Source organism: Amblyomma maculatum, chromosome 5, assembly GCF_055883805.1.
Source record: "Amblyomma maculatum isolate TAMU_Amacu chromosome 5, ASM5588380v1, whole genome shotgun sequence".
In the NCBI taxonomy this organism is placed as follows: Eukaryota; Metazoa; Arthropoda; class Arachnida; order Ixodida; family Ixodidae; genus Amblyomma; species Amblyomma maculatum.
The window spans coordinates 129,702,603-129,774,691 of NC_139348.1; the positions used below are offsets into that span (position 1 = coordinate 129,702,603).

Below are 72,089 nucleotides of genomic sequence, written 5' to 3' on the forward strand. Positions count from 1 at the left end.
GTTCGCTTTACTCAACTGAAAGTTTTTGTTGTTTTGATTTCTCTGATAGTATATCTGTGCAATCAATTTTTTGGTAGTCCAGCATCATAGTGCACGAGTTATTGTGGCTTCTTAGATGAAGATTAAGTAATTTCAATTTATATATTTCTAATATATAAATTGAAATAAAAGTCTGATTAGTTATGCCAGAATGTAAATTTATATTTTTAAGCTCTACTGCTTGGAGTGCAAATTCGAATTCACCTGGCAGCATCCATATATGACCCTTAGATAGCGTGCCTTCCATTCCCGAAAAACCAACAATCTCAGAATGGAACAGCAGTGTGACCTGGTGCAGATGTCCATCAAACATTGAGAGAGATACTGCGCCTTACTTTCCCCCAAAACACACCTAAAGCAAAAATATATAAAAAGTGGAATGAAAAGGTGGCGTTAAAGTTCAGGGAGAAAGGCTGAGATGGCCTACCTGCACCAAACCCACGATAGTCAAATACTGTATGTGAAATTGTGCTCACTGCTTTCCCCCAGTTTGTTACAGCATAAGATGCTGTCTACACCCCAATCACTAGACACACTGAAAAATGCAACTATTGAAAACTAGGTCCAAGAATGCAGCTGCTAAAAGCTTGCAGACTATTTCAAACATGGCCATCTTAAAGAAAAGAAAAAAAAACATAAGCAGACATCATAGCAGACTTCATAACTGCCCCATATCCACCAGGTGATTGAGAGATTGCTAACATTGAGATTGATATAGTGGCCAATTCCATCAGCCAATATATACATTCAGTGTGCTCGCTCTCCAGATTTGCTTCGGTGTATTAGATGAAATAATTTATGCTAATTTAGGCTTTCGCCTTATAAACTAAATTCACAAACAATGCAAAAGATGACACATGATACAAGTCTTTATTACTGGGGTCAAAAAAGGAAATAAACAAGCACAATAAGGAACATGGAGTGTCCATCACGGGGTATGGCAAATACATAAATACACAGCAGGCTTTAACTGCTCTCTCTGTACATGTGATTACATGAGAAAAATGATAACAATAAACAGAACAAAGACGCAATATCCCAAGAGTATAGAGATAGTGTGCTTTCCAATGTCTCGCACCAGTCTCTCTTGTGCCCACTTTCCAATGGCAAATGCAGCATCCATCAATTAATAACATGGTCATACATTACATTAACTCTTTTCTCCATAGCCGGCCACCTTTCTTAACTCTTTTCGCGTAGTGACCTTAGCAGTTAATGCCACAAGTTCCAGGCCTCCTTTAGCACCCGGTTCATGAGTAAGTGCTTCGACTGGACTGCCCTCCACGTCGCTTGTGCGGTTGTAGAAACTGTGCACGGTGGGTTGCATGGTGGGTACCGGTTGCGCCTCTTCGTGATTTGCACCGACATGCTATTTACGCTGGTATCTTCTCACCAATGTCAAGCTTGGAGTTGCCTGGAGGTCATAATACCAGCCGTGGTATCGTCACCATGCCTGCTCTTCAGCCATTCCACGCGAATAGCTCCTCTCTGTACATCTCCACGAGCAAATGGAGTTGGAATGGATTGATTAATTTGTCAAACGCTTGTTCCCATAAAAAAAACTAAAGCCTGGACCAGCCAGTCTTGAAGGGAAGGATGTTGTAGGAGGGCTCAAAGGAGGTCACTCGGGTTCTGTAGATGTTGAAGAGGGTTTTTTTTTTTTTCTTTGCATTCCTGCCTGCTACTTGATGACAGTTTCCTCAGTGTTGAACCTGCTGAGCGATGACGACTGCACACTGTTTCGCACCCTCGCCGTGGATGAAGTTTTCATGAAGGCCGTCCACTACCTTGACTTCAACTTTGCCCTCACAGCACTGGAAGATTTGGTAAAAATAGAAGGAAAACAAAGCATTAGATGCAGCAGTACAAAGCGTAAAGTGATACACACTAAATGCATAAAAATAAAATAAAAATAATTTAAAATCTAGAAACTACTACAAAATATGGTCCGTTTATCAGTGAAGACATGTTCCCACATTCGGTGTAATTTGAAATTTCATTTTCCACTACCTACAAGATACAATATTTTTCAACAGGATTCCGCGCAAAAACACTCGTTCATACTTTTGCAGAGGTACTCTAACGACAGTCCTTAAATTATTACAAATCACAAGCAAAGAGAACCTCTAGCTGGCGCGCTAAACTAGCTAAACTGCCAGTGTGCAAAGTTTAACACATTGAAACCATTTCGTTTCAGCTGTACACATCGTGCATGCAACTCCCACCCTTCCGAGCCTTCTCAGTCGTGCCTGCCTTCTCATGCAGACTCGTTTTTCTGAATCCCCTATCCTATCAAAACTACACATTCCACAACAGTTTTGCTTTCGAAACAAAGGAATCTGAGCATTTTCCAGATTATTACAAACAGCGCATGAAACTTGCAGAATACCGCATCCCAAATGGGCTTAAAGAAGAGGTAAAAAATAAGAGATAAGGAAATAGAGAAAGGCCTTGAAAAGATAAGAAAAAGATTATTAAAAGATGAAAGGCCTTGGCAAGATAAGAAACAGGAGTTGCAATATCCTGCATGCATGAACTAGAAAAAGTGCGCCCTCTTACCTCAGAGAGACCATAGTCGAAGGGCAGCTGTCGCGCCATCTTTCGCGGCCTTGATGCCTTGACGAGAACGACATCGCCGTGGAACTTTGCATGTGGCTGGTAGTTGGCACCGGCCTTGAGGAACTCGTAGAAGACTCGCGTGGCCGTGGCAACATCCTGGCGGCTTGGCCGCACGTTCGGGTACGCCTTGAGGAGGATGTCCGTGGCCGCCTCTTGCTTGGCATCCCAGTTGGGGTACTGGTTCATCTGGCTACGCACCTGCGCGGGTAACGAAAGAAGAGATGCCAGTGTAAGAGTTAAATCTCTCGTTATTAGTACAAGGACGTGCTCCTACAAACTACCACTCTTAAGCCACTAAACTCTTGGCATTATTCCAGATCCATTTAACATTGCTGGGGACAAGCTTGGGCCACAACTACCTCTTTGTTAACGCAAAAATCTTCAGAGGTAATGCAACACACAGTTCTGTGCAAAGACCCATTCTAGAGAGGACCATTTTAGAAAACTTTTCGCATCATGTTTGTGGCAACATTTCTAGAAAGGTCTGGTTTGAAGTTTCATGTCTTGTACACTACCATTCCCCTTCGCACTGCCCAGGCATGAAGAGTGGGTCTCCTTTAGTCCCAGTCCCTTGGAATGAACTGAGAAAGCGTTAAGATTTAAGAGTGTGAACGCACCTCGAGGAAATCGATGTCGAGGTACTGCATGAGGAAGGCACAGAAGAGGGAGGACTCCTCCTCGTCCTTGCTGTCGGTGAAACGTGACTGGTGGTGGACTGTGTGGATAGCCATGTACCGTGGAGCACCGTCCAGGAGGGTAAGGCTGGCCACAGAGGCTCCGGCGGCCTGCAGCTGCACCGCCATCTCAAAGGCAACCGTGGCGCCGAAAGAGTAGCCCACCACATGGTATGGACCCTTGGGCTGAACTTCAACCAGTTTCTGCGATTGCAAAGGCACAAAAAAAAAACGAAGGAAAATTAATGTGATGCTGATGATGAGGAGAAGGCAAACTAGAGGCAGCTGTGTTATCTATTGCTCACCCTATCCAGGTGAAAATATGAAGTGGGAATTGAAGTGGTCCCACTTCAACACAAGTGAGAATTGAATTGATCCCACTTGAGGGGCAAGCAGTCCCACTTGAAAGCAAGTGAGCTCATCACGTCCACTTGTGTGCGATATTTGCATTTTCGGCAAAAAGGTGGAACTATAATGTGATTCAAATTTTATTCACCACTTCTGCTGTCACAGCAAAAAACAATTTTTAAAAATGTGTGAAATAACTTTACTTGATGGGCAAGCTTCACTGGTGCCAGTATGAGAGTTTAACCAAGAGGATATATAAGTGGGAGCAAAAGTATTTTAAGTGGATGCATATATGACGGTACTATAATTGCCGAATAGTTTCTTGTGCTGCTATATGCCTGAATGCTTGTCCTCACTTCCATAAAAGCATATGCAATTGTCTCAGTTCTGTTTTGTTTCAACAAGGAAGGAAGCAGTTCTAATTACCAAGTGGTCCCTGTACTATAAACTATTGTAAAATTTTCACCTGGGTGAGCATTGCATACAGAGGAAACCAGCTCTTTAATTCTTTTCTCTTTCACGTTTAGGCCATTTGTTGATTCGTACACGCATAACATTAACTGCCATGACTTGGGCACATCATGCACGTACCTGGAGGTAAATGGAAGCCATCTCTTCAATGGAGCGCACGGGAATGTCTGGCGTTCTCTGGACACCGACAGCACGCACGGGCAAGTATGATGCCAGTTCGGACAGTCCATCCACGTGACCCTCGATCGGGTGCATGATGAACACGGGAGAAGATCCCTTGAGGCCGTTCATCTCGACCAGCACGCGGTCTGGCACCAGCTTCTCAACGAGCGTCAGCCGCGGCACCTCGGACACGTCCGCAGACTCTGCACAGGCACCAAGGCGAGACATGAAACCCTTGCCGACCATTATATATATTTATTTTTTTATTACTGTGCAAATATGCCTTTCGGCATAAGGAGTGTCTTTTCCCATAATACAGGCCACACGAGGGCCATACCTTGGCAGGAAATGCTGAATTGAAAAGATTCATTTACGCTGCCAGACAGAAGCAAGACATGGTAACTGAAATAAATCTCTGTTCTTACCTTCGGCCTCCTGTGGTGCGGATGCAGCGGCGCCATTGTCCGATACCGCCGCGCCCCCGGCTCCACCACTGATCTCCCGCAGCCGGTTGATGGTGAGCTGCCGGATCTCTTGCATGGACAGTGCAACGTCGTAGTCTCGCTCGATGGTCTGCTTCACCTCGACACCCATCAGGGAGTCCATGCCCAACTCGCCGAGGCTGATGTTTGGGTTCAGGCTCGATGGATCTTTGACACCTACGAAGGGGGACACCAAGACAACGATCGACGTCAAACAGAAAGAAGGAGACTACACAGATGAAAACTCGTGCCTTAATTGTGAACGTCCAGCCATTTTGTTTCATCATTTCACATCGTAGATTGTAAGCCTAGTTTTCTTTTATGGTTTATGAACAGCTTACACTGTAATATAGGTTGGACGCAGAACAAAATATTGCAAACAGGCAATGCAGTTCTAAAATATGCAGTCAGAGCACATGTTCACAAAGTGTACAGGAAAAATTAACTTAAAAAAGATTCCATCTAGGAAGCAGACTGCTGCAGTAGATTTCTAGGGACTGCCACAGTCTAGACCAAACTTCTTGGATCCTCAGGAAGAGGACACAACAGAATCGGTAGCGACAAAACAAGCTATGTGATTCCCTGGCTACACTTTCAAAGGCAGGGCTGACCAATGAAGACAGTTAATAAATGACAAAATAGTCCACAATATATAGCTTTCTTCAAGAACCGAAAACGATAATGGAAATGCAGTCACCAAGAAATGAGAGAAAGCTCACTCACCGAGAATGTGTGCAATGGACTGGACGAGGTCGTGCTTGCCCTTGGCATCAGACTTGGAGGAGAGGTCAGCCTTGACCAAGCTGGAGACGACTGGGTTGCTCTGACTGAGGAACCGATCCATCACAGCCATACAAGAAGTGATGCGTTGCGGCAATGTACCACCCACCACGACATCGGCACCCATGGTCTCACGGAGCACACCCACATCTCCAATGGCACCCCATTGGATGGCCAGACCTGTACAACACATCAAAATGTTGTTTAGTCTCTTTATGGCAATCAACAGACTTCTTTTTACAACTTCTGAAAGCGTTCAAATTGCACACGATGGCCTCATCCTATCAATTACTCAAGGCCATTAAGCTACCAGTCTTTGTCCAGACTAACAGGGCTATAGACTCAATATAATTTGCATCTGTATCAAAATGACAGCAATGATTCTCCTTTGTACATGCACAATTAGCCACAGGTGTGCTGCCACTCAAGGAGCACCGAAGATTGTACACTTACCGGGCAGCCCGTCCGCAACACGGCGCTCGCAGATACGCTCCATGACAGAGTTTGCATAGCCGTAGTTAGTTTGTCCAGCATTGCCCCGACCACAGGACACGGACGAGAAGACAACAAAGTGATCGAGTTCGGGGCACAGCTTGCGAGACACTTCGTCCAACCGCTGGGTGCCATCCACCTTGGGTTTGCACACAGTCTCGTAGGCCTCGATCGTCTGATTCTCGAGCAGGGCGTCACGAAGAACCTGTGGAGGTAAGAAACATATTGACGAATTTATTCAAAATCTCATCATGTATAATAAAGGAACTTTCCCTCCACCTCCCCACACGAGAGATCACAATTCTGGATCTCTTTTTTTTCCCCAACAGATTCTCTACTGTTCCTACTATAATTTACTTCGCTTTGACTCAACTTCATTGCATTGATGAAATTTCTGTCAATTTGCTTGTGCAAGAGGAGGTGCTTACCATGGCCAAGTTGAAGATGCCACCTACAGGTCCGATGGACGCAGCCTCCTGGATGATCTGCCGAGCGCCTTTCTCAGTCGAGGCATCGGCCTTGCTCACAAGCACCTTGGCGCCAGCATACTGCCACCTATGTAGACAGAGCTTCTGGTAGCCCGTCCGCACGCCAGACCGGGCGCTAAGTAGCAGTTTCCGGCAGCCACGAGCCACCATCCAGTCCGCGAGCTCGAGGCCAAAGCCACCCAGACCACCAGCGATGATGTATGACTTGTGCTCATAGAAGCAGGTGCGTGCCACTGCCTCGACTGTGAGTGGCAGTGCAGGGGTCGCCTTGCGTGGAGTCTCCTCTGGTCGGACCTTTGAAAATTGAGAATTGAGCGTGCATCGAACATTAGCATTCAATTTGATGGTAACCATCGCACTATGAAATCTGGTTTTAAAAGTTTTTTCTGTCACAGAAAGAAAGCTAAGTTTGCAGTATAGTTACACCTATTATTTCAAGCGTAGCAAGGAGCGGCAGAAAGTTAGGTGGACGGATGAGGTTAAGAAGTTCGCTGGGGTCAAGTGAATGCAGCTAGCACAGAACCGGGTTAATTGGAGAAATATGGGAGAGACCTTTGCCCTGCAGTGGGTATAGTCAGGCTGATGATGATGATGATGATTATTTCAAGTTCTGCCAGGCTAGTTGAGTGAAATTCAAAATAGCTCAAAGAACGGGCAGTTACCACTGTGTAACATGAAATTCAACGACAGCTATTTACAGTCACAACATAATGAGGAAGAAAAGCTCCCAGCAGGTTCACATTGGTGCAGTAATAAAGTGCCCTTTTTAGTTCTCCCACACATACTCATTCTCCAATTAGGTCTCAGATGGACTGCAGTAGACTCCTTCATTCTAGCCACACTCTCCTCCCTCCTTCCATAGAAGCCCCCTCCAGTGCTGATTCCTTACACTAGTCATACCCTTGCTTCCATGGTAACCCCACTTCCTGGGTACCTAAGCCCTATGTGGTGCCCATGGCAACCACCCTCTGGTTACACTAGCTATTAATACTACTAGACCAACGTAAAACCAAAGCGCTTAACAGCTGTCACTGTTGAAAGAGATGGGACCCATTTTGGAGATGTTTAGGAGAGCAAAATTATGAGCTAGGCTAAGCATGCCCCAAGCAGGCAGACCTCTCGGGTACAACCCTCGAAGTAAGGTTTTCTGAAGAAAAAAAAAAAGAGATCGACCTCATCAACATACCCATTGCAAAGAAAACCTGAAAAAGTATTGCTACTCAGAATAATAGCAAGGCGGCTTAATAAGCGGGACACCTCACTTACCTCTAGCACCACTTTGCCCATGTGCTTTCCAGATGCCATAAAGCGGAAAGCCTCCTCTGCCTGGTCCCTGGTGAAGCGGATAGCATCAAGCGGCCGCACGGCTCCAGAGGCGATGCCTTCGCGCACGAGCTCGGTGACGCGGCGCTTGTCGGCAGCCACGAATGGGTCGTCTCCAAACAGCGCATCCAGAAGGATGCCGTGGAAGGTGACGTTCTTCAGGAATACGGACATGCCCAGTGGGGAGTTCTTGGACAGGTCAAACTTGCCGATCTCCAGGAAGCGGCCGTGTGTGGCCAGGCAACGTACGCTGGCCTGTAGCTTCTCCTCGGCCAAAGAGTTGAGCACGAGGTCCACGCCTGTTAGAGGGCACGCACAATAGATCCAGCGTAAGAAAGCATCTTTGTCAATTATAAATATCAAAATCTGCTCTTTTTTTCCACAACCATGCAAACCGGTATCGTTCAAGCACTCGAATAGGCAACACCACTAAAGACCGTCAGACGTTTCAAACCTATCTAGGGCTTGAAGCACGATTCCAATTGAAAGCAGCAAAACAGAAGACCGAGAGCCAACTAGCAAAAGGTTAACTGCATTGCCACAAGTTAGTTCCCAAACAGACCAGCATCACTAAATCGTACAAACGTGTGTACCCTAGCAACTTAAGAAGGTGAGCATGCGTAAGCAACAACTACAGACAAGGGAACTGGTGACTTCTTTCAAGTATAAAGTCACACATGGCAACATGCATTCGGCACAGTAACATTAGCTTAATTTGAGTTTGCAGCAATACAACACCAATAAGGCACATAGCACCACTCGAGCTAGACCGCTGTAAATGCTTGTACTACACGCTTAGTAGCTTCTGTACCAAACAGGTGAGCTCACCTCTGCCCTTGGTCTCCAAAAGAATGTGCTCTTCAAACGATAGATCGCGTGAGTTTGCGAAGTGGCGGTCCTCCAGCTGTGGGAAGCGTCGCTTAAGGAACTCTCGCTTCTCTTTGGAACCTAATAGGTAGTGTGGGGAAAGGGGGAACAAAGGCAGGCAATGTGATAATGCAGACTCGAATTCTTTTACGGCAACAGATATTGCTTGAAAACAAACACACCCATCATCAAAGTTAAAAGCTTTTCCTTTCAGCCACGTTTTCATCAACAGAGTAAGAGTGCCGGTAATAGCATCCTTTAAGGGGAATTTTAAGCGTGCTTTTAATTTAAAAAAAAAAGAAACTGCTGCCACTCATGCAACGCGCACCATTGCTCAGCTCTGCACGCTTACCGACAGTGGTGAACACTGTGCACCCCATGGAGAGGGCGATGGAGATGGCCGCCTGTCCGACACCTCCGCTGCCGGAGTGAACCAGGATGGACTCTCCCGACCGCATGTTGCCTCGAACCAGCAGTGCGTAGTAGGCAGTCGAGTAGGCCACGGGAACTGTGGACGCTTCCTCGAGGCTCCATGCCTCTGGCACCTCCCACAGGAAACCAGGGTCTGCGGCAACGGCTGTCGCCATGCCCTGAGCGGCCACTGATCCCATTACGCGGCGGCCTTTGGGGTCACGGCCAGAGAACTCCAGGCCGAGGACGCAGTCGGAAGTCGCCAAGTTTCCTGTACACGGCACGAAAAAGGCAGGGCATAAGTCACCGCTGCTCCACAATCTAGTGATGCCAGTCTAGCAAATCTTAGAAAACTCTCCCTTCCAAAAGTCATGCCAAGAGAGTTATGCAACTCTCCTACTGAAGCTCTGTTTAATCTTATTTGCGACTCCTGTGAAGGCGAGCCGTCGATGCTCGGCACAATCTGCTACAGTGAGGAAGTGTTGGCACTTGCATCAAAACTGTCTCGGGTGCCGCCAGCTAGTTATGCTGATATGCATTTTCTCTGGCATTACTGAAGCAATAATTGATTATCTAGCAGGGCTGCATGCGACAAGACTTTAGTCTAGAGAGACCTTGTGAAGAGCACTCACCAGGCAGGGCATCAGGCGGAAGCTTCCCAGTGGCGAGCATGATGTCACGGAAGTTGAGCGGAGCGTAGTATACGCTGCAGAGGACTCCTTCAACACCACTAGATGGAGAGGTATAGCGGAGCGGAGACTCGTACCACTGCAGACTGGACAGGTCGCCTCTGGTCTGGACGTTGAGGAAGGCATACTCGGTGGTTGTCTTTGGAGCTCCACCTGCCGTGCACCACAAGAAAGGCGTAAAGAAATGATTGTATTGAAGGCACGAGCAAACAGTATTTTAAGATTACTCCTTTGGATTATTCTCAGAACATAAGCCAATGTAATGCCATTAAAATATTCCGCTCCTTCTATGACTTTCTCAATTTGGCAATTAACAACGAGAACTAAATGTGTGTTTTCGGCTTCCTATCACCGCTGAGCAAACGCGTGTATTCAGCCACAGGGAGAGCCACGCACACCCAAAAATTGGGACATTGGTATCTCCAACACCCACTACTATCTACACACCATCTTAGCATCGCCCTTGTAAGTCTCCACATGTACTATGACCCTTTAAGATGTACTGTCAGCAGTTTGCTCGCAAATTTTCGCACTATTGTTTGTTTTTTTTTCAAAATGTCTCGAGCATATAGTCAGCATCGCTGACTACATCAAATCCCTGCTGGACAGCGTGACAAAGCCATTCAAGGCCTAGAAAAAAAAAGGATCAGTTTTCAAAAGGATGCCACGAAGGTACATGTTGCACCTAGCAATCGCTGTCCAGCGTAGCAACTTTTTTTCCTCTATGGCTGATTTCGAAGACAGGTTTTGAGAATAATAAAGTCTATTTGAAAGTGGGCACGAATGAAGAAATGGGCTAAAGTTTCATAATCACAGAGGTGCGCTGCAAGTGTGGAATTGTACCGTTCTTGAGATATGTTCATTTTTGTATAATGGGGGTTCAAGAAGCACACACAAATCTTCATGTTTTTCTCACTGGCAGAACACAGTGTGTATTTCAGAGGGTCTAGCAAAAAAATGTGTATATATATATATATGTATATATATATTATATGCGCAAACTGGTATGCCCTTTACAACTCATCGCAACCCAGTCTACAGAAAACTAGAATGAAAGGAAGGCTATACTCACTGGACTGTGTGACCAGGTGCCTATAGGACCCCCACTGTCCATCCCTGTAGATGTTCATCACCAGGTCTCGCTCCAAGACATCCTTGTATGCTGGGTTGCTGGGGCTGAAGTCTGCAACCTTGTTTGATCCTTTGACACTGGCGTTGAACACGCACCTGCCAAAGATGCCCACACAAAAAGAGAAGCAAAACTTGTCAATGCCAGTTTCTCCTCCAACACTCCAGAAGTCGACTACAAGTTCAGCCAAAAATAAAATTTATTTCAAAATTTTAAGGCAGTCCAAAATCTTACAACGGTTACTCATTGTGTTGGTAGTCGTAATGATGCTATGTCACAAAGACAAAGTCATCATACAAGAATGCCTGATAGTTTCTTGCCCAAAATTTGTTGTGAAAACCTATTTCTATCGGAAGTGGGCAAAAGCGAATCAAAAGCGAATCAAAAGCAAAGCACAGCATTTAAAAACTGGCTCGAAATAGAGCTTGCACTGATGAATGCAAATATGACAGTGACGTCCTCACCTGATATGGCTTCCGCCAGTCTCCTGTCGAAGGCAGTTGGTCAGCCCGACGACACCACTGATGGCAGCATCTTCAGCGAGCAGCCAGACGTTCTCTCCGGCGGGCTTGTTTTCATACTCCAGGGCCTTGGCCTTCAGGGACTCGACCCAGTCGAAGCCAGCATTCTTCACCTTGATTACCTCCTGCTTAGCCACGTTGACGGGTACTGCCGCAGCCTTTCTGAGCAGGAGCAAAGTGGACACATTGTTGGACTTGAGGCCTACCAGGCAGAAGCCGCGAGCACGGAACACGGCCTCCACAGTTTCACTGGCATGCACCCTGAGCGGAACCTTGCCGACAGTCGACAGGAACATCTCGGCCGGAGTCAGCGCTGTGCGCTGCGCGAGAAGCACGAAGCCATTTTCCTTGCACTGTGCTGAGAGTTCGTCGGACAGGGTCTCGAGGCTCTTTGAGGATTGTCCAGCAATGCCTCGAAGCACAATGAGGTCAGCCTCAGGCAGCCCATTCTTGGAGGCACTGGCGGGGTCCCAAGCCACAGTCCTGGTGCCTTCGGGAAGCTGTTCCGGCGCCAGCTTATCGGGCGATGGGTGCGCCACGGTGTACTCGGTCTTGAGCAAGATGTTGGACAAGTGCAACAGCTCAGATACCCACGGAGCCAGGAGCGTGTCGCTCCCTTCACCCGCGAGCTCCAAGACTCTGATCTTCTTGATGCTCGTGTTCTCCACGACCACGTCGAGGATGTGTCGCAGCGGGTCTTCTTCGAAGAGGACAGTGTTGAGGAAGTCCTTCTCGAGGTCCTCCTTGTGGGCAGCCAGCGCCGACTGGACGGTCGACACTAATGAAGATGCCGAGCCGTTTGCCTGTTTCTGGATGGTGGCCAGCACTCTCAGCAGACCGTGGTTCTCGGCAGGATTCTCCAGGTACCGGTTGAGCACCTGCTCCGGTGCTTCACGGAAGCCATTCATGACGTCCGAGATCTGTGCCTTGTTCTTGCCACATGACTCGAGGATGCGCCGGGCGATGCCACAGCACACCTCAACGTATTCGCGCACGCTCTCCTCACGCTCATTGCGCGCCACCTCATCGTCAGAGTAGGGCACGAACTGGTACTCCTCGAGGAATGGAGTCTGCTGCACCATACGTCGTGGGGCGATGCTAGCCTTGAGGCCCCGCATAGAAACACCGCCGGCACGGCACGTGTTCAGGTAGCGGTCAAACACGACGTCGATGCCTGCAGAACGGAGTCATGGGGCAAGTGGTTACAAAAAACTGAAAACCTTGCGCTGTCCTGCCTCAAAGACTTTTAGGCTTACAAACATGTGCTGGCTATGCAGCCCAAAAGTGTGTAGTGAGGTATACTGTTCATGTCTCCCAATATGACGCCAGAGTTCTGTGCTTAGTATTCTTCATTGTTTTAAATCAACCTCATTTTGGCAATCACAAACAGCCCATGACTGTAGTTATTTGCAACATCTTGCAAGAGTGCTCCAGAAATGACAGCGTAGCCCGATCGCATTACTGCTGAGATTGAAATCTGTGAAACAGGTTTTCCAGAAGACCTTGCGCTGCCCTTTTTTGTGTTCATAGCGCCTTTTCAAATAATGTGAAACCATCAGATAATGTAACCTGGAACAATAGTCTCTCGCATGAGCCCACATTCACGCCCTTCATGCAAATGCAGGAAAAACAGAATCGTGCTGATCTTCCAAAAAAAACAAAAAGCTGCTTAAGAGCGACAGGCACCGTTTTGCCCAACACCGAGTGCAGTGAGTAAATAAAAGCAGGAGATGCTCACCGGCGTCTCCGACCTTCTCGGCAACCTGTGCCTGGACCTCCGGGTCAACACGGCAGGACTGTATCCTGACAGGCAGGTTGAAGGTTCGCATTGGGTTGCCCAGGATGCTGAACTGCAGCATGGTGTCGATGAAGGTTACCCAGTTGTCCTCCCACTGGAGCTTGCCATATGGCTCTGTCAAAAGAGAGCACACAAGGAAATATATGTCAGAACGATGGACCTTACACACGGTATGCATGGATGGCCACTGCGAGTGGATTCTGTTAAGATTGTCATGGCCCTAAAGAAAATAAGTGCTCAACTTGGTACTAGATACACAGCATCCATTCTCCTGCACTGCTACCTTAAAGGAGTGCCATCTCAACAGATGACATGGTTAGGGACTGCCTGAGAGAGAGATGTCACATTCTTGACAGTGTTCGCTGCTTGCGATTTTCCATTGCAATTTACCATGCAATTTTCATTGACCAGTAGCAGGCGAGTGAGGAGTTTATGACAGAGTGCAATGTAAACAATTAATTTCCATCTACCCCAATTGACACCATTAGGTTTCTATAGTATCTGCATATGCCTTCCACAGTTTCTGCCAAGTTAAAATAAGCCATACATGTTTTAGGCATACACCTCTACGTACCCCATGGTTAAACCTCCAAGTGGCTTTAACAGAAATCACTGGATTTCTTGCTTCACTATGACACTTGGTACCAAGACATGTCCTGGTCTTTTTATTTCAGTTCACCGCTGCGTGCTCCGCTTTCAATTTAGAGACTTTGTTTGCATTGCTATGTAATATGTGCTGCAGTATGAAAACATATAAAGCAAACCAAAATAAAAGCAAAAGAACACTCACTGTGCAGATCGGCCTTGAGGATGCCCTGGAAGCCACCATAATACTCGTAGCCCCGCAGTCTGAGCTCCTTGTAGATGTCTTCGGTCTCGAGCTCATAGGCCACTGTCTCGGCGGGCGTGCCTGGCGGCTCCTTGTCGAGGAGCTTCTCGCCAGGTTCAGCCATGCGGATGCGACCGCTGGCAGCCACAGTGCCGGCCTCACAAACTTCGAACTCTCCCGAGGCTCGCATGATGTTCACGAGGAACTTGACGGAGCCTAAAACACAACAGAATCGAGTGCTCAGAAGTGGTTTCATTCTGTTTTCCAACCTGGTGGAAATATTTCACACAAAACCACCAGCACTAATCGGCGCCACTTCACTTCTATGCCATGGAGATGTTGAATATGTATAGTACAACCAATTCCCTATAGCAGTTCATACACCGCTTTAAGAACGCCTCTTTCACTGAAATGGGAAATCTACTCCGTGGACAACTCACCGCTCTTGGGAAGAATGGTGGCCCGATGGAGAGTGACGTCCTCAAACACCACGGGCACCTGGTGATACGGCTTGCCGGAACGCTTCGTCAGAGACTTCCAGGCCAGAATCATGTAGCCAGTGGCCGGGAACAGAACACGGCCATCAAGCTGGTGACCGGCCAGATAGGCATCCTCTTCATTGGCCTCAAGGTCCACCTCTACGACCTCTTCAGACACCTGCCCAAGGGGGACAAGTAGTGGTCAGGTGAATATGCTTTTTCACATCTAGCCGTTATCTAAATCTACAGTAGTGTTTTAACTAGGACAATTTGATACTGTTTATGATAAACATTCAAATCATTTTGGGGTTATTACAGATGCACAAAAGCATAGCTCTCTCTCCAATGCAGTTTCTACACGTTCAAGCCTTTCCCTCTCTGCTCTGCTGACACACAAGCAAGCCTCCGTACGCACCTGGGCTGATGTGGAGAAGTCGTTCCAACTGACGACCGTCCACTGCTGCGAGTGGTCCCAGCTGACCAGGTGAGAGATGTTGGGCGTCCCACGAGGCACTGGGAACGGTACTGGTGGATACAACGGGGTCAGGTCCAGCTGTACCCCCAGTGTATGCAGCTTGCCCAGCGAGCTGAGGAAGAACGTCGGGTTGTCGGCGTCACGCTTCATGAGACCCATGCAGCTAGCACCAGAACCCAGGGCACGCCTGAGAATGGCCTGCAGGAGACAGTGTGGCGCGATCTCGACCACGACAGCATCCTTGGGCACGTGCTGCAGGGCCTCTCGGAACAACACAGGCGACAGCAGGTTGTTGACATGGTACTCGGCCGAGCAACGCTTGGCAATGGGCTCGTGCCAGCGGCTCTCGGGCACCGACGAGCTGACCCAGCGGTCAGTGCGAGGCTTTGAATTTGGAATGAGCTTTCCAAGGACCTCCTGGAGAGAGGGCCCAATGCCCTGCATGTACTTGCTGTGGAAGGCCACATTCAGAGAGTTGACCTCACGGGCGAACACATTCTCGGCCTTCAGCTCGGCGACGAGCTTGGCCACTGCGTCAGCGGGACCGGACACTGTCACGGAGTCTTCGGCATTGTGGCACGCGGGTATGACGCCGTCGCGGCAGCGCTTCTTCGCCTCCTCCCACGTCAGGCCTGGAAAAAGAAGGGTGGCAATTGTGAGGTGATGCTTGTGGACTCAATCACCTACTTTCCATACTATGAGGTCACCATGGCACAGTTGAAATTCGTTTAACAAAGCCCAATTGCGCAAATTCATCACAAGATTGAGAAGCTTCAGATTTAGTTTAGAGAGTGTTGCAAACTCAAGTGGAAGAGGTAAATTCCTTAAAAGGCTGGAAGAGACAAAATTGACAATGATAAAGCATTACAAATCTGCTATAAGAAATTTTGACAAACCCTTTTCAAAACAACGAAAAATGTGGCACTGTAGCCTTGCAGTAACTCAGAAAGAAACGAGGCAAGCTTCAAGCCCAATGTGCAAAGCAGTACTCACCGACAGCAGCCATGGCGCCCTTGGGTAGGTTGCCCAGCTCGACACAGCGGCCTCGCCAGTAGGCGCACAGCACAGTCTGCTCGGCAGTGAAACCACCGTCGGCATAGGCACAACCGATTTCGCCCACGGAGTGGCCTACAATGCCATCTGGATGGACACCCACAGCATGGAGCAAGTCTACAAGTGCCACCTGTGAGGAAAAAGGGAGGAAGAGGACGAACAATAAGGGAGATGTTTGCCACCTGTATGCAGACAGCCTCTGTATATTCTGGGAGTGTGCTCACGTTACATTTATGACATGAAACTGATTGAATCTGGTAAAGAGTACAGTGCAGTGGTGGAATAAAGGATTTGATGGTCATGCAGTTCTAGTTTGCGGGATAAAAAATGCCATATAAAGGCTTCTAAAGCATTACGCTAAATCATATACTAGTACATATCCCTCACTAAGACATCTCACCATGAAATGACCTTACCTGATCAGTAGTGGATCTGTTTCAAACTGTTGTCTACCTCTGGCTGTAAATTGCCTCATTTAGTAACATTATTAAATGTTGGTCAATGGAGAAAATAAATTATGAAAGCATAGGCTAGCACTCTGCAGAACTGGCGACACTGGGCATCAAGAAAGCAGCACCTTCCCCGTGCATCACTAACTGGGTCACCGCGGCAGTACACACATCAGTTTCGGCACCTGTCTCATAAAGCATACAAACTGCTTGAAAAATTACTGGTTGTAAACATCTACCGGTCCGTCATTATGAAAGCATGGTGTACTGCTACGATGCTGTCTTAACCTACAGAAAAACAAATACAGCATTTATTTGCTTAAGTGATGAAGGCTGCGTAGCCCGAAAACGACACAGGCAGTGCAGTCTTCACAACAAAGCCTTACCTGAATGGCGGCGATCGACACGAACGGCGACACCATGGTCTGGTTGTCGGCATTGTCGCTGGTCACCAGGTCTATCAGGTCAATTCCAAACTGCTTGAGAAGCTCGTGCGACTTGTGGATGGAGCGGGCGAACACATCGAACTGCATCATCTGTCGGGCCATGCCATTCCACTGACAGCCCATGCCAGTGAACACAAACCAAAGGGGCCTCTTCTCGAACGGGGCCTGTTCTGCGACCTTGACTGCTTCTTTTTCGGAACCGTCAACAGGAACCACAGCGAAGCCCCGGTACGGGAATTGCTGCATGCTGGGCTGGCCAACCTTGTTGAGGAGGGCATAGGCTGAATCTGGGTATGGTCCTTGAGCTTCAATCCGGTCCAAGGTATTCTGCGTAGAAGCAGGGATGTCAGTCAGGATATGAATGCAATCTTATTTAAGTAGCAACAAGCATATTGCAAAAGGTATCTTTATTCACAATACAAGTAACAGCAGATGATTTGGAATCTAAGAGATAACCAATGAAAACAAATTTATGATGATTCCGCGTGCGCTCCGTACACACTACCCTCTCTGATAAAAAAAATATTCGCCCGAATATGGTCATACCAGCATCTCCTACATATCATACATGTGAACTCTTTAATTCGGGCGTTGTTAACACTTTCCTGCCCCCGAGAAAAGTGGTAGTTTTGGGTGGTGCTTGATACTAAAATGTAATGCATTAAATCCTGACGAGGAAATTCTCTTTCTAATGGTACCAGTTTCAACCGATATGTACAATGATAAGGCTATGAACCAAAAAAACCGTTTTTCATTTAAAATTTCTAAAATAAAATGAAATATACAAGTACCCATGTTTTTTTCTCGCACAAATGCCGCACAAAATAAAACAAAAATTAAGTATACATTTTCTGCAGAACAGATATGTGCATGATATCAGTAAATATCAGCACATTAGGCACACAATATTTTGGGTTAGGCGAAAAATTCGATCCCTAGTTTTTGAAAATCGCGCCAGCGGCGAAAGCAATGCCGAGATCGAAACCGATGGTCGCGTAGCTCAAGATCGCCCCCTCGGCGCGGCCAACGGCAAGTGACGGTACATAAAATGACACCCTGCCGAGAAAAACTGCCATTTAGAACACGCAGTACATCTTTAGATCAGCACGTGGTCGCCGCGAAATTAACGATCTGCGAAGAAAGCAGAACTTATGCCTGTTGGCGCGTTCAGGGACGGTGTGACGCTGTTTCACTGCCCGTGCCAAAATTTGATGAACCGATGTTGTCTTTTGTGTCAGTGCTCCTACTAGCGCCCAAAAAATTGTCCGAAGAAGCATGATAATCGGAAGAAACGCGCTTTTGCCGTCGAGCAACGGCGCGCGACGCCGCTGTCGTAACGCGTTTCACCCACCTGACCCGACCCCGAAGGGTTTTTAAATCCCACCGCGCTATTTTATTAGTTATTCTGCTAAACACTAGATAGTTCTGGAGCTGTCCAGGATAACCAGAGTATAAAATTAAAAGCCTTAAAGGTGAACAGTTGTTTACATTAAAAATATATAAAAAGAAAAGTTGAGCATAGTGATGACTATCACCACCCCGTTTCAAAGGGGGCGCTCTCAACATTCATCCATCCACAAGTATCTACGCATATCAATCTAGTGCTTAGAAAGCGGGAAATGTCGAATGGGTTTTTACCGCCGTCAGGGAGTTTTTGATAGGAATAAGTGGCAATTAAGAAATTCACATACTCCAAACATGAACCGCGACGAAGTCTATGGCGTCGGACGCTCGTTAAACAGGCGCGAGCCCCGCCCACATCCGGATTATTTGGACGGCGGCCGATGTGGAGTTACGGTCGATATCGGCCAAGGTACCAGACTTGTGAAGCTAGCGATCGTCCAGCTAGACCTCCGCGAAACAGAACAGCGGTGCACCTCGGGCGCGATGACGATCGGGAGTCTCTCATTTGGCGGAATACAGCCCAGCTGCACAGTTTCGGTTTCGCTAAATCCATTCACCCCACCGCTAGCTGCCAAATGAAAGTTGCGTGCGTCGGTCAGTCGCGCTGTTTCTGACGCTGTTTAGCAAGTCGCCGGCCTTTTAGTTACACGCCCAACCACATTTCTCTCCCGTGGATCCGCAGGTTTTGTCCGCTCTTCATAAATTCTGAGTCGTCGCGTTTTGAAGATGCTTCGCCGCACAGTCTTTGCCGTGCGGTGAAGCAACCTCAAAACACGATGCGGCGGTTGTGAAGAGGCGCCACGGAATGGACCACGCGGAGGCACTTAATGATTTTGAAACGATTCTTCGGCATTCCCGACGACGTCCGCAGAACAAGGCGCTTCACAAAACCGCGAAATACCGTCCCTGTTGCCGGTTAGTTTTCGCCTCGGTCAGATTGTATAGGCATCATGTTATATACATCGGTGTGATAAAATTACCGTAACGCAAATAGTTTCTGGCAGTTTTTTTTTTTTTTTTTATGATCGTTCGATAATTCTAACTCTCAAGAAATTTGAACATTTTCCCTGCTGCCTCGAATCCCGAATTAAGAGATTTAACTACAAGGCGCTCACACAGTTCCCACCTAGCGGTCATGCTCGATGCTTTTTATGATCTTGCCGCAATGCGTTCATAATTATGGGGAGCGGCAATTAAATCACCACCTACAGAGTGCAGGCCAAAAATAAAAAGCAAAAATCTTGATACCTTATTTCCCACAGCATATGCTGCTATTTAACTGATTCTCTGTAATTAAAACTGCAAGCAGAACAGACAAGGCTAGCAGTCGGGGAAGGCTAGAAAAGAATAATGGAAATGTACTGAACATGCTGACACAGCTATAGCCTCTTCTGAGAGCGATCGAAAGAGAATCGAAGCACTTGGTTCAAGCACAAAAGCAGAGCAAAGCTACTCACGGCGAGCGAGTCCTTGTTCCTTCCGGCCATGAGGACGAGTCTGGGCAGCCCGGGCTTCTCGCGCGGGATGCTGTCCACGTGCGGACCGGGGTTGGACTCCAGGATGGTGTGCACGTTGGCGCCGCCGAAGCCAAACGAGTTGATGCCGACCAGGCCGCCGGGGAAAGGCGTCGCCTTATGCACCACCTCGATGGTGCCGTCGTGCAGAGACGGGATGTTGGGGTTAGCCTCCGTGAAGTGCAGGTTGCCGGCGATGGTGCCAGTCTCCATGGCCAGGATCACCTTGGCCATCGAGCAGACGCCTGGAGAGGTGGAGATGAGCGGACATGCCGAAGATGGTTTCAAAAATAATGCCCGTCAAGCGTTGGATCGTTGACAATGAGTGCCAGGTGCTAAACTAATTAAGTCTCGCAATTATATCCTGATCACTTAGGTGGTTTCAAAACGGAAGAGATAGCGCAAAAGGCAAAAATGACTTACAAGATCGAAAAAGGTGCGATAATCGTAATTTTAGGTTTATAGCGTCCCAAAGTGACTGCAGGCTATGAGGGACACCGTAGCGGAAGGCTCCGGAAACTTCGACCGCCTAGGGTTCTTTAACGTGCACTAATTTGGAACAGCACACGGGTGCCCTAACCGTTCAGCCCCCGGGGTGGGCTAGTCGCTATGTTTGTTCGTCTTATTATATTAACGGCAAACAGAAATTACACGACAGGAAACAACTGTGTTAGAGTAGCAAGGTCAGTATATGGGGAACGACAAATGCCCGAAGTTACACGCGATGCTCTGCGAACCTGACAAGATGAAAAATAATAAAACTGGTTAAAGCAGCCAACTGCCTATAGCTCAACAATCGGCGTGCGACGCTAGTATGGGCGACTGGGAGGCGACAGCGGCTACTTCGGGCTCACACTTGCTACGCCCTCGCTCAAGCGCGGCAAATTGATCCTGGCACTAACTTCGTCCCAGACAGCAGTTCCGAAAGTTATTTCCTTTCCTGTAAGCCAACTATTTTCATTAATTAGCTTTTTATTTTAAGACGAGTGAGTACTGATAGCAGCCTACTTCGATGGGGTTCCGGACTGAGGACGCCAACCGCCGCTCTAACCTCCCATACATTTTAATTACAACATTTTACCATCACCACCACCACCTGCTCTGTTCACCGGAGTCGTCGCCGCTTTCAATGCTTTGCGGGATTCGATCCCACATCCTTGGGTTCAGCAACCAAGCGCCATAACCACTGAGCCACCGCGGCGGGTTCACTGATTATTATGAACAGCTTTTCAAAGCTAAGCCAGAAGGCGCAGATTTAAGAGAGAATGTACTCGGGTTGGTTCGCTTACCAGAGGCGCCCTCGGAGTGTCCCATGTTGCTTTTGACTGAGCCGATCTTGAGCGGCTTCTCGCGGCTGGGCTGGCAGAAGACGTTGCTGATGGCACCCAGCTCCTGGGGGTCGCCCACCTTGGTGCCGGTGCCGTGGGCTTCGACGTAGCCCACCTTGCAAGGGTCCACCTTGGCCTCTTCGTACACCTCGCGGAGCAGCTGCTCCTGGACCTTGCCCGATGGGAACGTGATACCTGGAACAAGCCCCAGAGGCCGTCAATGTCTAAGCCTCGATTCGGTGTGTAAGCTATCCCACGACAGAGCCGCGCCACGACGCCCAACAAAGCAAGCACGTGGAAATAACGCAAGAAATACGGCACTTTTGTCTTTGTAGGCCGGAATCTGCACCGAAATTACCTTCGGCCTTGTAGCCGTCCGCGTTGGCCTTGACGTGGATCAGCTTGGCGTAGATTCGGCGAGCCTCGGTGACTCGTTGGATGAAGAAAACGCCCACGGTCTCACTCCGTACGTAACCCTTGCCTGCGTCCAGGAAACAATTGATTCAGCGTTAACATTTACTTCACGTATACATGGCGTCGTTGCACGCGCAGCAGATGCCACAACACGCACCGAAATCGCTTTGAGCTTTCAAAGTACAGAATCAGACGCCATTTTTTTTAGGCCTCCAAGCTTACAGTCCGTGCTCATACATTTGCAAACGTTTTTCTGTCCATGTTGAAAGTTATCGCACATCGTTAGCGCGCGTTACAAGAATCCAATGCACGTGGCCAGACAGTGGAGTAAGTTCAACACAGCACACAATTATTGCACATGCATATTTTCCTCGACACTGGAGTTTATAATGTTCGCGGCGTACTCACCGTCTGCGTCGAAGGCTTTGCACTTTCCTTCCGGCGACAGCATGCCCAGGCGGAAGAAGTTGAGGGAGGTGGTGGGCTTGAGGGTGAGGGTGCTGCCGCCCACTATGGCCGCCTCGCACTGTCCGGAACGAAGCGCCAGCATGGCCTGGTTCAGGGCCGTCATCGTCGAAGAGCACGCCGTGTCGACCGTGAAGCTCGGGCCTGCCGAAGGGCGGGTTCGACAGACGCGGTCAATTAGGCAGGCGCACTTATGTAGTTCCACTATCCATGGTACCTTTATATTGTCGATGTCAACAGGCATTGTGTATAAAGGATGGCCGGTTTTTCTAGCATGGTATCCACCACCATCTTTCAACAAATATACCGTTACCCGATCCTCCCCAGCTGATTTCTATCTTTTCGTAGTTTGTGAAGGTTTCTTATCCTCGCCCTTCGTTACTGGCGGAACACCTGATTGTTCTTTACTGCTGCCAACCTCATTATTGTCCTGACTACTTCGGCTACTGTATAGATCAGTATGGAACTCCTCGGCTACTTTGACTATATTGCCCACATTGGTAATGACATTTCCCGCTTTGTCCCTTGGCGCATACATACGCTTTCCCGAGAACTGCACTTAATTCCTGTTAGGTAAAGGAAAGGTGGGAGGAACGTCTAGAATTTCTTTCGAAACATTTTTTTTTCTCTCTCTCTCAAATGCAAGAGCATTGGGAAGACGAGAACGGAATACCTGCTCTGCGGCTTTCTGATATAAGATAATTACCAGTTTAATTATGCTGTCAATAATATCGTTGCACAAAGCTAATGGCACACTATGTTAGCATTGTGTATAGGCAGCCAATGTCGATCGATTCAGTGTGCTGTCCACTGCTGCGGTTAAGCGCATCGTATAATATTGCACGAACCGTTGAAGTCTAGTGAGTAGGAGATGCGGTTGGAGAACATGGCCCGGCAGCAGCCGACCAGGGCGTAGCCGTCGATCTTGTCTGTGTCCACGTTGAACGCTTCGTCCGTCTCGGACTCGGAGGAGCCGATGAAAACGCCAATCTTGCGACCCCGCAGGGTCGCCGGGTCGTAGCCGGCGTCCACGATGGCCTCGTACGAGGTCTCTAGGAACAGCCTCAGCTGAGGGTCCATCACGTGCGCCTGCTTGGGGTGCACGCCGAAGAACTGCGCGTCGAACTGGGACAGGTCGCGGATCTTGCCCAGGCGTTCGGGCAAACCCAGCAGACCTGCGCAAAGAGGCCACAAGAGCGAACGTTAGCGATTGAGGATTTCTTTGTTTTGTTTACTGCGAATAACGATATCAGAGTGGCCGCGCAGTTTTCGTCAGTCTCCTGCAAATTTGCGTTGCACGATGCGAGTCGTGCCCAATTTCGATGTGCTACCGACAGATCATTTCGTTACATTACAGTCGTTGATCTAGTTACTGGATTATGCCTCTCCTGCTGTGTGTACCTTACAGTTCCTCTGAGTAATTACTGCAACTTTTCACGCACGATCGAGTATTGCGACATTAGTTCGCGTATTCAACCACAACTCATTTTGAATAGTTCTACTTGTTTTAAGGACAACTAATTAAGAAGACATCACGTTTCCCGGTTTTAGCTTCTGTGTGTGCGCTGCTAATAACTGGAAAAGTGACGCTTGCTTTAATTATAGTGTTACTATGCAAATGGGCGTCTCCACTCTTAGATATGGAGTGTCCTTTGTTACAAGACAAACGCGGGTTCGTTACAACAGCAAATATCGAACCCGCTGCAAAATCAGTAAAAGTTGCGACACACATACCTTTGGGCCATCGTGTCTCATCGTCTGTGACCAGGTCCACACCCGCGTAGAGTTTTTCCTTGAACTCGGCCAGGTGATCTGCTTGCGGGAAGTAGGCCGAGAAGCCTGTGATGACAATATCCTCGTCTGTCATGGTTACCTGCGAATCGACCAGAACAAAACGTCGAGGGCACATTAGTTAAGAAAAATCCTTACGCCGAGCCGTACGCTGTCGCATGTAGCAGACGAGTGGAATATGCACGAGCAGACGATTCCGTCTCAAGAGAGGACATTTCACTCACCACATTTGTAGAGCTTTTAGTATTAAGCCAGTTAACGTTAGCGTACCGACCTACACGTTAATTGCATCTGTGAAACCGCCATTCATAGCACCAGTGACCACCTTGGATTTCTCATGCACGAGATAAAGCCATATATGCATACGCACACGTTGCAACCTATTAGGCTAGCGCCCGCTCCCTTGAAGACGGCGATACAACTATAGAGGCCACTATCACGTTGAACAGAAACCCCTGATTTCGCGTCCGTGACGTAAATGCAGAATACGCGCAATCACCGCCATCATCGGTTCACTTTCTCTCCGGCCCGAAGGGGAAAAATAATTATGTGGCCTTCCCAACGGGCCGCAGACAACGGCAACAAATAATCGCGGCCAGTCAACGCGGCGTTTCTAAATCAGCTGATGCTATCAAAGCCTGCCGCCACCTCCCGAATCGCGTTATATATCGGTGTGTCATATACCATCGGCAAACGAAAACTGGAGGGGAAAAAAAGCGAGACAGGCTTTCCTGCGGAAAGGTCGTCGTCTAAGGAAGGAACCACACCGTGATATAGGACCCAAAATAGAACGCAGCGTCGTTGCCACTTCTACCGCGAGTCACAAAAACTACTGCCCCGATTCGCTCTCGTATACCTCTAACTGCTCGAAGACGACAGATCCTGGCATTCGGCGCGCGCGTAATGGGTCTGGCCGTGCTTGCGTTTAGCAACAATCACCACAACAGTACCAAACCTCGATGCCATCCGTGCAAAGATATCGACAAGCAGACTACCACAGAACAAACGTGACCAGACGACCAAAGTATAGACCAGAGTAATTACCCCTCGTCCCATAAGTATTGCGCGCTTGTCTATATAATCACGGTGTCAAAACTTCACGCATGTAGCGCGTTTAGACTAAAAGGCACTGTAGCTGTATACAATATCGGAGCGAAATATAGGTGCCTACAAACCACCGCCTTTGTAAGTCCTCACACTGCATGCAGGTTTCTTCGAAGACAGCCACTGCTACGCGATGTCTGTAGTCTGTAGTCAAGGTCTGACACTGGCAGAGTCCTTACGTTGCAGATGTCTGTACTCTGTAGTCCAGGTCTGACACTGGCAGAGTCCTTACGTTGCAGATGTCTGTAGTCTGTAGGCCGGGTCTGACACTGGCAGAGTCCTTACGTTGCAGATGTCTGTAGTCTATAGTCCAGGTCTGACACTGGCAGAGTCCTTACGTTGCAGATGTCTGTAGTCTGTAGACCAGGTATGACACAGGCAGAGTCCTTACGTTGCAGATGTCTGTAGTGTGCAGGCCGGGTCTGACACTGGCAGAGTCCTTACATTGCAGAGACACTGGGATTTATCGTCTGGCAGACACGTCACCCAAGCCCTAATCCCTTACGCAAAAATAACGGTCTGCTGAGAGTTCTAAATGTGTACGCGCAAAAACACATCGGTTGCCGAAAAAAAAAAAAAAAAAAAAGGAAAGGACCTGCCGCTTCTACATAATTATACATACTGTTTATCTAGATCGCAAGTTAATTAGCATGCGACGTGGCGTGTCCCTGAACTCGCCAGGCGCGGTGCACCGAACCCACCACCCCTGAAAGATATGCGTGCGCAATGATCGTGCGCGTGTATACGTCACGAGGACGCTGAGCGCACGACGTTTACCCCAGTCTTCGAACGAAAAAGCCCGCCTCGAAAACGCCGCTGAACTAAATGTGCGAAGATAACTACCGAGTCGATCGCCCGCTCCCCCCACCCCCTTTCACTCAAGTAGAGTCGATCCTTCGGGTCTTATTTTTCTTACCCCGCCGTCGCAAGCAATAAAAAAAAAAAAAAAGAGACATAATACTACCCTCCCATGAGAACAGCTTACGCCGCTGGACACTTTCTCCAAGGTCGACGCAGCAGTTCCTCGAGGGCTTTTTTTTTTTTTTGCTTTTGTTTTTTCTTTTATTGGCAAGCGCGGGACACATACTGATCTATAGACGAATAAAAGTACGAATGCACTGCCTTTTATTGCGCTTTCTGAACTGAAAGAGGTCTTTTCGTCCGTCTCTCCCGGCGCCGCTTTTCAAGCACAAAGAGAAAAATGGGGTTATTCGCACCACATCGCCGGATATCAGCCGATCACCTACCCCGTCTAAACTGTTTATCTTTAGATAGAAAGACACGATCGCAAGAGCGAACTTCTCGAACAGCGTGAGCTGCGCGGCCGAGGACGCACGGAGAGACAGAAAGGAGATTCGCATTGCGTAGGTCGAACGTCATCTCTAAAGTGTGACGTCACAGCGTGACGCCACATCGCTCGACTGGCCTAGCAAAGCAAAAAAAAAGGGATGTGGAAAGGAAATCTGGCGTAGATAATGGTAATTTAAAATAGGCTATGATAAACTCTTGAGGCTGCAGCTCGCCGTCGCTTTAGCAATCCTACTCGCGCTGCGGCGATATTTCCTTCAAATTCTCGTATATCTGAAGAACGCATCATACTCCGCAGCCGGTAACCCACATCGCGGCTCATAAAGAGGAACTGAAGACAAGGTCATGCAATTATTGTTTCCGGCAAAATTATTGACTCCCCCTCTCTCTTTTTCTTTCGGTGGGGGGGGGGGGGGGGGCAGAAAAAACAATTACCGCCCAAAAAATTGAACTGGGAAATGATTTTCGCCGATCGATTTAAATTTTATGACAACCACTGCGAACATGACTGGCTGCTGCCGTTGTAAACTAAATGGCTGAGCAGTATACAACCTCTGGAATCCGAGCTATAAATTCAGTGCTGACGTAAGCAAATTAGTAGCGAAACTAGCCGGTGATGGCGACACTGCTGTTCCGAGTTTTGGTGTTTTCTAGCTTTCCAGCCATTATCCGCCACAGTTGTTGTTGTGGCTGTAGGAAGAAGGAAAAGAAAATGCACGAACCTGCTACTGGCTCTTTAGCTGAGCCACCTCCGCTGCCTCGTGCGGACAGAAGAGAAAATAGAGAAGAAAAAGAAAAGGGAGAGAAAGACGCGCGCCGCAACAACAGCCGTCGTCCACCACCGAAGCGGTGGCGGGTGCAATGACGGCCTACAACAGATAAAAATTCGGTGGCTGGCTAGCCCCCGCCGCAAGCGGCGTTGACCTACCGTCCCAGCCCCGTAGGGCCAAGAACAACCGCCATTCACCTCATTCGGCATTTGGTCTTTCGGAATCGATAATGATGATCGGTGACGTAATCTTGTATATTGATCGTCCGCGATCAGAGGTCCACTCATCGACTGACGTAGACCCTGCCTCGTCACCAATCAGTGCACATCGCGAGCAGGCACATTGGGCCGAATACCAATCCCCTCGAGCTGACGTCACGCAAAATGGTTGGTTGGTTGGTTGGTTGGTGGGGTTTAACGTCCCAAAGCAACTCAGGCTATGAGAGACGCCGTAGTGGAGGACTCCGGAAATTTCGACCACCTGGGGTTCTTTAACAAATGAACTTGGAAAACGAATCCTTATAGGGTACGGCCCCCTGACTGCTGAGAGTGATTAAACGACTACGATGGAAACAGTGCCGAAGCTGGCCCAGTGAAACTAAACTAGCTGGAGGTGATAGCGGCAGACACTTAGCTAGTTTGAAGTTACGTTGGCTAATTACAAAAAGAAAAAACTACACTCATCGCAGCTTGTATGACAGAGGCGTACAGCGTTTATAGCCTGCAACTCAATGCTCTTGCCCACAGTTCCCGTCAGAGCGGCGACAGCATCCAAAAAGTTCCAAGAGGTATGCAGAGTCTGAAAGCCCGAGAGTTACTGCTTCACACGGTACATCGCGCGCCCTTTTCAAAAACAGCCCGCGCATCCACTTCCGGTTAGCGTGACGCCACGTCCTTTGGACGTCGACATTCTACGTGTGACTGATTTTACTTTTACTTTTTTGCCTCTAATTAACTAATCATTCTAATATTTTTTGCTGCATCATTACATCATCCTCTATCGATCACAACCATTCGTTTGATCTTAACTCTTCTACAACGGCTGCGGACAAGGTCTGTCACGAGCGAGACCGGCCGTGGTTCTATACACACGTTTTGCACACGCCAGATTTACCCCGCCGGGGTGGCGCAGTGGTTACGGCGCTCGACTACTGTACCCAAGGATGCGGGATCGCATCCCGGCCTCGGCGGCCGCTTTTCGATGGAGACGAAAAACAAGGCGCCCGTGTGCTGTGCGATGTCAGTGCACGTTAAAGAACCCCAGGTGGTCGAAATTTCCGGAGCCCTCCACTACGGCGTCTCTCATAGCCTGAGTCGCTTTGGGACGTTACCAAACCAAACCTTGGCGACTTAGTCTAGTAATGCTTTCGCATTAATGACGCGTGCCAGTTATCTCCAGCGTCTATTATACTGCAGCTGAGCACATAGAGAAACAAAATGCAGATATAGAGTGCTGGCAATGTTACGGGTGCGAATGTTTCGTAGGGACACCACAGCGTTGCCATAGGGACGAGTGCCCGTTCTGTTGGCAGCTCCGTGAGTCTGCAACTTTCGCACGCTCGGACCACTTTCGATTTTTCCCACACTCAACAGGCCAACGTGGCATGCGCGTGGACGGGAAGGTACTCGCTCGTTTCGCACGCTCCTTGAGAAGCAACGGTTGCTTCACGGAAGCGGTTTTCACTTTGCCTTCGCGTGGCGCCATCGGGCGAAAATTGTTCCCCACGAGCAGCGACAGTTCAAATCCAGCCTACCTATGCGACATGGGAAGCTCGCGACGACTCTGTCGTTCGATCGAGAGCTCGAATAATGACGTCGAAATGGCGTATGATGACGCGTATACAGAGGCCACTTCCAATCTACTCAATTTCGCGGAAAACGTGAAAGGAAGCGCTCTATATAGTGCCACGATATGGCTTTAAGGAGGGGGAAATGGGAGGAGAGAACCAACATTGAGGCCGCGAAGCCTAGCGAGAGAAAGCTGCACTAATAGTTTCAGTTAAATCGATTATCACTTCAACGCTTTTTATTGATCGCTACTATACAGCCCCCCCCCCCCCCCCCACCCCGAACCGAGGTTTCATAAGCACGGCAGAATGTTTCTCGAGGGGGAGGGTTACGATTTATCTACTGTACAAACTATGACACATATACATCGAGCGGGGAAATGAATATGCTAATGAAAAAGTTGAACACACCTGGCCCTGAACACACCATTCGAAAATGGAGACGCCGACGGCTGTAGTGATGAGGACGTACACATCGTACAAAAAAAAAAGGGGGGGGGGGGGCTTCATTAATGCTACATAAATACTCATGCACGTACACGATCCTCGTTTTCCTCACCCTTACCTTTTTTTTTCTTCTCCCAACTACAGAAGGGCGTACAGGAAACAAGCAGCGATACAAGGAGGGGCTCAAATACACCGGCGCTCTAAACACACCACCGTCGCCGCCTGCCACACCGCTTTCTTAGCTACACGACGGACGCAGGCGGAAAAAGGAAGACAACTCTCGCATGCTAAAACTCTCCGCGTATTCAGCGGCGGGGTCGCGGCTTTCTTTCCTTTCACGTGATCCGCCGTCCAATTAGCCGACTGACAGACAGACAGGCGAGGGAGCAGCCAAGCGGCAGCGCCCAAGTAATGTATCTTCCCAGCGCGACATCGCGGACGATGATGATCCATACACGCGGTGTCCCCTCGTCTTTGCCGCCGCTACGAGCGGTCAACTGTGTACGCACGCAGGGGCGTATCCTTTCTTCCTCCTACAACACGCACCAAAGCGACACGGAGGAGGCACCGCGATTAATTCGCTAGGAACAGTTCTCGTGCGAATCCGTTTCTTTCGTTGTAGCTTTTTTCCTCTTTTTTTTTTCCCGCTCATTTCGCTTCTATTATTTTCCTCAATAACTCCTAACGACGTCGCTGCTGAAATGCGACCGCGCTTACACACTTCTTTAGCGTTCCTCTTTTTGCTGATTTGGCGCTCCTGTAAACGTGCTTCCCTTCGAGGAAGCACATTTGAAACGACCGCGACAGAGACCAGAAACGAGGCATACGGACTGCCCGGAAATTTGAGAAGCTACCGGCGGTAACCCAAGCGCGCTTGTTTTGGTTCGGCACACACATTAAACTTTCCTTCTTCCCCCCCCCCCCCCCCCCCCCCCCCCCTTCCTGAAATTACGGGTTCGCCCTTGTTTAGCTATTCTGCTGATGATGGCTGAGCAAAGACGCGTGCGCGAAGCAGCATCATCGGATGACTCCCGCCCGCTTCAATTGGCTTTCCGAAAAGGTCCGCAAAAGGAAGTGGTTAAAGGAATTCACGTCAGGCCGGCTGTGAACACTTCCTTATTTTCTGTATACCTATACTGCTGGGCGTAGATCTCACCTCGAACCGTGCGGATGATTCCTCCCAATACCGCTCGCAAAGTCGAGTAAACAGACGTCGCAAAGTGTCTCCCTCTATCCTCGCTGTGTTGAAGAGTCCCTGCTATAAGCGTCATTCCCGGTCTTGACAGAAACAAACCGACAGTTACCTGTTCTAGCTACCGAGTGACTGTGGCTAGAAAAAAAGAAAAAAAGAAAGGAAAGAAGAAAGACGCGGCGGCGAAGCAAAGCTTGCTACAAATTCGCCATATCGTGACAATAAAATTCTCAACTATTGACCGTTGCCCAAACTTCTTCCCTTCCTGAGGAGGAGGAGGAGGAAACAACTTTATTTAACGCATTAAGAATGCGTTAAATAAAGTTCTTAACGCCCAGGACATTCTTAACGCATTAAGCGTCAAGAATGTCCTGAGCCAGGGTCACCAAGGCCAACTCATCTTGCAGCTGGTCAGAGGCTAACCAAGCCCTGGCCCAGGACATTCTTAACGCATTAAGCGTTAAGAATGTCCTGGGCCAGGGTCACCAAGGCCAACTGATCTTGCAGCTGGTCAGAGGCTAACCAAGCCCGCCACGTTGGGAGAGGAGGGTGTGGAAAGTGAAGAGATTGGAGGGCGACAGGGCATGAAAAGATGCAATGCTTCAAGTTTGCATAGTGTTCTCGGCAATTTGGGCATGCAGGGGAATGTATGAAGTTCCTGAAGCAGTCGCGCCGATTCTCATAACGCAATTAACACATATCCCGCCCCCTATAAACCGGCGCTTAACTATTCATGCGGCTACGTCAAGCCCGGAGATTCTCCAAATTTCGGGTGAACCAATCAATCTGGGGGCACGATTCTATTGAAACGAAAGGCCTACATCGAAACATGTGCGAGAACAATGTTCCATCGTAGCAAATCTGCTCATCGACTTCTTCCCGACCGTCGGGAACAGCTCAGTGGCGAGCGGACGGAGCGCCGATCGTCTCGGATTCCTTCATTAGAGCGAACCAAGCGAACTGCACGAGCCGGAGACACCGTCGCCTATAGACGACTGCTATAGCCAGCTGCTCCTGGGTCCTCCGCGACGCTAATTGGCTTCGCGATGGAGGATTAATTACAGGAGCGCTTCCGGAGCAGCGTGCGCGTGTCAAGGCAACGCGCACCCAATCGATGAGTCTAGCCTGTCAGCGCACACGCTGCACATACCGACACAAAGCGACGATCTTGTGTTCACCGTATAATGTCTACAACGCCCCGCCGTTAAAGTCAAAAGCTCGAGGTCGCGGGATTGAATCCCAAGACCAGGTCGCCCGCAGTTTGATAGGTCTGAAAACGCAAACGTCCCGAGTGCCGCCAGAATCCAGCACCTATTTCTTTTTTTATAAGTAATCGATCGAAATCACTGGGAGTCTCTGTCCTCTCCCTCTCCCGCCTCCATAATCGCTTCCACTGTGGCCCGGTTGAGGTGCCGTGAAGCGGGAGTGAGAAGGTTACGGAGTCTTTCCTTCCCATCAACACCGTGAAACCGGGGGCTCAGCCAACATGGAACCGGTACAGCACAGAGAAAGGTGAACTTAAGTGCATGCTCAATTGCGAGGCCACGGTTGAGCTGCGGGTACCGCGTGTCCTCTGCTTTTCCCAGGATCACGAAAACGCAAAGCTTGTATCCGCAGGTGATTCAGTCTCGTTCAGAGTCGCAAAGCAGTAGCGGATTCGACAGCACTAATGGACTGCGTCAGTCTACCTACGCGTCCAGAATTTCAGCTCCGTTACGTCTCTACGCCAATGGTATCTACCCAGTTCATAGAAACAAGCATTCGTTCCACGCGGAGGTTAATAAAACAACCCTAAGCTTCGAGCCTGGCAACTGGCGGGGTAAAAACTGAATTCCCAGCTTCCTACATTTTCTCTCTCTCTCTCTCTCTGTGTTCTTCGTAGCGATCAAAAGAACGCGGAAAGACGAGCCACAGCCATACTGAAAGCGCACGTACGCGCGTCCACCAGCCAAGCCAAGCTTGGCGACATATGTACGCGCCTGAATGCATTCGATGTATGGAACAACCATTGTATGCCATATTCTGCGCGTCGCCGCCAATGACGTCGCCGCCGTTTCGTGGAGCTATTCACAGCGCGCCAGGAGCTGCTACTCGCGGGAACGACGTGAAAACCAACCGAACAATCGACGCCTGAAAAACTGGGTTTCCTTCCACGTTCCGACGTTGTGGTTTTTTCTTTTTTTCGATTTTGTTTCACTTTTTCACGCCAGATGCAACCTTTTCGCGCGCCAGCGCGCTCGCTTAATGCATTGTCGCTCTGCCCGACAATAAACACGTGCTCTCAAACGCGCCTCATAAAAGTGCGTGTCGCTCAAAGCCACGTGCAGCGAAGCCAAGCACACACGCACACACAAAAAAAGAAGCATGACAAAAAAAGCAAACGAAAAACGAAGCACATTGCGCGAACTGCAAAGCTCCTGAAAAGAAATTTAAAAAAAAAAAAAAAAGCAAATTCGCATGATAGAACTCCGTCACCGCGAAAGCAGCTTGACGAACAGGTGCATATAGACGCCGACAGGCAACAGCTGCGCGCGTTATAACATTACACGCCAAGTACATACATCGCTCAAATAAAACGAAGCGCAGTAGGGCTCACTTAATGCCTGCTACCGTGTAAAAGCATTTAGCGGTCCGGAGACAACAACTACGTCATTTAGTTTTGGCGCATTTGGTTTTTGCTCGTATTATTGATGAATCTAGCCTGAACGCCTGCATATCGATCAAGACTTTCCTTGACAGCGTCTAAAAGGAAACTGCGCAGAAAAAAGAGAAACGCCCAATTTTCCTGCTTAATTAATTAAGATTAGTTACAATGTTTTCGCCAAAACTAACGGTCGCCGCCCAGCAGACGAGTTTATGTCCCAATCCAGAATATGCATCGCAAATGGAAATAGTTCCTTATCGGCCAATCGATTGTACCTTGCGGTGTTGGTCTCGCACGCTCCAGCTGAATATCTCGATAAAAAAGTACTTCATAAAAAAAAATGTGCATAAACACATATTCCACGTCATCTGATCTTGTTTGCGCGAACGCAATGCAGGGGCTATGCACGCGTTTTTCTTTTTTTTTTTTTTTTTTTTTGTTTTCGCATTTTCCACAGCTCGTAAAAATAACGACCTCTTCGTCCATAAAACCCTGCACTTCTATTCAGCACCCGCGTTACTTGCGCTTGGCGATTTCGTAAACGTAAACAGATTTTGGAGGATTAAGAAACGTCGAACTGTGTTTTGTTTCTCTCTCTCTCTCTCTCTGAGATCGTCAAGCAGGGCTGCGCGGACCCTGCGCTAATTCTCCCCTCCCTGCATACCATCAACTTGGCAAAACCAAGGCGCTGCTAAAACAAAAAATAAAAGTTGAAACACAGTGATACATCATACGTATAAGGAGGAATAACCACGTCCATCTCTGTGAGGGCTTTCGCAAGGAGCCAAGTGGTGGGGGCAGCATTTGCCAGCCACCAATCGTGACACGAATTCTCAAAACGAGGCCATCCGTTAACATTTTTTTTGTTTTTTGGCCACTATCGACGTGCAAAGGGCCGCTGGCAATTTGCGCTAGGAAAATCCACGACAACGAATTAAACAAAAAAATTTCGAGGGACGGCGATTCGTTTTTTAGCGACCACATATATATATGAGATAGCAGGGTGCAGGCCTTGAAGAAAGCGGTGGGCCTTACAGGGCTGGATGTGGACGGCACTTTACATGGAAGAGCGCCGTTATGGAGTCTCTTTTTCTTTCCTTGGAATTCCCCTTTCATACATCCTCTCACGGTGCTGTGCGGACGACCACCGAGAGTGAGACAGTTACTGCGCCCTTCGCTTTCTTCATTAGCCTTTTCCAACAGCCGAAAGCAACACGAACCTGGGATATCTTAGCATTTATTAGGTTACAACGAAAACCATGCTTTTCCGTTATTCTGCCGCGCCGAAGGCCTATAATTTCAAGCGGTTATATATATTGTAGTGAACTCTGCGAAAATATTATGAAGACTAAGATGAACCAGGCGAGGATATCACGATGACAAGGAGAAGAACGACGAAGTGCCGCTGCGCTGCTCGAGCTCGCTTGTGGAGGCCTAGACTGGCTGTGCTCTTGTGTGGTTCTCTGTGAAACTTGGAGAGGGCTATTACCCCTTTTAAAGGACAGTAAACACCCCCTTTCACTTGGTGGAGGTCAGGATTTCCTGCCGCCCTGGAGCTTCGCAGCCGCACACTACCGACAACAGCCATGACCGATGCTACCACTCCTAGTCCAACCGCCTCCTCGTCCCCCGTCTTCTGCGCTGGAGCTTTGCGCCAACGGGACCCTCCAATCTTCAGCGGAACCGGCGACCACGACGTGGAAGATTGGCTATCATCATATGAGCGGGTCAGTACACACAACAAATGGGACGACGGTCTCAAATTAAATAACGTGATATTCTACCTAACGGACGTTGCTAACCTGTGGTTCCGCAACCACGAGGCCGATATCTCCTCGTGGTCTGCTTTCAAGACCACTTTTTCCGATATCTTCGGCAGACCTGCAGTGCGCAAGCTGCGCGCTGAGCAACGCTTGCGCCGCCGTGCACAGCTACCCGGCGAAAATTTTACGAGTTATATTGAAGATGTTGTAGACCTGTGCAAGCGCGTGGACCCTTCAATGACAGAACATGCCAAGATTGGTCATATTTTACAAGGAATCGACGATGACGCGTGCCAGATGCTTCTGGCCAGAAACCCAGCAACCGTGGTCGACGTCATCAGTGCATGCCAAAACTTTGAGGAATTACGCAAGCGCCGTCAAATCACTCGTTCTTCGCTTTCACACCAGGAGCCTCTTGCAGCTTTAACAGCTGACGCAGAACAGTCCCCCTTGATGCAGCAAATCAAGCAGTTCGTTCGAGAAGAAGTTGCCCGTCAACTGTCCCTCGTTCCCCATCGTACTGACGCTTCCTCTCCTTTGGCGCCAAAGTTGCAGCAAGTCATCCGCGACCAAGTCGCAGAAGCACTTCCCACGCTCCCGGAAGCTCCTGCCGTTGCTCCCTTGACATACGTCGGAGCACCACTACAATATAGCCAACCATCTGTCCCAGCCCCTTTGACCTACGCGGCAGTGGCTGCGCGGCCTCCGCCTGAGCCGTTACCACCCGTGCAGCCTGTCCTACGCCATGCACCGCTTCCTCAAACGGCTCCGCTTCATCCTGCGACTCCGCGCTATTACAACCCGTGGCGCACTTCTGACAATCGCCCAATTTGTTACTACTGTGGTTGCCCTGGACACGTGGCTCGTCGGTGCCGTCGCCGCATGGCTGCGCGTCCCGAGCCTGCGTCTTCGGAGTACTCCCCACAGCTGCTTCGTTCTGCACCGTCTTCGCCTGCATACGCCGCCGAACAGCGTTCGTACACGACCCAACGTTCTCCTTCTCCACGTCGCAGGTCACTGTCACCAATGCGCCGGCGACCACCCCCTGCTGATGAGGGAAACTAAGTTCCGCGGTTCATGAGGCGAGAACTGCGTGCTCTGCGAAAAGCTCAAGGCCTCATATTTTGCCCAAAAACGTTATAGCAATCTCTATCGATGGTCTGTCTGTACATGCGCTGGTCGATACAGGTGCTGCAGTGTCTGTGATTCATGAGCGACTTTGCCGACGATTACGAAAAGTTACAACGCCATTTAACGGTTTGTCGCTCCGGACTGCCAGTGAAGAGAAGATTGCACCTTTAGCAGCATGTACAGCGCGCGTCGTCATTGAAGGTCTTTTGTACAGTGTAGAGTTTGTAGTTTTGTCGTCTTGTTCTCACGATGTGATCCTTGGATGGGACTTCTTGTCCAAAAATAACGCCGTGATCGATTGCGCCCGAGCTGAAGTGGAATTTTCTGCACTGTGCGACGTACTGCACGACGACAACCGTTCAGTGTGTCCTCAAAAGCTCGCCATCGCTGAAGATGTCGACGTAGCTCCAGAAGCTTGTGCCCTTGTGCCTCTTTCGTGTCCTGCCGTGTCAGCCGTTAGTGTTCTATTTACGCCGTCTGCATCCTTCATCTACCGCAAGCACCTGCCGCTGCCGTCTGCTGTTCTCGATGTTCACGGTGGCTTCACGAAGCTACTCATCTACAATCCGTCTCCGCGCCCGATTACTTTACTACGTGGGGAATCTCCCGGTTCCATTGAACCAGCCCACCTTCTCTCTGACCTGGAGGCCTCCGAGACCAACCGTGGTAACTACATCGATGCTCTGCAGTCCGCTCCGACGCCTGATTCGTTGCCAGAAGACTTCTTCCGAACCGCCATCGATGACGCCCTTCCTTCCACTTACCGGACGCAGCTTGTGGCCCTTTTACAGACGTTTCGCTCCGCGTTCGACGCCGCCCACACTCCTCTCGGCCGCACTTCCACAGTCGCGCATAACATTCAGACCGGCTCTAACACGCCTTTTCGACAGCGCCCCTATCGTGTGTCAGCGGCAGAGCGTCGCGTGATCAATGAGCAAGTTGAGGACATGCTAAAACGTGGTGTGATCCGTCCATCTCAAAGCCCCTGGTCTTCACCAGTGGTGCTAGTAAAGAAGAAAGATGGCTCAGTTCGCTTTTGTGTTGACTACCGGCGCCTGAACAAAATTACCCAGAAGGACAATTACCCCCTGCCGCGTATAGACGACGCTCTTGATTGCCTCCAAGGTGCCGAGTACTTTTCCTCTCTTGACTTACGTTCCGGTTACTGGCAAGTACCAATGGCCGCCTGTGACAGAGAGAAGACCGCATTTGTGACCCCGGATGGCCTCTATGAATTTAATGTAATGCCCTTCGGTTTGTGCAACGCGCCCGCCACATTCGAGAGGATGATGGATAACATCTTGCGGAAGTTCAAGTGGCACATCTGCCTCTGCTACCTGGACGACATTGTTGTCTTTTCCACCGACTTCGCCACGCACCTAGAGCGCTTGCGGCAAGTTTTGGTTTGTCTTACTGACGCCGGCCTACAACTAAATCTTAAGAAGTGTCACTTCGGTGCCCGGGAGTTGACCATTTTGGGGCACATCGTCTCTAAGGAAGGTGTTCGCCCTGATCCGGCCAAGCTGCGCGCAGTGGCGGAGTTTCCTAAGCCGGTCTCGCTCAAGCAACTTCGAAGCTTCATTGGTCTATGCTCCTATTTTCGGCGCTTCGTGCGGAATTTCGCTTCTATAATTGCACCCCTTACGAAGCTACTCGGGGGAAACAGTGACTTAACTGCGTGGTCGGTCGAGTGCGACGAAGCGTTCACCGTATTACGCCGTCTTTTGACTTCGCCACCAATCCTTCGCCACTACGACCCCGCAGCACCTACCGAGGTCCATACTGATGCGAGTGGCGTTGGCCTCGGAGCGGTATTGGCTCAACGGAAAAATGGCTTTCAAGAATACGTCGTCGCGTACGCGAGTCGCGTCCTCTCCAAAGCTGAATGCAACTACTCAGTTACGGAGAAGGAGTGTTTGGCCATTGTGTGGGCACTAACCAAATTCCGACCCTACCTGTATGGTCGCCAGTTTGACGTCGTCACGGACCACCACGCGTTATGTTGGCTGTCCTCTCTTAAAGACCCGTCCGGCCGCCTCGCACGATGGGCTCTCCGCCTTCAGGAATTTGACATCCGCGTTATATATCGATCTGGCCGTAAACACATGGACGCCGACGCTCTGTCTCGTTCTCCCCTAACCATCGCACCTGTTTGCTCCTCGGCGGCTGATCCCGTCCTCTCGTCTCTAACAATCGCTGATATGCCTGCGGAGCAGCGAAAAGACCCGTGGCTCGCATCTCTTATCGACACCGTGTCCGCTTCTCCAAACGCTGCGCCTTCTCGGACTTTACGCCGTCAAGCACCACACTTTGCCCTACGAGACGGTCTTCTCTACCGCCGCAATTATATGCCTGATGGTCGACGGTGGCTTCTCGTCATTCCCCGCCATTTACGACAAGAAATTTGCGCCTCTTTCCATGCCGACCCTCAGTGTGCCCATCCTGGTGTAGTGAAGACGTTTCAGAGAATTTCTCAACGCTACTATTGGCGCGGCATGTTCGGTTATATTCGCAAATACGTCCGCTCCTGCATCGCCTGTCAGCGCCGCAAGTCACCAACACCTCGTGCTTCTGGCCCCTTACAACCACTTCCATGCCCGGCCCGCCCTTTTGACCGCGTTGGCGTTGACCTTTACGGGCCACTTCCCTGCACGGTCTCTGGGAACCGGTGGATAATCGTCGGCATCGACCACCTCACCCGGTATGCCGAGACCGCCGCTTTACCCGCCGCTACTGCCCGTGAAGTTGCCCTATTCTTACTACATCATTTTGTTCTTCGCCACGGCGCGCCGCGAGAGCTGCTGAGTGACCGAGGACGCGTCTTCCTTTCCAACGTCGTTGAAGCTCTGCTGGCCGAATGTCGCATCATACATCGGACCACAACAGCCTACCACCCTCAAACTAACGGGCTGACTGAGCGCTTCAATCGTACTCTTGGAGATATGCTCACAATGTACGTTACCGCTGATCAGACCAACTGGGACGCTGTTCTTCCTTTCGTGACGTACGCATACAATACCGCCACGCAGTCAACCACTGGATTTAGCCCTTTCTTCCTGCTTTATGGGCATGAGGCATCGTCCACGATGGACACTATTTTACCATATCGTCCTGACTCCTCCGAGTGGACACTCCTTTCAGACGTTGCCAAACATGCGGAAGAATGCCGCCAGTTAGCCCGCAGTTTAACATCGGAATCGCAAGGCCGCCAAAAGTATCGTCACGACAAAGATCAGACGCCACACGTTTTCCCTACAGGATCCCTTGTTTGGCTCTGGGTTCCTGCCACCCCTCCGGGATTGTCATCAAAATTTCGAACCGAGTACCACGGCCCCTACCGCATTGTTCGCCAAACCTCCCCTGTGAATTACATCGTGGAGCCACTCACTCCCTCTTCAGACATGCGTCATCGCGGCCGCGAAACTGTGCACGTGAGCCGCCTCAAAACATACTACGATCCGCTCCTCTTGCCCTCACCCTAAGTCGCCAGGATGGCTCCTCTTCGCTCCGGGGGAAATTGTAGTGAACTCTGCGAAAATATTATGAAGACTAAGATGAACCAGGCGAGGATATCACGATGACAAGGAGAAGAACGACGAAGTGCCGCTGCGCTGCTCGAGCTCGCTTGTGGAGGCCTAGACTGGCTGTGCTCTTGTGTGGTTCTCTGTGAAACTTGGAGAGGGCTATTACCCCTTTTAAAGGACAGTAAACACCCCCTTTCAATATATATATCGCCGCAAGAAAAACGACTCGATAAACGCATCTGCCCACGGCGCCACCGTCTAACTGTCGCTCTACCGGGACTAGTGTTATGAAATGATTAAGGGCTCCTAACCGCTCGCTTAACGAACCCAGCCTGAAATTCGCTGCATTCAAAAGCAAACAGGACTGACGGAATCAAGTCTTGGAGAAGGCAAAAAGTTCATGCAAATTTATTCCCATTTTATGGAAAGTGTCAAATGCTTCTCTGCCACCTGTCCCGCCAGCGTATATGTAAAAGAGGTCAAGGACCCCTCAAGCTGCGAACAAGCAGCTTTTACCTTGCTTGTAAATTGGCATAAATAAATGAAATGAAATATTTCCTTGAGCGATTATTTATAAAGAAAGAGGCAACTATTCTTCCCCGCGCCTCCCCGGTCTTCTACGAACGCTGCCAATTTCAACGATTCCTACGTCCACAGAGGACTACATATCCCGCAGTCAATGTGGTTGGGACCATGCATGTGACAGCTTGATTCAAGGTTGTGCATCTCTTCCACGCGTGGACGCACGGGGAAAATTGAGCGAAATGCGATGAAAACGAATCCACCACCGCGCTTTGATTTCGGCCGTCGTCCTCGATGACGAAGCAAACCAACCGGGTTTTCACAAGATGGCCCACTACAGTGGACACAGTGACCGCGCGTAGTGGAGGAAGGGAAAAAAAGCAAGATAACAAACAAGAGACCGTGAAATTCCGGCCGCATTACTCTTTCCGCCCATCGATTCGTTTAATTCTTACACGTTACGTCCGCGCTTCGAGCGGGAATCTTCGGACCCTTATATCGATTCTCAAGGCAACGCGGCCTTCTTTTTTATCTTTCTTTTCTACTTCGGTTCGCTTTCCCTTTTCGACGGCGATTCGAAGCAAGCCGCTGCGGCTTGCGAAATCTCGATTTTTATCTTACATTTTCGCCTCGTCGCTTTGATCGATCACTAGAGGAGGTTCCCCACCGAGTGCACCTGCACCTACGGTGGACAGCGTCTAGCGTGCCTTGTTTCAACCACGTTACAGGGACGCGTTGCAGCAACATTCCGCATTACACGTACGGCGCTGAATTAAACTGCAACGGTCCTGTTTCTGTTCCATCTTCGATAACGTTGCCAGAACGTTCGAAAACGCACACGAATGTGCCACAGGCGAATTGCAAGGTGAAGTCTTTATACGAGTGACTACCCCCCCCCCCCCCCCCTCTCCTCCGCTCGAGGTTCGCCAGTAAAAATAATTATGCGACGAAGAGCGCCTTACGCCGGGGGCTAAACATTTTTCCAGTACCAATTTTTCCGCTCCTCAGTGCGCTGGCTGGTGAAGCTCGAGTTTTATGACGGATAAAAGAAAACGCAGAGGCTGCAAGCATGAAGAATGCTTATAATGAGCGAGACAGGTAGGAACCGTATGCATTAAACAACGCGCAACCCCCTACTGCGACTCGCTTGATTACCGAGTTCGGCTGATGAGACCCACGTGTCCTGGGGCCGGTCGAGGTAAATCCAGCCAAGCGCTCCGCGTAGTGCTGCCCCTGGCAGCACAGCCGGCATTTTATAAAACCACGCATACTACCAGATACCCCCTTAAGCAAAAGGAAAATATTTAACCACTGTGTGCTGGGAGAAGAAGATATTGCCGCCTTAAATAAATACAGGACGCACACTGCCCCCCTCCTCCTCCTCCTCCTCCTCCAAGGCACACACACACGCACAAAACCAAACTATGACATACGAAAAAAAAGAGGGGGGGGGGGGGGGGCACCTAGATTCGATGTCAATAAATAGATCGTTGGCAGTTCTAAAATAGAATTGTTTTCGTTTCCGAAGAGAATATACCTATATGTACGCGTACTGCTGCGCACATTACGACCCAGCCATGGATCGAAAGGCCACGATTCGGAAATCCGAACAGTGACCTTCAGAAGAACGAGTTTTTTTTTTTTTTTTTCTGCATGCGCGTACGTACAAGCAGAGGGAAGAACGTCGTCATGAGGCGCTGTGCTGTACGCAAATATCGCTAGCGGGTGGTTCAAGAAGTTCCTGCCATAGAAAGAAAGCAGCTGACTGTACGCTACCCGCGTATGCACCGTATAACTCTCTTACCGAGTTGGCATAGGCACACGGGCGGGCGGCCTGCTTCTGCGGTCACCCCGCCTAACCTGCAATAACGTCTTAATAGCGCAATTACATAAGATTAAGTAGTTCGCATAAAGGGACGCACAAACTGTATACGGAAGAAACGCCAGAAGAGCAGCGGAATTAGGAATCATTTACGACGACTCGTTAACTGCACCCCTTTAATCCAGCTCGCGACCCACGTCCTATACACAACATCGACGATATTAAGGCCTATCTACATATCTCGGGCTACAGGAAGACGTGCCGAGTTGCATGCAGTGGACATATACGCCACGGGAAAGCGGCGGATGATACAGCCGGATATATAGGCAGGCTCCCACGCGCTGCACCGAAGTTGATCCGCGTATGGCAGGCAAGAATGCTACGCGCATATAGTGCGGAAGTTCGCTGGTAATGAAGAGCATGCGTTCCACATTTCCTGAAGGACGAGCGGGAGTTCTGTGCAGCGGGGAAATGTTCGCCCCTCGCTAGTGCGGGCGAACAGTGTGTGGCTTGAGACCGACGGAGACGCTGCACAGAAGTAGTCTCATTCACGCAGCCCGCTCTCGCTGCACGTATACACGGTTCATAACTACTGACGCGTACGTTAAACCACGCGACGTCAGCCACAGAGGACCGCGGCTGCTTGCGAGGTTTTGTCACCCGGCCAGCTCGGATAACCAGTTCAAGAATAAAAAAATAAAAGGAAAATTCATTACTAGCCTCCAAAACTTTCAAAGTAACTTCGTAATCAACGTGCAGGAATTAATCCCGATAGGGTAAAAGGGAAATGTTCGCAAAAATAACTCGTATAGAGAGGCACCGTTCGCACGTTCAAGGTCAATCAACTTGAATTAGGGAACATCACGCGTCATGTGCGGAAGCGCACATTTCTTCGCCCGCCAGCCGTCGTGGACTTGCACTACAGTAAACTAACTTGCACTCAAGAGCTCGGTGATCGGCTCGGAATTTGTCGTTCGCGTGTAATTCACGCTGCCGTCTGCCGGCAGTTCGTCGTGTGCATTAGCGGCGTGCGCGAGCGCGCGCTCATAACCGACACCGCCGCAGCCTCAGATGGAGGACGAGGCGACGGGCAATCGATCAATCTCCGAACGAGCGGCAGCCGAAAGTCTCTTCGCGAGCCTATCCGGCTCGGGTCGATGTGGCGGCGAGAAAGGATCGTCGTGCGCGCTTCAGACAGGTTTATCTTTCTTAAGGCGGCTCCAAGAGGTACTTAAATGTCCACATTAAAGGCGAACTGAGCGCCAACTAAAGTTCGCCTATATATATATACCAATAGCACCGTTCAAAGACGCATAGGTCGCCACTGTTAGCATTTACGGGTTTAGCGAACTTTTGGTACCAACTGTAAGAAGCGAACTGCGCACTCTTTCCAATGCCCAACAACGAACGCGGGCGAAAGTGGGAAGTGACAAATCAACACTTAAACCGTTGCGAGACCAGAGATCGAGCTTTTGATATCCCGAAATATATTTTTAAAAAATTATGAGCCACATACCACACTTTAATATCCTTCATGTGCCGAAAGCTAACCAAGGAGCTGACCGCGGTCTAAAAAAAGTTTCCCGACTCTACGAGATAGTTTAAGGATAAGGTGATAGAGCTGTAGAGATGAGCCAAAAAAGAAAAAGAAGAAAACCTGCTTGTCATGGTAAGCGTCGTTGTCGACTCCAAGCCCTTGGGTCATACAATTTTCAGCTTGCCCATTCACATTCGCCAAGCCGTTTTTCACCAGCCCTTCCCTATGTAAAAGAAGAAGAAAAAAAAAAACCCACGAGTTGTCCTTGTGCATATGGCACGTGGCCCTAAAACCCAACATTTCCTCGGCTACCTCTCTCGCAACGCCCCACAAGCAACAAGAAACTTCCGCGTCATATCTGAAGCTAAATCAAGACGAAACGAAGTGAACCCGCAACGCACTACCAATGTCGCGTCATTTATTCGGCTTGCAGACAAAAATCCCCGCTTTGCAGCATTTGCGAACTGCGCAGCAGACGACAGAGACGAAAAGCTGGAGAGACATGTCACGCAGACGGCGACATTGACCCGCGGAGACAGGGTCTTCTGCAACCGCAATCGAGAGTGTCACTAGTAGACAGCAACCACGACGAACGGAACGGAGCAGACGACTGTCGGAACAGTCCCGCGCTTTTGTCCTCAACGTTCAAAAGGTACACGGCAGGAACGTCAAAATCTTTCCTCATTGGAGCTCGGCCCAGGTCGGAAAACACTGAAGAGTTCCAAGCTGCTGAAAAACAAAACAAGCTGTCCAAAGCGCCAGCCCTATAAGCTATAGTTCATAGGCGGCGGATCTCTGTTTTCCTCCAGATGCCGTGAGAAATGCCACGGAGAGACGAAAAAAAAAAAAAATGCCGTAAGCGTGCAGAGGCCACAGACGTCTCAACTTTCTCCGCGAGGCTTCACTGACAAGGTGGTGGTGGTATTCAACCGAATTCGCGTGAGCCTCTGACGTCACAAGAAAAACGAGCCTCACTCGATATCATCCGACGTGCGCGCAAGCAGACGACGCAGTAGCACCGTTTTGTTCAGGGGGGGCAATTACGTATACATTCGGCCCTGAACTGCCTCACCCCTCATCTCCCCACGTCAAAGTTTCCAGTACACGTCGGTGTTTCCCTCAAGCCAACGCTCTCGCTCTCTCGCATAAGTCGTAGCCGAGTCGATCAACTATCGGCCGATAAATTTAGCAGCGCACGAAGCGTGGACTTTCTGTTTTAAACGAGGGGCTTTTCCGAGCTATGTTTTAGTTGCGAATCCGTCGGGCGGGGAATTTCTAGCGGTGCGGGTCAGTAGCGCGCAATGACGTCTTTTCGCAGACGACGTCACTGTGCCATTCCCAGCGGCTAACCTCGATAACAATAATCGAAAGTGCTAGGGATCGTAGGAACAAGCGAATTCCAAACTGTAGACACACTGGCGTCGCCCCCTCGGAGGACAAGAGGCGTTCTCAGTGAGCTAGGAGTCTCATAAGAAGCGCCTTAGTGTAGACCAGCAAGATGGCGCTCGATAAGTCCGGCTAGATAGCGGAATAATACGCTGGACCTGAAGACGCGTAGAATTTCATGAGCCTGGACACGCACAGTCCATATTTACACGCTGAACGCCGCACTCACTTCCTTTTAGCCTTCGCTCGGTGGCCGGTGTGGCGAATTGCTCTGACGTCAAGCGCCCAGACGCTGTGTGTGCGAGAAGAAAGGCCACTGAAGGACACGCGCTCATAACCTCGCTTCAGTTTCGTACACATAATAAGCATATAGTTGATTCGCTTAGAAATCAAGATAAAGGGGCCCACTTTTTTTTTTTTTCTTCGTGAAGTAAACGCTGGATGCAGGAGCACTGCTCGATACAAGGAACACTATGTGCTGCTATACAGTCGACTGCAACGCCGGAAGCGGACGGTATACAAAGCGACGGACGCTGTCTTGAATAAGATCGAAATACCAAGCTACATTCGCTGACGTCAGCACTGTAGCCAATATAAGGACACAAAGGAGAGGCATGTGATTACCGCAAAGATGCCCATGTTTAAGCGATATGCGGTTTGTTAATCTAGTGCATTCAGCCCCGTGTGCTCCAGGGGAGGGGAAGGGAGATGTGCTTCACTGACCTCTAATGCTAACGACATTGCTCCGAGGAGACTGCTAAGTTCACTTCATTTCGCCATTACACGGGAATCTACAAACTGTACTGCGCATACGAGACGCAATCTACAGACCTGAGGCCAGCATGAAGTCCTGCTAATTTTACGTTAGATTCGGCAGAATATGTTGGAAAATACAAGGAGAGGACACGGTGCTCAGCAACCACAGCCGTCCAAAAGCACTCTCAAAGCTGAGCGCCCAAATTGTTCTGACGCAACAAGTTTTCGCTGAATTACACGGTCGGTGACACGACAACCACAAGTGCCAACTCCTTCCTGCAAAAGGAAAAGGCCGGGCAAAAATGGCACGACATCAACACAACGGCCGTATACTGCGTCGACTGGTGCGCGAAACAAAAGGGAGACACTAACTCCATTTTCATTTTGGCCGGCTAATTTTGCTGTTTAAAATTGCCAGCAATTGTTCCCTTTCAAACAAAAGGCTTCTCTCTTCTCGGTTCGTCCTGCACCCCAGCTTCACACACACACAACACGCGCGACTAGGTCGGCCAAGCACTTCAACAGCTGACCCTGAAAGCGTGGACGGGCGGAACACGCGCGCGACCTCGTTCTCTTTGACGCATCGCGTCGTCTGCTAGCGCGGTCGCGCATCGTCTGCTATGCGCGCGCCCCGGTCGCATCCATTCGACCGCCGCTCTACTCTAAGCACTAGTTTCCCAATACACAGAGCGGATAAGAGCGGTACTCTAAGCACTAGTTTCCCAATACACAGAGCGGTTCCTAAACCACAGACATGGTAAAACAACAGTTTCCGATACGTCTGCGCAAAGAAAATATATGTCCGCACGTGTCTTAGCTAGGGTTCAATGCGTTCTGCTAGATGTGTTTGCGTGTCGGATGAGGGCGACCTATCCGTGTACTTGTATAAATAATGCAAACAAAATCGAAGGAAAGCGCGCAAGACGGAAAAATATGCTTTTTTTTTTTCTCCTCTTCCTCATAAGCTGACAGTGCTTCTAATTTCACTCGTAACTGGTGTACTAAGAGCGGACTGAGAAAATTACGCCTGTTCCGGACGAGCAGTAGATGGCACCTTGGCTTACAGCCCATCATATAATAATCTTGCGGACCAGCCGGTTAGCACAAGCAGAGCACGCCGCCGACGCCAGAGGTACAATGCCGCAGGCGCGGCAGATTTTTCTCTTTTTTTCTCTCTACCGCCTTTCTTTAGTGACGCGCAGTGCGAGCTAGCCGGCTAACCTCGCAAGACGTTGGTTGCTACGGTGGCACCGGCGGCGTTCTCGCGCGCGCGTCTCCCAAGTAGCGATTGCCCAATCACGGCCACCGGTTTCGAACACGTGACCACATGACGTGACCGGTAGGACGATCACGCGGTGGAGTTAGCAGACGATATATTTCTTGATTTTTGTTTCGCGTGCACAACTGGATGGGGTGAGAGCGCGGAACACGCGTTCAGTCGAGCAACGACTACACTCAAGGGCCACCGGTTGCGTGACAGATGGCCGTTATGCAGGAAGAGGGAAGGAAAGAGTGTGCGCACTGCTTCTTGCATCCGAAACATCCGAGGCAGCGCGCACGCCGTCCACCGTAACATTTTCTTGAAGTGGTAAGCAGGTCCTCAACAAGCGAAATTTTACAAAACAAGGCAAGCTGAAACCCTAGCTCAGAAAAAGTAAATCTTTTTCTCTGCGTTCACAGCACGCACTCGGCTTTGCAGTGCAGTTTCACTTGGCGTCGTCTGCTACTTTCGTGCTCACCAGGGCGCAGCACACAAATATCGGGTTGCTGCAGAGTACCTTTCGACGTCCCGATATCATACAAAGTTTTCAAACATGCAGTGTTTAAGTGCAAAGCGAGAATATCCTAAGGCCCACGTTAGAACGTGCTGGAAATGCAAGCGCCACGAGTTTCGTGTCGTCTGCTTCAGCAAACGCGAAACCATGTGCCTACTAACGATTCGACCCGACATCACTGTAAAAAGTAATGCCAGACCGTCGATAGCGATCCGGTGTCAACCAATGCAAAACAAATTTGGCAAACTTTTTTTTTTTAACCTATAAGTTTGGCAACTTTTTTTTTTTTTTTTTTAACCTATAAGTTTGGCACTGTGCAATAGTCATTACTCATCAAGATGAGAGTCACTGGTGTGCGATCGAACGACTGCATTCTGCTCGTGAAACACACTCGTGTTTAGTTTCCGGCTTTTTTTTTTTTTTTTTTTTTTTCAACAATTATGGCATACAGTGATCCGAAGCAAGAGGCACGGCTAACAAATCACGACTTTTCGAAGCTGAACTTTCCCTCTATTTCGCATGCCTGCACAAAGAGCGATGACATCCTTTAGTTCCGCCAGGGTCGCGTCACACAGGCGCCTCCACTGCAATGCGTTGCTAGCAACCGGGTGTGGTTAAAGCGTAGGCAGTCGATAAACCAGCGCACAGAGTAGACAGCGTCGCGAGAGACATAAAACGCCGGCGCTGCAGATTGGTCCCAAACGCTGCCTCAAAAAGACGCCGAATCGAAGCACCGCCGGCTCGCCCTGTCACACACAGCGACGCAAGAACTGCAATGCAGGTAGGGTTCCAATGTGCGGGAGCCATTGACCGTGGAAAAACTTCCTCGAGCCACCGGAGGTTACCGGACCGTTGGCGGTCTGGGTCACGAAATAAAATAATAAATATATACGTCACCCCTTCCTCTTCAAAACCTATTCATTCTGTCAGGGGCTCATCATGGCTCATCATGGCCAGGCTTTGAACGAACACGGAACACTGACTCTTCTTCCTTTTCTAATAATGCCAGTGACCGGCTTGAAACACCGCCGTCGAGGAGCCCCCAAAAGTGCCTCAATCGTGGTCAGCGCCAGGGGAACAGGTAAAAACAGCAGAGCTCACCTGTGAGTCTCTCTTCTTTTTGGATTACGGTCGCCGGCTTCTGTTGTTCCTCATATATGTTGGGTCGAAGCCGGGAATGGGTCGCTCTCTTGTCGCGTGTTGCTTCGGTGGCCGCTTGTAGAAAAGTGTAGCGTGTGTGTCGTCGTTGCAGGGCGGTTTATTCCTGGTGCGACGGCAGCGGCGGGTTCACCGGAGCCACAAGAGCGATTGAATGAATGGAAGCCGGTCTTGGCAGTCGCCGGCTCAAATACAGACGCAGCGGAGGGAGACGGCAGCTCGGTGCGAGGAGGCGAGGCGGAGGTGGGGACGCCCGCCGGAAAACGTCGGATGATATGGGACCACGTGAGTCCAGCCAATCGCGTCGGGAGCTCGCGCTCGCCCGAGAGGCCACGTGTCCAGATCACGTGACGCCGCGTCTGCTCGCCGTAATGGCGGCCTCCACGACGCTGTTCTCGCGCGACGGCAGCAGAGAAGCGCCGGCCCCAGAACACGCTAGCTTACCTAATCGACACTCCTCGTACGCGCCTTAGCGCGCCGGTAACGCGACTGAATAGCCTTTCTTTTCAACTGATTCCGCTACTCGAAGAGCTGCCGTGTGTCTCGTTCTTCGTTATTTTTCTCCAAAGGCGTTCAACAACCCCGGCAGAACATCTTGCTGGCTGTTGGCGGCGGCCTTGGCCATCGGCGGCGAGGACTTCCCGAGATGCTCCGCGCACGTCATGGGATCAGCCGGCGACGTCAGTTGATGACGTCACCTCGAGCGCCATCAAGAAAACCACGATCTCCCGCTCGCGTCACCGACACAGTCGCAATAACTTAGAAAGCCGCTACCTTAGCGGCGGCGCTCCATTCGTAAACGATGTCAATATTCTCGTTCTTGGTTTTGTGCCTCGCGCTTGCTTGGTTGCTTTGGCCATAAACGTTGGTCTCTGTTTAATGGCTGGTGCCCACTCTGACACGTCTTTTAAAGCTCCTTGATGCTACCGCAACTTTTCTTAAGAAAGAAATCTTGCGGCAGGTCGGTCTGACCTTTATGAGCGTGACTTCACGCTTTTTTTTTTTTTCTCCATCTCCATCGCCTCCTCTGGTTCTAGATTGCGAAAAGGGAGAGCTGTAGATAAGTTATCCGCGACGACCACTCGCAGAAGAACGCAACTCTTTGCCACCCTCAGAAAGCTTCGAGTTTCTGAGGTCTGCGATAGCGAAGTGATCGCACTGTGGGAGCCTTGCATCAGCGTGGTTGACCGCAGACGGCGGCCGACCTTAGAGATAAGTGTCGGGTAGGGCAGCGGAAGCTTTTTTTAGCTTTCCCCTTCGCACCATCCTTCTCGTCTCCTTACACTAGTTTTAAGACTACAAAGCAAAAAGAAAAAAGACCGAGGTGCGATCGACTCTCAATGGCGTGATAGCGTGGCAGACATCGGACGTCTGTTGCAGGTCTAGCTGTGAAGAGAGCGTCGCGTTGACACGAGCTTAGCGCGTGTTACATTGCTGCCGGCCGAGGAGATAGTTTCTTTCCTGTTGCCTGGAGAGGAATGCTTTCTGCCGCTGAGCCGTAGGAGTTGCTGGAGGGTTGCTATAGTTCTTTTTTTTTCTTCTTCTTTTGCACTCATCTCAGTGTGTTTTCTTCCTGGCCATTTATTTTGTTGTGGTATTGTATTCATAACGAGCCACCGAGTACGAATTGCGACAGAGCGCCACTTACGTGGCTAGCGATATATGCGTGCATTTTTCAGTCGACTTTACATTATTACATCTGCGATAATAGAGTCGTGATCCCGTACAGTTTCCTCTCTTGGGCGGCAGTTAAGTCGCAATTTATTTAGTTATTCGTTTCCCATAACTGCCCCTTATTCTGTATTTTCTTCCAACCATTCTTTTGTCCTGCCACCTATACCGTATACTCTTTGGCTGCTAGCTCATCCCGCTGGAAATTATGCATCCAGAGATTTCTTCATTATATTTTTTAACACGCCGGTACTGCAACCACTGCGGTTTGAGCAGCTGACTTGCACTGCTATAATATTCGGACATTTTCTTTTCCTTGCGAAAAGCCCAAAATAAACTCAAGAATAGAGGCACATATTAACCTCCCTGCAATTCACTATATTTATCATTTCTATCAGAAAACTCATACACGGATGCCCCATACAGAATCCTGCCTACACCAACAGCTCTAGGCAGTAGGGCCATTTTTTTAACATACACCAGCTACACCAGTGTAGAAAATCTCCTGTACCTCCAATGATGTTTAGGTACGCTAGTGTAGCTGGTGTAGGGTAAAAAAATGGCCCCAGTGTTTGGCACGATTTTTGCCGGGCTTCACCGTACTGGTTTGAAATCCGGCGAATCATATGCAACATCGGAGTCTATCCCGACTAGAAAACACGACGCAAGGGAAGCACATTATGGCATGGGACAATCGAACCAACGCTGCTCCGAGGCCCTGGGGGAGAGACCACCCCCGTGGGAGGCGCCGGTAATTGCACTAAGGCCACAACGACCTATTAGTAGGCGGAACGCGGTGGCTAGGCACGTTTTAGAGCAGAGAACGACTCTCGCATGACCACTGAACACAGTAGACATCTACACTGACGCTGCGATCGAACTAAAATATCCAACGAGCTACATTTATATCGTAATGTGTACTAAATATTCAGAACTGAACTTATGTCCCACGGAGGAACGGATTATATGCTGATACCTCAATGGCCGTGAACTTATTTTTGCTTTTAAGTTGGAGCTTGGTATCTTGTTGCCGTGTGTGTGTGTGTGTGTGTGTGTGTGTGTGTGTGTGTGTGTGTGTGTGTGTGTGTGTGTGTGTGTGTGTGTGTGTGTGTGTGTGTGTGTGTGTGTGTGTGTGTGTGTGTGTGTGTGTGTGTGTGTGTGTGTGTGTGTGTGTGTGTGTGTGTGTGTGTGTGTGTGTGTGTGTGTGTGTGTGTGTGTGTGTGTGTGTGTGTGTGTGTGTGTGTGCGTGCGTGCGTGTGCGTGCGTGTGTGCGTGTGCGTGTGTGCGTGTGTGTGTGTGTGTTAATTTTTTAAATGCCTTTTAAATTTAGTTGTACTGATGTGAATATTGTAATCTTGCAATGGGTAGCAAATTGCTGAGCATTTTTAACAATCTAAATGTGTTCACTAAGAAAGCCTATTGCCGGAAATGCGCGTCCTTGATGGCGTAGTTCACAACTGGAAGGCTTACCTAAAGATCAAGGCAGGCCGAGAGGTATATGGTAACGCACGAATAGAGGAGTGAAAGCGGGTTTAAAGCTAGACATGGCTTTAAATTTTTGTTTTCTCTCTGTATGCTTCTCTAACTAGCTTCCTCTTTAATGTAAGCACTCAGACGTCAGCCTTCAAAGTTAGTTATGCGACCCGCACGCGAATTCAAATTTATTGCTCGTTATTCCGCCATGGAAGCGCTAAAGAGCCATAATTTAGTCTAGTAGCCTGTCAAGAGTGCCCTTGAAGTTGGTCGCATAAATTCGTTGCTTCAAGCAACCCCGGTGGGTCGCCTGTAGGACGCAATGCTTAGTTTCACGACGGGAGTGTTTCGCTTATACATGAAGCGCAAGAGAAACAATTCGTGCAGCCGCTCCAGTAATTCATTCACACGCATCAATGGCCCGTATAACCGCCTACTACAATTGTGAAGTAATTGCTGCTATTTAAGGCCATAAAAGCGTGTTGTTATCACTTCCGTACTCCGTTTCCAAACACCCTTGCATATTTACTAGTTTTCCTGATTCCATATGTGCAGAAAACTCTATTACTGCGCGTGTTAATGGAACATCTCGATACGTTCAGTGCAGTTTAAGGCAAACATGACATATGTTTTTTTTTTTCTTAATTACTTTGAGGTTCTTGTTAAGTTGTGCCTCCAACGTCTTATTCTTATCAAGAATAAAAAAAAAAATAAATACTATAACACTCCTTGGATTTCTCGTTGTATCTTTCATCTCTTGCGACGCGTCCGCAGGCTCCAACTTTCCAAACGATGCAATGATCCGGTTACCTCACAGACAGATGCCTTAATGTGAATAATGAACTTAATTTCAAAGTGCGATCAGTCGGAGTTATTTTTCTGCATTCATCTCCATTATTTGTTAAGGACTGATCCCCCAAAATATTGTTGTTGTTTTTTTATTCCGCTGAGTGACACTGCATACACTTCGTCAATAATAGGAAGTTGTGTCGTCCGCGGCCCGGTAACAGACTTGAACGCTGTCAACCAATATTTTCACACCATGTTTGTTTCCGATAACAACCTCATCCCCCCAACTACTGATATAGTTTGTACTGAAGCAATTACTGATATTAAGATATCTATAGCGGCGGCGATTTACACCTCATCTTAAACTTAGATACAAATAAGTGTACTGGTCCGAATTGTATTCATGACGCTTCCCTCATTCGCTATTCAGACAGTAATGTCCAAAAATATATTTATTATCTACTAACATTCCCTCTTCATAAAAGTTAGCTAAACTGCTTCGTTTAAAAATCAGGCATTAAACATCTTCTCTTGACTTACAGGCCGATTTCATTGGCATCACAGCCGTGCAAAATGCTGGAAAACATCATTCATAAGCGTATAATGCTTCTCTTGGAATTTAAGAAGTGACAAATGCTCAACGCGGGTTTAGGCACGGTTTATTATAGTAACTGAGTTCGGGCATAACATCTCACTTAACTTTGACATTGGTGAATATAATTATGACATCTTTCCAAATTTTGGGAAGCATTCCACATTGTACTACTGCATTCTAAACTTCTAGGTAAACCTAATGTAGTACTAAATAATCTTGAGCTGGTAAATTGGATAGCCAGATTTCTGTCGCATCGCTTCCAGTTCGTCTCTTACAGCTCTACTGACAGTGCATCAGTTAAGGGGGCATGAGGATTTCTCAAAGGATCCATTACATTTTTTTAATTTGCATAAATGATTTACCAAGTGCTCTTCTAAAATTCTTCCTTACTGCGGTGGCTGCGCTTTATACGAAGCCATTAACAATTCTAATGGGCAATGCCGCCTCCAAAAGTAGTTTGCTCAGATTTTTACCTCGTCTGGTACATGATAGAGGAACATTACCTTTGACAAATAAGTTCTCATGTCTTTCTCTAGAAAAATCTTACCCGTGATTTTCAGTTACTTATTCAATGGCCGCGCAAAAGAGTGTCTGAGTAAAAAAAATTATGAGGAACACTTAAGCTCAGCCTTTAGGGTATGACGTGATAGTATTAAAGACTCCCATCTGTGGCTGACTTTTCGTGTGGTCCCTCGCTCACGTCCAAGTAGTCCTTGCCCACATATTTACAAATTATTTAATTTGTGGCTATTGTATCCCACACATTCTAAATACCATACTACCCTAGCTACGGCTGCCGATCGGCGCCCACTTGACATATATAACTCCAAATAAAACCGTACCTTTGAAGGTGTATTTCCCTGTCTATATCTCACACCCACCAAGAAGAGTGCATAGGTACTGATGCACCCTTTTAATGGGTGCAGCAAGCAGCGCTGCACCCAAGTGTACCGTTTCTGGGGGGTGTGAGTTATACACACTGAAAAGGGTGAGATTTTGTTTACAGTGCAGATATAAATCCCATATTTGGCCGACCCGTGCAAACAGACCTGCGTGGATTGGAAAGTATCGTGTCTGGCTCGGCATTAAGAGCCCTTGCAGATTGATTCCTCTCCAACCCTCTAACCTTTTGTGATATGTTATCTTTATGATATGTTGTCTCTTTAAGTCATACTGCCAATCAAATCATCAGTACTCCCCTGATGGGGCTGGGGCAGGTAGGTCACCGCCGCATGCGGCGGGGGCTGGCCTGCCGCCGAATTTTTATCTGTTGTAGGCCGTCATTGCACCCGTCGCCGCTTCGGTGGTGTACGACGGCTGTTATTGCGGCGCGCGTGTTTCTTTCCCTCTTCCTTTTCTTTCTTCTCTATTTTCTCTTCTGTCTGCACGAGGCAGCGGAGATGGCTCAGCTACAGAGCCAGTAGCAGGCCAGTGCATTTTCTTTTCCTTCTTCTTACAGCCACAACAACAACGAGTAGTCAAGCGCATGTACTACGCGGATGGAGCTCTGCAAGGGGCAGCACAGACGGGGGTCATAAAAGCTTTCACATGCCCCTAAACGCAGAGCATATCATCATCATCATCATCATCATCATCATCATCATCATCATCATCATCATCATCAGCCTGAATATACCCACTGCAGGGCGAAGGCCTCACCCATATTTCTCTAATGAACCCGGTCCTGTGCTAGCTGCATCCACTTGACCCCCTGCGAACTTCTTAACCTCATCCGCCCACCATATTTTCTCCTGCCCCCTGCTGCGCTTTTCTTCCCTTGGAATCCAGTTTGTTACCCTGAGCGACCATCGGTCATCCTTTCTTCGCGCTACATGTCCTGCCCACGCCCATTTGTTCTTCTTGATTTCTACTAGAATATCAGCGACTTGAGTTATTTCTCTGACCCACTCTGCATGTTTCCTATCTCTTAACGTTATCGCTACCATTTTTTCTTTCCATAGCCCTCTGCGTTGTCCTCAACTTAAATAGAACCCTTTTTGTTAGCCTCCACGTTTCAGCCCTATAAGTGAGTACAGCTAAGATGCAACTTTTGTATACTTTCCTCTTGAGCGATACCGGTAAGCTGTAGAGCCTATAAGAGGTATTCAAGTGACGTCACGGGCGCCATTTTGTGATGTAAGCCACGGCTTCAACGGTGCAAGCAGGAGCACACGTTGATAAGGCGATTAGATAAGCCAGCAACCTTTTAGCCGTGCTACATGTATCACAAAATGGCCGCCACTGTGACGTAGATGCATACTCTCTGTATACAAATGTCACTCCGCCACCATTTTATTTTTGTGTATGTTTCCTTAACGCGCAAGTGCATCCTAAAGGGATTCCCGCTCTACGTAACCAGAGATTATGGCCAAGTGCATTTTTCAAAGGGGTGTTTTTGTATGAACGCAATTTTTTCTGATATCATAAAACTGCACCATGGCAGTCAATAAATATGCAGATAGTTCCTTCGGACCCAGCGTTATGGTGCGTGGTGGTGCAGTGGTTAGGGCGTCTGACTACTGTGCCCCTCCTAAGGATGTGGGATCAAATCCCGACCGCGGCGGCCGCTTTTCGATGGAGGCGAAAAGCAAGGAGGCCCGTGGGCTGTGCGATGTGAGCGCCCGTTAGAGAACTCCGGGTGGTCGTAATTTCCGGAGCCCTCCACTAAGACGGCTCTCACAGCCTGAGTTGCTTCGGGACGTTAAACCACATAAACCACAACCCGTTCCTTCGGATACTGACTGTTCAGACCGCCTGCCAGGTCACATACACACACACACACACACACACACACACACACACACACACACACACACACACACACACACACACACACACACACACGCACGCACGCACGCACGCACGCACACGCACACACACGCACGCACACGCACACGCACGCACGCACGCACACACACACACGCACGCACACGCACACACACACACACACACACGCGCACGCACGCGCGCACGCACGCACGCACGCACACCGAAAACAATACCAACCCACGTTTCCGATCGGAGAGAGAGAAAGCACTTCGGAAACTTTTTACTCGCGGCACTGTAACGTTTTCGCTCTCATACACGCAAGCAGTCTAAATGTCTCTTCAGAATTTCTTATCCAAGCAACCCCGAAAGGACACGAACGTGATGTGGTAGGCAGGGGTGATATCCACTTTAGCCAGTCGAACTCTATGCCGAACTTCCACAGTTCCAACGCCGAAGAAATTCATTTGGGCTCCTGGCCACCAGGGCTTACGATGTAATGAGACCGCTGACGCGACTGCCAGAGCGCTCCTCGGGCTCCTCATCACAGCTCTTCTTGTTAGGAGAGAAGCCAGCCACTTCTGCCGTTCAGGGAAATCATAAAACATTACTACGACAACCACCGACTTTTCCCGGCTCCTGAAAAGGGGAGTTTTTAAAACGGAGGAGCGAACCATAAGGCAGCTTCAAACGGGTAGCCTAGTCTGTCCTGCAATCACAAAACATTATAAGATCCAAGCACAGATCGGCGATGTTCGCACTGTGGGGAGTCAGGCGGCGTCCGGAACTAGGGAGGCCGACCAGAGGCCGACCATGTAGCGGGGCCAATCTGTGGCTCCCAAGCTCTAATTATAATTAAAAATTTTACCATTACCACTCCTACGACGCGGTGCAGGTGTCCACCGAGAAATGTCTGAGATACTGCGCCTTTACTTTCCTATAACCAATTTAGGTTATAGGAAGGAGCTATTGCGCCTACTCTTTAAGTGAATCTTGACGGTCCTCTTAACTTTTGTTTTCTTTTTCAAATGCTGCTGTTACACCAATTTTACTTCAATATATTCACAAAATCTAGACCTCGGGGAACAGGACATATTGTCAAAGACTCGCCACTCACGAACTGAGTGCGAAGCTGTTTTGCTCGGGCGTAGTAGGCTTTTCGAGCTTGCCATACAAAAAACCGTCGCCATATGGAGCTATCTGAGTACGTGCTACGCTTCCTAAATTCTCGTCTCCAACGATCCGCGCTTTTCAAATGACTGGGTCACCCAGTACCGCGCCTGGCACAACCGGAATTCCCTCACCGCATGCGCCAGCGTAACGCCTACGGAGCCTGAATGGTTGATGGGAGATTTTATTACATGTGCCTGTCATGAACATTGTACACGGCAGAGATCAAAGTACGAAGACACTTGTTCAGATGGAGGCAAAACCCTAAAGTTGTCCGTGTGCTGTGCGATTCGATCACGCACGTTAAGAGCTCCAAGTATAAATGGACTGATATAAAGAACCCCAGGCGTCCTAAATGAACCCTAAGCAGTTTCAGTGTCCATCACATCTCATGTGTCGTGTCATGTGGGGACGTTAAACCCCAGAATTTGCAATTTAAAGGCCCCTTGAATGAATTATTGAACACAAATGATCACTCAGCTACTCATTTTTATGGTCTGAAGAAGGCTAATGCAAACATTCAACTGGTTCCGAAAAACACTTCTTGCGTAGAACTGATGCTAACACACAGATGATATTTGCCAAGTATGGCTCCCTTAGTGGCCTGGTTAGAGCAATATGATTTGAGGGACGACCTAAACAATGAAGATTCTGTCTACTTCCTTTTACCCCCATCCATGGCCATGAGCCTTCCCATTCATTAAAGGACATCCAATCAATCACTTCTTGCGTAAAGCTAAAACTGTTAGCATGCATACCGTAGTACTTTTGTTACAATGCAGCAGCTTTCGGCGTTGCCACTCTCCGGGGTATGAAAGAGTTTGTCTATGCTTATGTGCAGTTTTCTGGGACAAATGCATAAGAGGGGGGGGGGGGGGGGGGGAGTTAAGTTAAAGTTAAATTGGTTCACAGGAAGGGAAAGGCGCAGTAACTGTCACACTTGCTCTGTGGACACCCGAACCGCGCCGAAGGGAAGGGAGGAAGGTGGGAATGAAAGTGGAAAGAGAGAAAGAGGAGCCGTAGTGGAGGGCTACGGAGTAATTTCGACCACCTGGGGATCTTTAACGTGCGCTGACATCGCACAGCACACGGACGCCACTTCGTTTCGCCTCCATCGAAACGCAGCCGCCGAGGCCGGGATTCGATCCCGGGAACTCCGGCACAGTAGTCTGGCGTCTTACCACTGCACCACCCCGGCGGGGCAAGGGGGGGAGGAGAACATTTACATTCTGGGGGCATTGTGGCTTTATATCGAAAATGTTAGCATCATTTTAATCGAAAGCATGACCTTTTTCGATTTCTCTTCAAGCCCGCACTCAAGTCAGGCGAAATCGCAGCAAGCTTGTGCGTTTATCTACGGCTCAAATAACATGACGGTATTGTAATCATTACGTTGCGTATAGCAAAGTTTCGTAAGCGATGCTATGGCTGAGTAATTGCTAAGGATTGAGGGCACTACTATTAGCTCTCGAACCCAAGTATAGATGATGCGACCAATCATCATTTACGCACTTCATTTACCCAAATACACTGCAAATGCAACCATTTAATTACACCTTTCATTTAATGATGTAAATGGGAGCTATAATTAAAAAAACAAATAAGCCCAGACAAGTAAAGTATTGCAATTGCGTGCTCTATCTATGGACTCTAGTGCTTGACGAATTTGGTAACGTTAAGGTTAGTGGGCACCATCTGTCATAGCCACATCAAGCTCCTCGTGCGCCAGGACACTCAGCTTTGAACATGGCTAGGTGAAAGGGGATCAACTCGATAACGCAGCGAAACCTCTCGCAACACATTTTCATCCTATGTCAGTAGCAGCAATTGGCACTACTCTCTACACGATATCCTTCAACGAAATTCTATTGCCACGGAAATTAAGGAAATCGTCCGAACCATGGGAAAGAGGAGTTTGAGCGTTTCTGTGGCATTATATAACTATAGGTAATAAAATTACCAGAGTTCCTCAACGCAAACGCGTCGATCATTCAATTTAGCCTATCTGCCTCGTACCGCTATGGCCAAAAATAACCCTGGCTGCTTCGCGCGCTATCAGGTGGCTTGTTATCATGAAGAGATGAATAGCGACGGTGTACATGCAAAGTATCCATCCAGGTTCACCTTGATGCCGATGACAGCGTGGTTACTTTTAGAAAATGCTGTACAGAGTACACCGAAATCCTGACAGCGCTCGTCGGAAGATGGTTAGTTGCGCTACGTTATGGAAGGGAGCTTGGAAGAAAAACCTTGAAGGGAATTGAGTAGCAGATCAAGACTACTTCAGCGTAGTTCGGCTTGGTTTGGTTTATACGATTAACATCCAAAATGCATTCAGGCTATATGAAGGATGCCACGTAATGGAGGGCAACGTATAATTTCGACCAGCTGGTGTCATTTAACGCGCACTCATATCAGAGTAAGGTGGCCTTCTGGAGGCAATCAGCGAAACGCTTCTGCATTTCGCCTGAGTACACCGATTTATTTTCTTTGTTGTTGATATGGCGTAACTTCAGGTGAGCAATAGACAAGAAAAAGTGCGTGGTCGTAGCATATTTTGAGATGTAATCGTGTCTAACACGCTTTCAATTCAGCAGGCTGTGCCCATCGCAATCAAGGCATCACAGCACTGTCCTCCTGCTTACGGACCTCAGATCTGTTAGGCCACCACATCGGCAAGTGGAAAGAAAATAACAGCACCTGCCAGCGGATCACCGCGCTTCACTCTTCCACGATGGTATTGGACGGCCGGTGCGTTCCAAGGTGTGGTAAGCTAGGAACGATCTTTCGAAGCAACCGCACTCCCTTCAAAGAAGCGTTAGAGGGACTACCCTTGCTTGCTCCACCACCTTGCTCCACGAACCAGAACCCAGTCCTCTGAGCTTATTCGATTCCACTATCTGCACGGCATGTGCGTTAGAGACAACCGGACGTTAAACTCAGCCAATTCAGCGTCTCCTTGGCGCTTAAGTCGACGCAGCCGCTGCAGTAGACGCGGTGGCGTGAAGATAAGCCTGGCTCGTCGTTGCCAACGTGCGGGACATCTAGGGTTTCAGTGGAGAGAAGATAAGAGCCTGTTCATTGCGTCCACGGAATAATAGCTATCTTCACACTGCTGGTGGAGCCACAGTCTTTGACTTGAATGGGTTCGTTCATTGAGAATAATGAGATGGGATGCTTTGTGCTATAAATAGCCAGATACATCGTCATCATCATCAGCCGGGCTATACCCACTGCAGGGCGAGGGCCTCTTTCATATTCCTCCAATTAACCCGGTCCTGTGCTAGCTGCATGCACCGAAGATAAGCCGAAGATACATATATGATTGAATGTAGTCGAGGTTGTGTTAACTAAGGATATGAGAACATTTAGATAAGGATTGTATACTCCGCCACGCCGAAATGGACTATAACTAATCGATGCTTAAATATAACTTATAAGTTAAAGTGGCTCCAGGCACCGCCACAATTCAAATGCGATGTCAACGTAATCCATTCATACTATTTCAAGTATTGATTGGTGGATAAGAAAAAAAAAGAGCAGATGATACGGATACCATGTATCTACTGTTGACAACACACTAAAAACGACCGAGATAATTCAAACACAAATTTAAGACTCGAAGAACGAGAAATGTGTGCATAATCTTCCTTATCACTTCCCAACGTTTCGACTTGGTACCACCGACCAAGCAAGTATATTTGACCTCCCTTCGTTGTCCTGCGCTTGAATAAATTGTGATGCTGAAGTCTCATTTGTTGCCCATATATTTCGAGATGTTAACTCGTCACATCTTTGTGGCAGTTGGAGATAAGCAGTGCAGACGAGGCTCCAGCGCCATGCGCGTTGTTTGTCGCCACAGTGACCGGCCTCAGTGCAAGACGTAGCTCTTCGTTCGTAACAGAGCAAGTCCCGCATAGACCGCGTGTTTCTTCATCAAGTATGCCGATTGGTCGTTCAAAAGATCTACAGATCGTCGTGCCGTGTTGCTACCGTCGCAATGGGTCACTAATAACTGATACGGTATCGGCTAGAAACGTCTATACGGAAAATACATTACTGCCAGTAGGTTTCCAAAATAACGCATCGCAAGGAATCCTGGGATTGAGAACAACCGTTTTGCAAACCGTACACGATCGCGAAGGGCCAGCTTTGTCAGCAGGGATGAAAGATATTGATTAGTGTGCATTCATCAACACTAGCTTCGATCTTTTTTCTTTTTTTCGTTTCCAGCGTTTGCTTTGACTCGCCGACATGCAAGAATTTCTTCATGCCGGGTTTTTTGAAGTTTTGCTTAGCTACGCCCAGGGCGACCTTTTTATATAGTTTTCACTTTAGTTTAAAACTGTTCTTAGTTTTTATACTTTTATTTCTCCGTTTTCTTTTTAATATTATCACCCAGTCGGAAACAACTACAGAACATTTTCTGATGTTACGACAGAATTTCTGTGCGGTTTTTCACGGGAAACCTGTTGCGACAACAGAACATTCTGTAGTAACATGAGAAATTTCTGTAGTTACAACAGAAAAGTGCTACAGAACTACAGACAACAGAAATATACTACAGAAAAACTACAGAACTACAGAAAAGTACTACAGAACTACAGAAAAATCTGATGGTTACGACAGAACTATAGGATATTTTGTCGTATTTTTGACACAGTTCTGTAGTTTTTTTCGACTGGGCAATATTACTAGTGGCATATTCACCTGAGTTCTCTCGAGGTGTGTTTCCCCTTTTACGCCAGCCCTATAGCTGCGGAGTGTACCGGTGCGGAGTAAATGGAGCACGCTTTTTCCTTCTTGCATTTTTCACGCATTGCGTAATTGCAACTGGCAGTCGTGGCATGTGCGATCCTGTAATAGACACCAGTGCCCTTACACTTGGACAAATGTTTTTCTTATCTTTATCGCTGAAAGCGTGATTTTAATTTGAACGGAAAAGCTTGCTCCGTTTACTCATGTCCGCACCTGTACATCTTTTTATCGTGTGAGGCAGCGCTTCGACGTGGAGGCAGCCTATATACGTTAAAATGGCGGATTAGCAACTGTGCGTTCAAGTAGCTGATGGGACTACCAGTTCTTTGAAAGAACGGATGTTGTTTCATTGAAGCAGGTGTAAGCACCTCACCGCTAATGACATACCTGGCGCAGATTTCGACGAGCTACTGGAGGCAACACAGTCCATTTTTTTTTTTAACCAACGTGAAAGAGAAATTCGTGGAGTTGTTTACTTTTCAATTACGTCGCACAAACCTTCACCATGTTCGCACAATCACTGGAATGGCCCCGTATAGCGTAAAAAACGTGAGTCTAAATTACAATAGCTGTTTCTTTACTCTTTCTTTCAGCGACGGTGACGCTGAATCGCTTGTTTCGCGAACGTATAAGTCATCGATGGCATCGCGTCGGTGGCAGCCGCGGAATCCACGGGAAACCCGAAAGATCGCGGGACATGCCCATTCTAACTTCGTCAGCTGTCTCTATCTGCGTCCGATGCTCGGGAGGTGCGAAGGGCAGTTAAAAGTGACTCCCTCTTGTCTTCTACGCCGCATTTTGTCCAGCGGCTTACCAGGAAAACTAGAGCGCGTCCTTCGAGTCGCGCCCGTAAATTCGTCGTCTCGGAAACCGCCCTGGCTGCCCTCCAAGACTCAACGTTTAGGTGTTATCGAGTAGCAACGGAGCGAGTCATTATATCAAAATATATATAAAAATAAATTAATAAAAAACTGTGCGGCGGTGGTGGTGGGCAGGTGTTTTTGCGTTCACCGCGTAATTGTTCCGCCTGAGTCATGTGTTGTAAACAGAATACACTGCCGACCGTTCTTTTTCTTCTTTTTAAGAAAGAAAGAAAGAAAGAAAGAAAGAAAGAAAGAAAGAAAGAAAGAAAGAAAGAAAGAAAGAAAGAAAGAAAGAAAGAAAGAAAGAAAGAAAGAAAGAAAGAAAGAAAGAAAGAAAGAAAGAAAGAAAGAAAGAAAGAAAGAGGTAGATCGTCTCGCTCGCGCGAACATGACGCGCCAGCGTTCGCTTTTTCGGGGCATATGCGAATGTTTTACGTTTTCTCTATGATAAGATATTTGCCGCCATGATTCTATGCGTGGTTTACGGGTCCTGGAGCTCAGCTCAAAGTCGTGGGTTCGACTGCCGCAACGGCGGCCGTAATTTTGACGGAGGCGAAAAGTGAAGTGAAGACGGCCAAGTACTGATATTTTGGTTTTTGCTAAGAAGAACCCGACTAATAGCAAACATCTAACGCTCTGCATTGCGGCGTTGCTCATTGACGGCAGTGAAGGTTTCATACGCAAATTCCGAAAAGAGATAACAATGCAGCAAGTAGCTCTACTCAGTAACCGGATCAGATCGGCGTATGATTCCTTGATTTAAGCGCAGCTATACGGGGTTTTTTAATACAACTAACACAGTCTCTCACGGGCCCGGCGTGGAGTAGTGGTTTGCACGCTCGGCTGGGGATCGGAGGGGAGCCAAAAAAGAAAAAACAAAGCTTTCGCCTTAAAATCTTTCAACAGTGTCAGACACTTGTGTGGGAAAAGTCGGGAGTGATGTCTCCAGCGCCTTCCCTAACCCCTGTAAAGGTCACACGGACAAAGAACAGAGATAAATCATTGTTTTAATTGATGTTTGCAATAAAACAGGAGCGGCGGCGCTTTAGTTCACTTTAAGGGTATGGCATGGTATCATTAGTTGCTCCTACGTCCGGCGCTTCTTTTGCTGATCCTCGTTCGTGTGCATGTGCTTTGCTGTTAACTTATCGAATAATACCTTTAACTTTGCTCTATCATCTCGCGCATAATTTATGCACAGTCCTAAGCTATCCAGTTATGCTAAATGCCACCCGACGTAAATATAATGCCCTGCTTAACCAAGCCGTAGGAATCTGCCTCCTTGGCCTATAGTGGTTGCCTGCCTTGCTCGGAGCGCAACATCACACTGCCTGAGGGTTTGATTTGTGTCTATTCCGTTTATTCAATAGTGCCAGCTGGCAACGCATTACCCTCCCATCTGAACAGAGAATTTTACGTTATTATCTACAGCCAAATTGGCCATGCCACGTAGTCGCGTGATGTCGCACAACCCAACGACCAATTAAGTGCCCGGCCATGTCAGCTACCACTTATAGGCATTCCCATGAATTTGAAGCGAAAGCTTCACTATGTCAGGTATCAGCCAAAGTTAACCTGGCAGGTCGCTTGACTTCCAACGAGCCAGAGGTCACAGTGTGGCTATATAACTTAACCATGGTACCAACTATGGTGCATCACCCCTTGACATTTGACGGCAGATACAGCAAGTAGAGGGCAACTAAGAGGGCTATGGAACGAAAAATGGTAGTGGTAACATTAAGAGATAGGAAGCGTGCAGAGTGGGTCAGAGAAATAACTCAAGTTACTCACATTCTAGTGGAAATCAAGAAGAAGAAATGGGCATGGGCAGGACATGTAGTGCGAAGAGAGGATAACCGATGGTCGCTTAGGGTAACAAACTGGATTCCAAGGGAAGAAAAGCGTAGCAGGTGGCGGAAAGAAAGTTAGGTGGGCGGATGAGGTTAAGAAGTTCGCAGGGGTCAAGTGGATGCAGCTGGCACAGAACCGGGTTAGTTGGAGAAATATGGGAGAGGCCTTTGCCCTGCAGTGAGTATAGTCAGGCTGATGATGATGATGATGATGATGATGATGATGATGATGATGATGATGATGATGATGATGATGATGACAGCATGGCGTGTCCCCTCTTGTAGTTGATGGCATACTCGACTCAATAGTCTTGCCGGTTTAACAGCTGGAAAAGCATATCTGCCAATGCCATGTCTAAACCTAAGCTTAACCAAAGCAAAGCCAAGCAAAACGACGATATCGGTTTCGCCTTACGAGATTTTGCAAGGTTAAACCTCAGTCAATTATTTTTTTTTTTCTGGTGGAGGAGAGGGGTGGTACTAAGGTGCAGGTGTGGATGTGTTTAGGCAGATCGAGCTTTACGAAGAGGAAGCATGGACATCTATACACCTTCAATGCAGTAGAGAGTTGGGCCATTTGGGTCATGGCCACGCAAAACGAAATGAGTAGAAGGGACCGAGATACCGTGAAGAATGCGAGACAGCGCAATACTTTCAACGGAATGTAATTTGGCGATGATCACATTTGAGGCAGTCTACTATTTTATACAACTCATGACAAAAAACGGCACAATTCGCACCAGAAATGTACAAATAAACGGAAAGACACTCAGTGCACTGTGAAATCGTTGGTAATTTTTCCAGCGGCTCGGTATCTGTCGGCAAAAGAAATGAATTAAAAAATTATGAGGATTTTAGATTAGACGCAATAGCTGGTTTAACACCGCCTTTTCATTGATTAAAATTGTCAATGTTTACTTAGTTTAAACTGGTCTTCGAGGAACGGAAGGCGCAGTCTCTCGCCCACTAGTGGGTAGACACCTAAACTTGCAATGAACGGCATGCAGTTAGAAAAGAATCCCTATCGCATACTATGAGGCTATGACTTGACTAGGAGACGCTCGATAAATACAAAGCGGAATGGTATGACATGACCCTGGACGCTGCACAAGGAGCGGTTGCGTAGCAATGTTCATACGAAAAGACGTGCATATTTTTTCCGAGACGTTTTCCCCGAAACTAGGCGCAACCAAACGAGCTGTATGCGCTTCGCGTCAAGGATGCAAACAGCAACTGAGATCATGCCTGGTGTACACGCACTTTCAAACGACGTATAGAAGCCCTAAGGGGTATGCAGGGGTTGATGTAGAGTTTTTTTTTTCTTCTTTTTTTTTATTGTCACAAAACGTGGACACTGTGTACGAGAGTTCTGGCAAAAAAAAAAAAAAAAAAAGAACACAAATTCAGAACCAACCAAGTGACAGAGTTGGCACATGGGATAATAATGCGTGTTGTATACCCCATTCACTTATCTTGCAGGAAAATTTATGTCGGCCAAGCAAGCGTGTATGGAGATCTCAAGCTCAAGGAGCATAAAAGATACCTTTCTTCACATGACGGAGCGCATTTGCCAAGGCACCGCAAGAAGCACAAGTGATTGATCTCCGCTTTTTAACCACTGTCATCCTTGGAAATGGGAAAACGAATAGCATGCGTGAAATTTTGAGGGTATACCATTGAAACGTTGGGGATTGTATTGGTGCAAAAGACCGTGAAGACAACCATGAAGTGCTGCTGGGTTTGGGGTGAGCCCGAGTGCGTGAACAGCGAACCGTCGATGCTTGGTTGGAGCGGTAACATTGCTGTCTGCCGCTGTGCGGCAACATTTCCCGATGCTCGGCGAGTAGTAGTAAACTGTAGTTAGTTTCGGTAATTTCAATAATTCCGAGCTCATGGTGACAACTGAAGTTTAAAAAGGAATAGTACCTGCACAAGGACGCTGAGCCAAATGCTGCGGGTATGGACGAGAAAGGTTCGGCCATCGCTCTCTTGCTGCGCGCGTGTAAAGGAATTGTCTCATCCGATAGACAACAAAGCCAGGATTGCGTGGGTTAGAAACTTGTGGTATTCGGAATACCACAAGTTGGCAACATATTTATGGTTGCGAAGCTTATCTACGCACTGCAAATGTTGCACTACGTGAGGAAGGTATAAGGATTATGCATATTATTGCGACATTTCTGTGGCACTCCTAGTGGGATTCTGCGTTGAAACAACTGTTTCTACCTCTGCGGAGTTTGGTGCAACTGATCTTAAGCACTTTTTTTCCACGGAAACTGTCGCAAGGTTTTTCTTTTTTTTTTTTAATTGAAAGCCGCCATTTCCTGGTGGCAGTGCTTGACAGGCGTTTAAAGGGCAATTTGCCTATTCTGTTCGCGCCCACTGGTCATACACGGAACGGCCCTTTGTGGGTACACTTATGGAAGTTGCTGAAATATCCCACTCATCATCATCAGCAGCAGCAGCAGCCTGACCATACCCACTGCAGGGGGAAGGCCTCTCCCATATTTCTCCAATTAACCCGGTTATGTGCTAGCTGCATCCACTTGACCCCTGCGAACTTCTTAACCTCATCCGCCCACCTAACTTTCCGCCGCCCCCTGCTATGTTTTCCTTCCCTTAGAATCCAGTATGTTACCCTAAGCGACCATCGGTTATCCTCTCTTCGCACTACATGTCCTGCCCACGCCTGTTTCTTCTTTTTGATTTCTACTAGAAAGTCAGTAACATGAGTTATTTCTCTGACCCACTCTGCACGCTTTCTCTCTCTTACTGTTAACCCTACCATTTTTCGTTCCATAGCCCTCTGGGTTGTCCTCGACTTAAGTAGAACCCTCTTGGTTAGCCTCCACGTTTCACCCCCATAGGTGAGTACAGGTAAGATGCAACTGTTGTATACTTTCCTCTTGAGCGATACCGGTAAGCTGCTAGTCATAATCTGCGAGTGCTTGCCAAATGCGCTCCACCCCAATCTTATTCTTCTTGTTATTTCCTTTTCATGGTCCGGATCTGCGGATACCTGTCCTAAGTAGACATATTCGCCTACTACTTCCAGTACTTCGCTACCTAACGTAAACTGCTAGTTCCTTCCCGAGGCTGTTGAACATTACCTTAGTCTTCTGCATATTGATTTTCAAGCCTACCTTTCTACTTTTCCTGACTAGGTCATCAATCATTATTTGCAGTTCATCCCCTGAGTTGCCTAGCAAGGCAGTGCCATCAGCAAATCGCATATTATCGAAGTATTGTCCATCTACCCTTATCCCTATATGCTCCCATTTCAAGTCTCTCAATACTTCCTCTAAGCAAGCTGTGAATAGTACTGGGGAGATCGTGTCTCCTTGCCTAACACCTTTCTTTATGGGAATTTTGTTATTTTCTTTATACAGAACTATGGTTGCTGTGCAGCCACTATATACGTTTTCCAGTACTTTCACGTACGGCTCGTCTACACCCTGATTTCGCAATGCCTGCATGACTGCCGAGGTTGACTGCCGAGAGTGTGGGAGTGTATTGAAGTAGACTCTTTATTGGGCTGACTTGCGCCATAAAAGAGAATTGAGAAACTCGGCGGCGGCGGCGATAACAGCAAATGCGCTCGCAGATCGTCGAAATATACGAACGTCCATTGCACTTGTCAGCAAGAGATCTATCTACCCTGTCGTCAGCGCTCAATTTAAAGTCAAGGAAGAAACATATAGGTAAAGCCGCAAAGGTGACTGGAGCAACCTGGAACAATGTGGAAACGGACGCGAGTGGCTGGAATCATTCGAAATATATACATCTCGGCGTATCTTGTGCGGTAAAGGAAATTATAAAGCCGCGTCTCGGTGACGCTGAGCGCAAACAAAGAACAGAAGATCTTTCTGTGCGACACAAGTAAAAATTTAGATAATGCCACATACCAGCGGCTGGCAGCAGCAACAAATAAATATTACAAGGGTTTTCAGGACCATGGATGAGCCGCACAATGAGTCGTCACGCATAGCCATCCGCTATCCATCACCAACCAACCGTCCTGTTCAGAGAGGAGTGTGCTTTGATGGGGGGGAGGGGGGGGGGTATGCGCTGTGCAAGATCAACTTTCTGTCTCTCTACCTGCATTCGAAGCATCTGTGTGCCTCCGGGAATTTCGATGAGCGGGCAGAGTGATAGCAGGCGCTTGTGCGATTATGTCTGATGGGATTTACAGGATGCGGCCCGGTTAAGTACGGCTAGACGCCAGTCATATGTTGAGCCATGCTTCCATGCTATAAAAAAAGCGATTATGGGGGGGGGGGGGGGGGGGGGGGGGGGGGAGTTAAGCTCCTGCTAAGCATATGACGCGATAGCGCTAATGGCTCCTGTCTGTGATGGCTCCCATTGCAGTTCCGCGTTCACGTATTGTGCAATCTCTGCTGGGGTAATTACCGATCTCTTAACCCGTGCCTATGATATCTCACAGGTTCCTATTAGCGTACAAGCGTACAGTGCTAACCTACCACATTATTCAGCTGTCAGTGGTAATGGGCCATCCAACATTGATGCAAAGCCCAGCCTTAACCAAGCCGAATGAAAGTGCCCGCCTGACTGGGCATCCAAGGGCACAGGAAGGTTGTTTCCTATCCCACCTTCCGACCTCAGATGAACGACCTGAGTTGGTAGCTCCTTCCAGATTTGTGATAGCTTGTGTCATCATTCCGTCACACAACCCATCCACGAATCAGCGCTCTGTCACCTGTCACTTGCCAACTGCCACCTGCCAGAGGAAAGTCCGTGATTTGCAGCGCACAAGGCCAACAATGCCGGCCACGCCTACAATGCGCACGCAAACCAAGCAGGCAACATTAACGCGAGATTTTTGTTTTCTTTTTTATTGTTACAGAACGGGTCCTTTAACTCTATCTCGTTAAAAGGCGGTGGTGGCCTGAATGGCTTAGACACCCCCCAACGAAGTTTCTCTGCTTTCGCCGGAGAAGATCGGTATCCCACTTATGGATTAAGCTTTTCATTGTAGATAGCGTTTCCATAGCAATGACATGACGCTCTAGTAGTGACCTTCCTTCTGATGGTGTGTGTGCGAGAAAGAGAAGTGAGAGAGAAAAAAAGGCAACCGACAGTGACGATGCCCTGTAATACGAAATTTGAGCGCAACTCTTCACTATTAATCTGGTTCCTCATAGGTTCCAGTTATAACTGGAACATTTAAAAAAAAGTTCCACTTATAAGTAAAACACTGGAACGCATGTGAACCAGATTCAGTGTTGACGACGCAGGAGACCATCGCCTTCATCAACAGGGTGAGAGTGGCGCATGCATCGGTTGTGTCAACGGTACAGCACCACAGTCCACGGTACTTTCTATCGAGCTTGTCGACCAGAACCTTGCGTCCCAGGTTGTCCAGTGCCGCTGGGCCATCCTAGCTGCTCGCCGGTTACACCGACGACGACGGGACTCAGTCCGGGAATATGGTCCGAAAAGCTGCGCACTAAACAAAACATGATTCGTGGTCGTGAGTTCGACTTATCTCTTCCAGCAGCGTTTAAACGGACCTAAGCCCTAGAACTTCATTGCTTAGACACAAATATATAATGAAAAGATGAGATTCTTGCATTATTGATACATCACTGATGCTGCTGAGTGAAGAAATATGATTTTCAAGCTCTTCGGAGCGGTTGCGGGGAGTGTCTTTTATGTTATTGTCTATTTTTGACTTTGTATATTTCCTATTTTCGAATAGGCCCTTGTGGCTGAAATGTGGGGGCTAGCGAAAGAGGTTCTTTTTAGATTGAGAACAATGCACAGGGTTATAGAACAGAAAATCGTAGGTGTAACGCTAAGAAACAGGAAGCGTGCAGAGTGGGTCAGAGAAACTAACTCGAGTTAATGATATTATAGCGGTAATCAAGAAGAGGAAATAGGCACGGGCAGTGCATGTAGCGCAAAGAGAGGATAACCGCTGGTCGCTAAGGTTAAGAAATTGAATTCCAAGGAAAGGAAAGCGTAGCAGGCAGCGACAGAAAGTTATGTGGGCGGATGAGGTTAAGAAGTTTGCAGGAATAACGTGGACGCAGCTAACGCAGGACCGGGTTAATTGGAGGATTATGGGAGATGCTTCCACCCTGCAGTGGGTATATAGTCCAGCTGATGATTATGATATTTTTTGTTATCACGATTCAGAAATGTGTATGTATTATTCACTGAAATAGAGCGCTTGAAAGTGCATCATTGTACTGTGCTCGCCGCTGAGTTTGTCTCCCTGCCACTGGTTTTATAGTGTTTGGTAGCAATTGCTCGACTTTCGTATTGGCCGATGGAGCTTGTTACAGAACGGACTATTTCGGCACTAGTCCCACTGTATCTTACAGTCACTTTGTATCTGCTGCGTTCCTGTACTCACCAATATTGTTTTGTTGAATCCCTGCTGGTTCTAGCAGAAGCCTTCAGCAAACAATCTATTCATAACTACACATCTCTGTAAAGCTATTCAGGTTTAATATTGCTTGCTTAACCCTTGATGCAGCTTATCTTCAGGGTTTCGCAGGAGTCGTTAGGCGCCATCATATGCTGTAAACTTCTGAAGCTTTTCTTAGCATCCCTGCCTGCACCTGTGAACGATTTGTTCGGTCAGATTTTTTTCCCCGAAGTTTTTCTGCATTCTCCACAATAAGTGACAACGAACGCAACATCTCGGGATACCATACGCGTTTCGAAGAGTGTCACTGTAAAAGGCTTAATTGCCGGCTACTAGGCATACATCGACACAGAAAGAAGCTCGAGAGATTAATACGAGAGGAAAACAAAACGTAGTCGACAGTCAGGATAACCAGGAAACGGGAAACTCGCCGCCGCTCAGATTTACGTACACGCCTGTACGCGGGGAGAATGCTCTACGAACAGCTAAATGCGAGCCAAAAAAGACAGTGTATATACATTTTCGAATGCGGCAAGGACGTCCGTGCCTGTTCGGACGTAACTCCACCCGTGCAGTTTGTGAGTTTGACCGAATGTTACCGCAAATAGCCGTACACAGACCCCGCGGCGTATGGGCACATCGTAGGAGTAGCCCGTACATAAAACGAGAGACGAAGGTTAGCGGGAAACGGGAAAGTCGCATTCCGTGTAGATTTACGTACACGGATAAGTATGCACTAAGGCAACTCGCGGCGAATAACAGTCGGTGAAGTATACACATGGTCGAAAAAAAAAAAAAAACTATGTATACTGGAATTCAGGTAGGCATCCTCGGATAGGTTAACATTAAAGTGAAGAAACGTTCAACATCGAGTAATTATCTTGACTGACGCTGCAGCATAAGCAAGAGCGCTGTATACAGCGTGGCAGAACCCACGCACAAATACTCTGCATCGTGGAACGGCAGCGCCTTGAATCAAACCGACGAAGCGACCACCCAGTTCCGAATGTACAGGGTTGATTAAAAGTATCCAAACCGCTGGATCGGCTTCTCAGTGAAATATCCTTGCGCTTAATATGTCAGTGAAGCAGTCAAGGCTATCAGAGATGAAAATTACATACTTATTTGGCCCTCTAGAGAGATTTTTATATTCAGATGTTTCAAAGCTACCCGACTATCCTGCTCAAGTGGCCTG

The 72,089-nt window shown here is 48.5% G+C and overlaps 1 protein-coding gene across 2 annotated transcripts; it reads right to left on the reverse strand.

Moving 5' to 3' along the window:
- Nucleotides 1-890: 890 nt before the first annotated feature.
- Nucleotides 891-59,825, reverse strand: LOC146189535 (fatty acid synthase-like). Of its 2 annotated transcripts, none has more exons than XM_084604311.1 (27): nt 59,730-59,825; nt 23,884-24,022; nt 22,998-23,324; nt 22,093-22,293; nt 21,629-21,751; nt 21,232-21,465; nt 19,886-20,187; nt 16,965-17,351; nt 16,070-16,259; nt 15,017-15,708; nt 14,563-14,779; nt 14,084-14,338; nt 13,234-13,407; nt 11,439-12,669; nt 10,918-11,072; nt 9,789-9,998; nt 9,098-9,427; nt 8,707-8,826; nt 7,822-8,177; nt 6,496-6,849; nt 6,029-6,272; nt 5,519-5,755; nt 4,739-4,972; nt 4,272-4,516; nt 3,276-3,536; nt 2,599-2,856; nt 891-1,853 (listed from the first exon to the last, which is right to left on the reverse strand). In XM_084604311.1, the coding sequence occupies exons 2-27, from the start codon at nt 24,014-24,016 to the stop codon at nt 1,740-1,742; spliced, it is 7,584 nt and encodes a 2,527-aa protein (XP_084460437.1). In that variant the 5' UTR covers nt 24,017-24,022; nt 59,730-59,825; the 3' UTR covers nt 891-1,739. The 2 variants fall into 2 exon arrangements, with proteins under 2 accessions (XP_084460437.1, XP_084460436.1); XM_084604310.1 differs by lacking the exon at nt 59,730-59,825 and adding an exon at nt 48,509-49,186.
- Nucleotides 59,826-72,089: the final 12,264 nt, after the last annotated feature.

Excerpts from the sequence above, each read along its gene's own strand:
- LOC146189535 (XM_084604311.1), bottom strand. The coding sequence starts at position 24,016 with ATGACAGACGAGGATATTGTCATCACAGGCTTCTCGGCCTACTTCCCG. Across the intron at positions 8,827-9,097 it reads CACAGTGTTCACCACTGTCG|GTTCCAAAGAGAAGCGAGAG; the intron begins GTAAGCGTGCAG and ends ACTACCTATTAG. Across the intron at positions 8,178-8,706 it reads TTTGGAGACCAAGGGCAGAG|GCGTGGACCTCGTGCTCAAC; the intron begins GTGAGCTCACCT and ends GCCCTCTAACAG.